Here is a 72,089-nt window from a genome sequence, read left to right as displayed (position 1 = left end):
CTCTGATTTGATGGAGGAGTTCGGTTTAGACGGTTCCATACCCATACATATTGATCTGGTCATTTTGCCAATTCTTTGTGTAATTAATTTGTGTTTTTTCTTTCTGTCCCCGCTATACAAATGATAAAACATTTAATAACTTTGTAAATTTCTTCCAGCTACAGCAAAACCTCTGAAGACCCGCAAGGGTCGAAACACGTTAGGGATTGCTATATGCTTGTACCTACACATGTCAAGCTGTATACCTACTTGTTGTGTTTTGCCATCATATGTATGGATTTTTAACTATTTTTGTAATACCGCAACTCATATCTTAACTACTTTTACATCTTCCCTTTTTTTTGTACGTATCACCCAATAAAAATCCTCTTTTTTTTTTTATACATTGTTTCCTAAATCATTAATTGAGCTGCCCAAAAACCCCATTGGGGAAAATACCCTTGATATCATTTTTAGGGGTGAGCAACACTATGGGGTAGATTCACGTAGCTGCGCTTTAGCTTACGGCGGCGCAGCGTATCGTATTTACGCTACGCCGCCGCAACTTACAGGAGCAAGTGCAGTATTCACAAAGCACTTGCTCCGTAAGTCGCGGCGGCGTAGCGTAAATGGGGCCGGCGTAAGCGCGAGTAATTCAAATGTGGAGGGGGGCGTGTTTTATGTAAATGTATGATGACCTGACGTGATTGACGTCATGCGCCGTCCGTGTACATATCCCAGTGTGCATTGCTTCCAAGTACGGCGCAACAACGTATTGGTTTCGACGTGAACGTAAATTACGTCCAGCCCTATTTGTGAACGACTTACGCAAACGACGTAAATAATTCAAATTTCGAAGCGGGAACGACGTCCATACTTATCATTGGCTGGGCCTCCTAATAGCAGGAGCAACCTTACGCAGAAAAAGGCTTTTACGCAAACGACGTAAAAAACTACCACCGGGCGCACGTAAGTTTGTGAATCGGCGTATCTAGGTAATTTGCATATTCTACCCCGAAAACAACCGCAGCGCCCCTAGCGGCCAACGTAATATTGCACACAATTCTACGCCGCCGCATTCAAGTTACGTCGGCGGAGGAAGCCTATTTTTTTAGCGTATCTGCCTTGGAGAATCGGCGTAACGATACGCGGGCGCGGATTTCAAATTACGGCGGCGTATCTGGAGATACGCCGCCGTAAAAGGTACGTGAATCTACCCCCATCTCTCTACAGATGTGTTTTTGTCCTTTTTTTTTTTTCTACGCCCCCCTTTTACCCTGTACAGCCCCCCTTTTACCCTGTACAGCCCCCCTTTTACCCCGTACAGCCCCCCTTTTACCCCGTACAGCCCCCCTTTTACCCTGTACAGCCCCTCTCTTTACCCTGTACACCTCTTTGCAGCCATGAGCATGAAGCCGTACCGTGATAAAGATTTTTCTCATGCTGTAATGGAAATGCCCCGTGTATTTATATCACCCTCGTGGGTTGTAATCTGCTTTGTTCCAGCGAGTGGCAGGGAAGATGGCACTGAGGGCGTGTGGATTAATCCTCTTCCGGAAAGTTCCACCGGCGAGCGACATCGAATTCCTCTTACTGCAGACTTCTTATGGGACACATCACTGGACTCCACCCAAAGGTACCCGCCGTGGGCTGCTACAGCTGCTGTTCTATCTCTATTACATATCGGTCCCTTTTATTTTTAGGCAGACTTTCCTGATAAAGCGGAGAATCGCTCGCAGTGACAGTGTTCAAGTGGGGGCTCCATGCCCACAGTAAAACCTATACGTGTATCTAAACCCAAGAACAAACATTTATTGTATTGCACCTTGCCGGTCCTTAGATGTGGTGGCTGCATTCGTTTTAATTTCTTTTTCTGAAAACCACAGAAAATACCTGTAGATCCTACCAGAAATTCAGTGTCCTTGTAACCTCCTGTGGACTGAACTGAAATCTGAAGGAATCTGGGGGCCCCAAGCAAAATGGACATGAAGGCCCCCCAATTCCCGCACGCACGCAAAGCCCCCCCCCCCCCCCCATGTTTTTTTTTTTTACTCTCACCTCCCTTTATTTTATTTTATTCCGTCCCCCCTCCCTATGTTCTTTTTACTCCCTCCCCACCCCCCACTGGGTCCGTACCGCGCAGCAGGAGATTCAGTTTCCTGTTCCTGGCCGGACTGACAAGAAGTGCACACTGAGTGCTCACTTCCTGTCAGTCCGGCCAGGAAGTGAGCACTCAATGTGCACTTCCTGTCAGAGTCCAGCCGGGAACAGGAAACTGAATCTCCTGTACTGCGCGGTACCCGGCCGGAGTCCAGACTGACAGGAGGAAGGTAGAGGAAGCTCGGCCACGCTACAGAGAGGGGGAAATGACGACTCGAGGCAGCAGTGCTGCAGGCTCTCTATAGAGCGCTCAGGCGGCTGCAGCATATAGGAAGCTTAACGCGGCAAGGGCCCTGTTTGGAGCCCCAGGCCAGCTCAGGGGACGCAAGCAAATTGCTTGGTTTGCTTGCCCTGTAGCGACGGGCTGCTCTGCAGTGTAGTTGAGCATCATGGGAAATGTAGTTCCAAAACATCTGGGGTGCCAAGGTTCCCCATCACTGGCCTAAGGTGAGAACACTAGATATAGCGAGAGAGCGGTGTCACTCTTTGAACAGGAAGTTCAATACTGGCAGGATCACCAGGTGGAAAGACTGAAAAAAATAAATAAATAATGCTATCACCAGGACTGGTAAGCCGCCATATATTACATTTTTTTTGGGGGGGGGGGGGGGTTAGTTTTGAATCCCAAATGAACTTTTAATTTAAGTCACCTAAATACATTCCAGGTTCACTTCAAAACCGGGCACTTTTACCCCCTTCCTGCCCATGCCAATTTTCAGCTGTCATCGCTGTCACACTTTGAATGACAATTGCGCGGTCATGCAACACTGTTTTTATAATTTATTTTTATTTTTTTACACAAATATAATTTTTCTTTTGGTGCTATTTAATCACCACTGGGTTCTATTTTTTTTTTGCTAAAAAATGAAAAAGACCAAATATTGGGGAGAGAAGTTTCTCTTTGTTTTTGTTATATAACATTTTGCAAATAAGTAATTTTTTTCTTCTTTACTGATGAGGCTGTACTGATGGGCACGGATGAGAGTGAACTGATGGGCACTGGTAATCTGCACTGATAAGCATGGATTAGGCTGTCACAGATGAGGTTGCACTGATGGGCACTAGTATTCTGCACTGATGAAGCTGCAGAGCAGACAACTCCTGCATCTTTGATTTGTTGCTCTATACATCAAATAATCTCAAGCTTTATATATTGGAGGCGACAACTCCCGACACCTGCTCTATGTATTGGTGACAACCCCCGGCGCCCACTCTACGCATTGGTGGCGACAACTCCAGATGCTCACCATACCTATATCAGAGATGAGACAACTCCTGATGCCCACCCTATCAGAGGTGACAACTCCTGATGCCCACCCTACATATCAATTCCTGGTGCCCAATTTACGCATTGGTGATGACAACTCCTGATGCCCACCCTACCTATATCAGCGGTGACAACTCCTGATGCCCACCCTACCTATATCAGCGGTGACAACTCCTGATGCCCACCCTACCTATATCAGCGGTGACAACTCCTGATGCCCACCCTTTTAGAGATGACAACTCCTGATGCCCACCCTACCTATATCGGCGGTGACAACTACTGATGCCCACCCTATCAGAGGTGACAACTCCTGATGCCCACCCTTCATATCAATTCCTGGTGCCCAATTTACGCATTGGTGATGACAACTCCTGATACCCACTCTATGTATCAGAGGAGACAACTCCTGCATCTTGTGGCCCTGCTGCAGAGTGCACTGGTAATCTACACTGAGTCGGTGGCAATGATGGGCACTGATAAGCTGCTCTGATTGGCACTGATGATCAGTGCCCTGATTATCAGTGTAAACAATTCACTGACAATCTTGCCAGTTAACAGCTCTCCTTTCTTCCCACATACACAGCGTGGGAGGAAAGGACAGCCGATAACCTGTAAGTCTGTTTACATGGGAGGAAACCGGAGTGCCCCGGAGGAAACCCACGCAGGCACAGGGAGAACATGCAAACTCCAGGCAGATGGTGTCGTGGTCGGGATTCGAACCAGCGACCCTTTCGCTGCTAGGTGAAAGTGCTACTCACTACACCACTGTTCTGAACCTCAAAGGATTTCTGCTGCTGTTCCAAAATAATTTATGTGGAGATGCGTGCACGCTGGAAGAAAACGCACTGGACATCTGCTCAGCACAGCCACTTCCTTATCTCTCCTTTATTACAGGCAGTGCCAAGCTCTTTTACACACGGCACGATAAAGCGTACGTCACTATTAGTAAATGTTATCCGTCTAAAAGGCACATCTGATTGGCTGGAGCTTGTTCGTCACTCGTTCAACCTCCTCTTTTCCTCATTCTTCTAATGCGTGGGTAGTAGGGGGTAGGCGCCATCTTTAGCTTCTCCAGTCATCTCGATGGCAGGGGGTGTTACTAGAGACCATCTTGAGTAAGGACTTTATGAAAGCAGTTTTACATATATACACAAAGTAGAATATAGACTGTATAGAAAAGATGCATAGAAACATGTATACACATAAGAAAATATGATTTTTTTTTTATTAGGGATGTACCGATGTATCGGCGGCCGATACGTATCGGCGGCCGATACATATCGGCCGAATACGGCTGTTTTGGGGAAATGCCGAAACAACTTAAAAATTGCCGATAATGACTAGTGGTGCAACGCGGGATTGCAGAGCGGTAAAACACACAATGGGGCGGATTCAGTAAGCAATTGCGTCTGCATAACCATAGTTACGCAGCGCAATTGCTTAGTTGCGCCGGCGTAACGACTTTTCTGTATTCAGAAAGCTCGTTATGCCGACTGCAGCCTAAGATATGACTGGCATAAGGCTCTTATGCCGTCGTATCGTAGGCTGCATTCTTACGATGGCCGCTAGGTGGCGTTCCCGTAGTGGTCAGCGTAGAGTATGCAAATTGCATACTAACGCCGATTCACAACCGTACGCGCGCCCTACGTACGTAGTTTACGTCGTTTACGTTCGTCGGGTTCCGCGTAAGGCTGCTCCTGCTATTGGCAGGGGCAGCCAATGCTAAGTATACCCGTCGTTCCCGCGTTGCGATGTTTGAAAATTACGTCGTTTGCGTAAGTGAATGGTGCTGGACGCCTTTTACGTTCACGTTGAAGCAAATGATGTCCTTGCGACGTCATTTGCCGCAATGCACGTCGGGAAAGTTTCCCGACGGAGTATGCGCACTACGTTCGGCGCGGGAACGCGCCTAATTTAAATGATCCACGGAATCATTTAAATTACGCGCCCTTACGCCGGGCAGTTTTAAGGAGCGCCCACGCAAATTACGTAGCTACTGCTTCATGAATGAAGCGTAGCGCAGGTAATTTACAGAGGTGCAGCGTTAAAACGGTACGCTGCGCCTCCGTAAGAGGGCACAAGTCGTACCTGAATCCACCCCAATGAAATTGTCTCCGCTCTGCTCGCACACAGCCCCGCCCGCTCCTAACCCCACGCTGTGATAGACAGTGTGATGCAATTGCCTATATATGCTCCAGTTTAATTCTCCCTGCTAATTTAATGCTGTGGGTTAGAGGTAACAGGTGTTCATGTGTGACTCCTCTCTCTCTGTAAAGACTGTTCATATGTTAAATAAGGCTAGCTTTTGAAAGGCCTTTAATTGTGTGACAACGCTGTCTACAACCTAGTGATGCTCAGAGGTGTTAATAGGTGTCAAACTGGATGCAGACGAAACGTCTGCCTAAGAAACTCAAGTGTGTGAAGGTGGTTTGTTATGCTGTTTAAGGAATGTGCAGTGATTAGACATGATGATTATCAGTCGGTGCCGACCTGTCTAGAATGTTTTAGTAATTAGCCTTAGTGTGTGATTAGGGGGGGTGGAGATGTCATTGTTGCTTCAATGTCTTGGACTGTATAAAAAGCTGAGAAGAAAACCATTAAAGTGTGTGTTGTTCCAGCAGTAAGCTTGTCTCATGTGTAGCTTTCTGGGCGACTCCAGGAATATCCCTCCTCGTGGAATATTAGGGTGATTTTCGTTATGGGAAGAAGGGAAGACTTTGACGGGGATATCATTGTAATACCGTCACAACTGGTTGTCAGCAGCGGGATTTTCCCTTCTATTCCCCTTTACACCCGGATTCCAAGCAGACACTGGAAGAACTACTGGAAGTTCGTGGAAGGATTGCTAGCAACAAAACCAAGCGGGTCATCATAGCAGAATTAATGGAGCTAGACCAGGAGGACGGGATTGCAGCAACGCCAGCAGTACAAGAGATGGAGACACCAGTGATTCAGGAGGAGGAATCGCCAGCCAACAAAGTAATGAGAGAGAAGCTAGCATGGTTCGGTCCGAACCCAACGGCGGATGTGGTGCTGAAAGTGATGGACCTGTTAGCGGAGGAGGCTAAACAAATAAGAGACGCAAAGCTACAGGAGGCTAAACAAATAAGAGACGCAGAGCTACAGTTAAAACTGGCAGCAGTCCAACAAGCAGCCGCACATTCTCCAAACAGTGAGTACAGCACAGCAGACACAAGGAAGATTCCGTTTAGCGCTTTTAAAGCTTTTGATGAAAAGGACTGTGAGATTGATAACTACCTGGCAGATTTTGAGAGACAATGTAACCCGCACCGAATAGCTAGAAGAGAGTGGGTTGCAATATTGTCAGGCAAACTGTCAGGCAAAGCTTCTGATGCTTTCCGGACCGTGCCAGATCAGGATATCCATAGCTACGCCCGGGTTAAAGAAGTGCTCCTGGCTCGTTATGCAGTAACCCCAGAGTCCCACCGACAGAAGTTCAGGGACTCACGCAAAACCACGAAAGACTCTTACGCGGAATGGGCATGCCAGTTGTCCCTGTCGGCCTCTAACTGGGCTAACAGCAGCCAGGCCACCACCGCAGAGGACATTTTGCAACTAATGCTCCTGGAGCAATTTTACAATCACATCCAGACGGACGTCAAAGACTGGGTGAGAGATCGCAGGCCCATGACTCTACCAGAGGCCGCGAAGTTGGCGGATGAATATGCGGATACTCGCAAGACGAACCAGGTCACACCACAGGAACAACCTCCACGACCAACGGTGCCCTCACACCCACCAACCGCTAGATACCAACCTCCTAACAGACCGGTGACATCTAGCCCTCGCTATCCATGCCAGGAGGACAACGAACAACGCTGCTTCCGGTGCAAACAGTTGGGTCACTTCAAGCAGAATTGCCCCCTGAATGACAACACCAGGTCAAATTGGTCTCAACCTGGGTACCGCCCACCAGCAGCAGCCCATTGTGTAGACTCGGCTTGAGATCCCCAGGAGCTGGGTCGGGAAGAACCATTGGGCACCCCTTACGGAGCCCTCATGGTACAATCTGTTATTACGGACAACAGGGAACACCATTGTCAGCTGGTCATGGGCGCCAGCCCTGAGCCGGAGGGGCCCTGGAGGGAGCTGGGCAGAAAGAGGCACCGCCGGCCACCCTCCAAGAAGAGGTCCTGGAAGCCGTATAACAAGCTGACCTGGGAGGAGAAGAAGCGACTGGAGGAGAGGGAGTCGCAGGGGGCGTCCCAGATGCGGGCCGAAATGTTCGCCAAGGGCCCACCGGTGGCCCCTTACACCACCACCCAGTTCCTGATGATGATGAAGGACCACGTGGAGAGCCTGCAGGACATGAGCAAGCAGGAGCTGATCCGTGAGTACATGGAGCTGGAGGAGTGCATAATCCGCATGGAGGAGGAGAACAACCACCTGAGGTCACAGCAGGCTGACCCCCCCAGGCTCCATGAACTGGAGATGGAGCTGGAGAAGCTCAAAGAGGAGAACCGGCGGCTGCGGAGGGAGCAGAGGGTGGCTGACCCTATGGGGCACTGATCCCCCCCCCCCCCGGACTCTGAGCACCAGTGCTACAGCATTTCAACACATATAACTTTTTCTTTTTATGAATCTCCTGTGATTGTCACTTCAGAGCCATAACCTGCCCCCTCCCATAGCGGGACACCTAGATGGCGGCGCACAGACCCATTCGCCGTCTTCACACTGACTTCTGGTGACTCTGCAGATCGCACAAAGACTTGGGGACTGACCGGCGTGTGATCTGACGACCCGGTGACATACCTAAGTCGGAAGCAGTTGCCAAGGGAGGTCAGTCACGCCAAACGGAGTTAACCTCGGACTGAAAGCTCTGAACCCGTCAACCCTACTGGACCAGGGAAGGTCCAACCGGGTTTGCCGGAGCAGGGAGAAAAAGGGGGGCCATTGTGATGCAATTGCCTATATATGCGCCAGTTTAATTCTCCCTGCTAATTTAATGCTGTGGGTTAGAGGTAACAGGTGTTCATGTGTGACTCATCTCTCTCTGTAAAGACTGTTCATATGTTAAATAAGGCTAGCTTTTGAAAGGCCTTTAATTGTGTGATAACGCTGTCTACAACCTAGTGATGCTCAGAGGTGTTAATAGGTGTCAAACTGGATGCAGACGAAACGTCTGCCTAAGAAACTCAAGGGTGTGAAGGTGGTTTGTTGTTATGCTGTTTAAGGAATGTGCAGTGATTAGACATGATGATTATCAGTCGGTGCCGACCTGTCTAGAATGTTTTAGTAATTAGCCTTAGTGTGTGATTCGGGGGGTGGAGATTTCATTGTTGCTTCAATGTCTTGGACTGTATAAAAAGCTGAGAAGAAAACCATTAAAGTCTGTGTTGTTCCAGCAGTAATCTTGTCTCATGTGTGGCTTTCTGGGCGATTCCAGGGATATCCCTCCTCGTGGAATATTGGGGTGATTTTCGTTATGGGAAGAAGGGAACGTTGACGGGGATATCATCGTAATACCGTCACAGACAGAATACGGGTCTAATGCTGAGATGTGTTCTGTCTATCACAGCGTGGGGTTAGGAGGAGGCGGGGCTGTGTGCGAGCAGCGTGGAGACAGTTTCAGCATACGGGCGGTGAGTTGCTTTCTTTTCTAGTAGAACATGTGTGCACTGTGCAGCCATCCGTCCTTCCCCCCCCAAATCTCCCTCGGCTGGCTCTATCTTCGGCACTCTGTTCCCCCCCCCCCCCGGCTGCCTAGTCTGGCTCCTTTTCCTGCCGCCAATGTACTCCTGTTTTTGGAGGTGACAGGGTTAATAAAGAGAACCTGTCACCTCCAATTGCTATCACACAGGGAATTATTTTCTCCTGTGTGATAGCAATAAAGTTAAGTGTAAAAAAAAAAAAAATTAAATTAATAAAATAAGTAGTTAAAAAGTATAGAATAAGAAAAATAATATTAAAAATAAGAAAATTATACAAAAATAAAAAAAGTAAAATGACAAGCTACAAAAAAAAAAAAAGTGATAAAGTAATAAAAAAAAGAAACAAGAGGCGGCAATTGGGGGACAGTGATAGGATGCTCCACACATTTTTGATTAAAAAAAAAAAAAAAGAAGTCCTTTTCGGTTTCGGCCTGACATTTTTTTTTTTTATTTCGGTTTCGTTTCGGTTCTGAAATTTCCATTTCGGTGCACCTCTAATTTTTATGATTATGACATTCCTTCACATCGGTTCATATTAATAGCACCAGAATAGATAAAAAAAAAAAAAAAAGACACAACAATTTTTATTGCTCTACTGTAGGGCTGGGCGATTTTGAGCAAAAAAAAAATCTGCGATTTAAAAAAAAAAAAAAAAACTTGATTGACAAATCGTATCAAGGTTTCTATTAAAAAAAAATCCTGATGGACACAGTGCTGGCAGGAGTTTTTAGGCGAGGCCGCGGCTTCGGCCTAGTACGCCACGATCCTGGGAAAAGGCCGCGGCCTCGCCTAAAAATTCCTGCCCGCTCTCGCCACGATCCTGGGAAAAAGATGCGGCTTCGGCCTGGTCTGCGGCGTCCGGCCTCGTGGCCTTTTCCCAGGATTGCGGTGAGCTGGGGGCAGGATTTTTTAGGCCAGGCTTCGGCCTTGTCCGCTGGGCGCCGGTCCTATGAAATAAAATCGATTTTGTCAAAATCGGATTCGATTTTTCCCTTGCAACTCGATTCAGATTTGAAATCAAATTTTTTTTTTTTTTCCCTAGCCCTACTCTACTGTGAGTCATGGTCTGCTGTAATGGAGGTGGCGATGGGTTGTCATTGAAAATAATTGGCATTGCAATGCGCTATTGTACATAATGGGGTAGATTCAGGTACCTTTTGCAGCGGCGGCGTATCTCCAGATACGCTGCCGTAATTTGAATTCCGCGCCCGCGTAGCGTTACGCCGATTCACAAAGGCAGTTACGCTGTAAAAATAGGCTTCCTCCACCGACGTAACTTGATTGCGGCAGCGTAGAATTGTGTGCAATATAACTTTTGCCGCTAGGGGGCACTTCCGTTGTTGTTGGCGTAGAATATGCTAATTTCCTAGATACGCCGATTCACAAACGTACGTGCGCCCGGCGTTCGTTTTTTACATCGTTTGCGTTGAGGCTTTTTCGGCGTAAGGCTGCTCCTGCTATTAGGAGGCGCAGCCAATGTTAAGTATGGACGTCGCTGATTTGAAAAAATTAAGTAAGTCGTCCGTGAATGGCGCTGGACGCCATTTACGTTCACGTCGAAACCAATGACGTCCTTGCGACGTCATTTACCGCAATGCACGTCGGGAAATTTTAGGGACGGTGCATGCGCAGTACGTTCGGCGCGGGTACGCGCCTAATTTAAATGATCCACGCCCCCTACGGGATCATTTGAATTACGCGCGCTTACGCCGGCCCCTTTTACGATACGTCACAGCAAATTACAGAGCAATTGCTTTGTGAATACAGCGTTTGCTCCTGTAATTTACGGCGGCGTAGCGTAAAGACGATACGCTGCGCCGCCGTATCAGTGCGCGCCCCTACCTGAATCCACCCCGATGTATATTATGCAAGTCATTTTTGTGGCCAGCTCTGTATTTTGAATCCAACGTGTCTCTACAGGTGTTGATCGCGCTGTCGTTTATATTTCAGGCCACGTGGACCCTGGTGAGGATGACATGACTACGGCTCTGCGGGAAACTGAAGAAGAGGCGGGCCTACACGCCGGCCAGTTCACCGTGGTGGACGGATTTCGTAAGGAATTAAATTACAACGTCAAAAACAAAGCAAAGACTGTCATCTACTGGCTGGCGGAGCTGAGAGACCCCGGCGCACAAGTGAAACTCTCCCATGAGCATCAAGACTTCCGCTGGCTGCCGCTACGAGAGGCCTGTGAATTCTCGGGGTATCAGGATATGCAGGACACACTGAACGATGCCTATCGATTCCTGCAGGGGGACCCCAAACAATGAGCCAGCCTCCAGCAACTCTTCCTTTGCAGTGGCTGGGTCAATAAAGCTGAAGCTTATTATTCCCCCCAATCAACATGCTAATGAAAATGATGATTAAAAACCTTTCCATTTTAATTTTAGATGTTCTTTTTGACCCAAGGTGTCACCACTAGGTCTGTTTGCTCCTCTAGGCAACGCAGGCAGATTAGGGCTGGTGGGAGGGGTTGGCGGGGTGCTGTACATAGCTTCTTGGAAACATCACAGTACTCCCCTCGAGAGTCCTTGGCTCTGATGCAAGCAGTGGGCGGGCTTTTGGGAGAAGTTGTTTAACCGCTTAAGACCCGGGCCAAAATGCAGGTAAAGGACCAGGCCCCTTTTTGCGATTCGGCACTGCGTCGCTTTAACAGACAATTGCGCGGTCGTGCGACGTGACTCCCAAACAAAATTGTCGTCCTTTTTTCCCCACAAATAGAGCTTTTTTTTGGTGGTATTTGATCACCTCTGCGGTTTTTATTTTTTGCGCTATAAACAAAAATAGAGCGACAATTTTGAAAAAAATGCAATATTTTTTACTTTTTGCTATAATAAATATCCCCCAAAAACATATATAACGTTTTGTTTTTTTCCTCAGTTTAGACCGATACGTATTCTTCTACCTATTTTTGGTTAAAAAAAAAATCGCAATAATCGTTTATCGGTTGGTTTGCGCAAAATTTATAGCGTTTACAAAATAGGGGATAGTTTTATTGCATTTTTATTTTTTTTACTACTAATGGCGGCGATCAGCGTTTTTTTTTTTTTTTTTTTTTTTCGTGACTGCGACATTATGGCGGACACATCGGACAATTTTGACAAATTTTTGGAACAATTGTCATTTTCACAGCAAAAAATGCATTAAAAATGCATTGTTTACTGTGAAAATGACAATTGCAGTTTGGGAGTTAACCACAAGGGGGCGCTGAAGGGGTTAAGTGTGACCTCATCTGTGTTTCTAACTGTAGGGGGGTGTGGCTGTAGGTGTGACGTCATCGATTGTGATTCCCTATATTAGGGAACACACGATCGATGACGGCGCCACAGTGAAGAACGGGGAAGCTGTGTTTACACACACCTCTCTCCGTTCTTCAGCTTCGGGGACCGATCGCGGGACTCCAGCGGCGATCGTGTCTGCGAGTCCCACGGTCACGGAGCTTGGGACCGGGTTCACGGGCGCGCGACCCACGGCTGGGCATTTAACAATCATGTACAGGTATGTGATTGTGCCCAGCCGTGTTATTCTGCCGACGTATATCGGCGTTAGGCGGTCCTTAAGTGGTTAAATATTAAAATGCCTTGATGTGTGTCAGTTCAAGGGGGTGGACATTCCCAGGCAAGATGGATTTGCATGCAGACCAGTTAAAGGGGTGCTCTGATAGGGACATCTGATGTAAAGGAGGACTCTGATGGGGGTCACCTGATGTAAAGGAGGTCTCTGATGGGGGGTCACCTGATGTAAAGGAGGTCTCTGATGGGGGGTCACCTGATGTAAAGGAGGTCTCTGATGGGGGTCACCTGATGTAAAGGAGGTCTCTGATGGGGGTCACCTGATGTAAAGGAGTTCTCTGATGGGGGTCACCTGATGTAAAGGAGTTCTCTGATGGGGGTCACCTGATGTAAAGGAGGTCTCTGATGGGGGTCACCTGATGTAAAGGAGGTCTCTGATGGGGGGTCACCTGATGTAAAGGAGGTCTCTGATGGGGGGTCACCTGATGTAAAGGAGGTCTCTGATGGGGGTCACCTGATGTAAAGGAGGTCTCTGATGGGGGTCACCTGATGTAAAGGAGGTCTCTGATGGGGGGTCACCTGATGTAAAGGAGGTCTCTGATGGGGGTCACCTGATGTAAAGGAGGTCTCTGATGGGGGGTCACCTGATGTAAAGGAGGTCTCTGATGGGGGGTCACCTGATGTAAAGGAGGTCTCTGATGGGGGTCACCTGATGTAAAGGAGGACTCTGATGGGGGTCACCTGATGTAAAGGAGGTCTCTGATGGGGGTCACTTGATGTAAAGGAGTTCTCTGATGGGGGTCACCTGATGTAAAGGAGGTCTCTGATGGGGGTCACCTGATGTAAAGGAGGACTCTGATGGGGGTCACCTGATGTAAAGGAGGTCTCTGATGGGGGTCACTTGATGTAAAGGAGTTCTCTGATGGGGGTCACCTGATGTAAAGGAGGACTCTGATGGGGGTCACCTGATGTAAAGGAGGTCTCTGATGGGGACATTGAGGCCCGGATTCAGAAACAACTTACGACGGCGTATCTCCAGATACGCCGTCGTAAGTCTGAATCCGGGCCGTCGTATCTCGGCGCCTGATTCAAAGAATCAGATACGCCAGAATTTGTCTAAGATACGACTGACGTAAGTCTCCTTACGCCGTCGTATCTTAGTTGCATATTTACGCTGGCTGCTAGGGGCGCTTCCGTAGATTTACGCGTAGAATATGCAAATGAGCTAGATACGCAGATTCACGAACGTACTTGCGCCCGGCGCATTGATATACGTCGTTTACGTAAGGCGTATGACCGCCGTAAAGTTACCCCTGCTATATGAGGCGCAGGCAATGTTAAGTATGGACGTCGGAACAGCGGCGAAGTTTACGTCGTTTGCGTAAGTCGTACGCGAATAGGGCTGTGCGTAAGTTACGTTCACGTCAAAAGCATTGAGTATTTGCGACGTGATTCTGAGCGTGCGCACTGGGATACGTCCATGGACAGCGCATGCGCCGTTCGTTCGGCCCCTCATTTGCATGGGGTAACGGTTCATTATAATAAAGCACGCCCACTGCCAACCTACTTTGAATTACGCGGGCTTACGCCGGCCCATATACGCTACGCCGCCGTAACTTTGGGCGCAAGTTGTTTCTGAATACGGAACTCGCCACTCTAAATTACGGGCGGCGTAGCGTATATGAGATGCGCTACGCCCGCATAAAGTTGCGTGATTCTTTCTTAATTCGGGGGCCCTAATGTAAAGGGGGACTCTGATGGGGACATCAAATGTAAAGGGGGACTCTGATGGGGACATCTAATGTAAAGGAGGACTCTGATGGGGATATCTAATGTAAAGGAGGACTCTGATGGGGATATCTAATGTAAAGGAGGACTCTGATGGGGACATCTAATGTAATGGAGGACTCTGATGGGGGTCACCTCATGTAAAGGGAGACTCTGATGGGGACATCTAATGTCAAGAAATACTCTGATGGGGGTCACCTCATGTAAAGGGAGACTCTGATGGGGACATCTAATGTAAAGGAGGACTCTGATGGGGGTCACCTGATGTAAAGGAGGACTCTGATGGTGACATCAAATGTAAAGGGGGACTCTGATGAGGACATGTAATGGAGGACTCTGATGGGGGTCACCTGATGTAAAGGAGGACTCTGATGGGGGTCTCCTCATGTAAAGGGGGACTCTGATGGGGACATCTAATGTAAAGAGACTCTGATGGGGGTCACCTCATGTAAAGGAGGACTCTGATGGGGGTCACCTCATGTAAAGGGGGACTCTGATGGGGACATCTAATGTAAAGGAGGACTCTGATGGGGGTCACCTCATGTAAAGGGAGACTCTGATGGGGACATCTAATGTAAAGAGACTCTGATGGGGGTCACCTCATGTAAAGGGGGACTCTGATGGGGACATCTAATGTAAAGGAGGACTCTGATGGGGGTTACCTGATGTAAAGGAGGACTCTGATGGTGACATCAAATGTAAAGGGGGACTCTGATGGGGACATCAAATGTAAAGAGGGACTCTAATGGGGACATCTAATGTAAAGGGGGACTCTGATGTAAAGGCGGACCCTGATGGGAGGACTCTGAGGACACCTGATTCATAGGGGGATGCTGATGGGGATACCTGATGTAAAGGGGATGCTTCTGCTGTAAAGGGGGACTCTGATTGGGTCACCTGATGTAAAGGGGGTCTCTAATGAGGACACCTTATGTTAAGTGTTTGTTTTTTATTTTACTTGAAATGTGGATGTGTTTGGCCTACTGTGATGGGCACAGCGAGGCTGCAATTGATAGGGCACAGCGAGGCTGCAATTGATAGGGCACAGCGAGGCTGCAATTGATAGGGCACAGCGAGGCTGCAATTGATGGGCACAGCGAGGCTGCAATTGATGGGCGCAGCGAGGCTGCAATTGATGGGCGCAGCGAGGCTGCAATTGATGGGGCACAGCGAGGCTGCAATTGATGGGGCACAGCGAGGCTGCAATTGATGGGCGCAGCGAGGCTGCAATTGATGGGCACAGTTTTAGCTAGCAGTAATCTTACATAATCGCCTGATAAACGCCTATGTACATTCCTACATAACTAACGGTTTAATTTTTCAGTTTTTTTGCACCCCCCCCAGTCGCCACCGATGCAGATTGATATGATATCACACAATTAATGTGGTGGACGTTACAATTTTGGGGAACGTTTATATTGTGCTTGGATGCTGCATTCTATTCACTTTTATGTTTTTGTATTATATTCGCCATTCTTAAAGGGATAGTGCTACACATTTATTTATTTTTGTGTACGTGTGTGGGGGGTATCTGTGGATACTAGTGGAAGCAGCCATCTTTGACATTGGCCCAGATTCAGAGAGCAATTGCGCCTGCGTAACCATAGTTACGCAGCGCAATTGCTGACTTGCTCCGGCGTAGCGAATGCTCCTGATTCAGGAACATCGTAACGCCGACTGCAGCCTAAAATCTGCGTGGCATAAGGCTCTTATGCCACGCATTTCTTAGGCTGCATTCTTGCGATGACCGCTAGGGGGCGCTCCCATTGTGCTCAGTGTATAGTATGCAAATTGCATACTGACAACGATTCACAATGTTGCGCGGGCCCTGCGTATGCAAGTTACGGAGTTTCCGTACGGCGTCTTTAGCGTAAGGCTGCCCCTTCTAATAGCAGGGGCAACCAATGCTAAAGTATACCCGTCGTTCCCGCGTCGTGAAATTTGAATTTCACGTCGTTTGCGTAAGTGATTCGTGAATGGCATGGACACCATTCACGTTCACTTGGAAGCAAATGACGTCCTTGCGACGTCATTTGCCGCAATGCACGTCGGGAAAGTTTCCCGACAGAACATGCGGTCTACGCGGGAGCGCGCCTAATTTAAATGATTCCTGCCCCCTACGGGATCATTTACATTAGGCGCCCTTACGCAGGGCAATTTTAAAGAGCGCACACGCAATTTACGGAGCTCCTGCTCCGTGAATCGTGCGCAGCGCAGTAAATTTGCGGGGGCGCAGGGCAAAAACGCTGCCCTGTGCCTCCGTAAAAAAGGGGCAAATTCTACCTGAATCTGGGCCATTGATAATAAACTTTTTAGGCTGGTGTATATATTTTTGTACATTATTGTGATGTTTTGTTATTTGCATCGGCGCAGAGTTCACTAATGGCCCGTACACACGATCAGAAAATCAGATGGAAAAATACTGCTTTTGACGCGATCGTACGATAATCGGATTGTTAGTACAGAACTTTCCAGAGCCGATCACGACAGTTCATCCGATATTATTCGATCGGACAAGCATGAAAAATTTCCTCATACGATACCAGATTGTGCGGTTTTCGATTAGGGCCCTTTCACACTGGTGCTTTTTTTTCGCGGTAAAAATAGCGCTATTAAAACGTTCCCCATGCCCCTCTCCATTGAAATGAATTAAAAACGTGGTAAAATCGCGGTGTTTTACCGCGATTTTAACGCTGCGTTTTTACAGCGGTTTTTAATTAATTTCAATGGAGGGGGCATGGGGAGCGTTTTATGAGCATTTTAATAGCGCTATTTTTACCGCGAAAACGCGGCAAAAACGCACCAGTGTGAAAGGGCCCTTAGTCAGTACAGTTGTCGTCCGAAAATACAATACAAATACATTACAACAAATGACCTCACTTACGGTTTTTATTTTTTTTTGTCGTGCGAGAATTTTCGGGACTTTTTAGTAACCTCAATTTCTACTTGCGACTAGTAAGCAAAAAAAGTCGGACGATCTGTCGTCTGATTTTCGGATCGTGTGTACAGACGGGTCATTAGGCTGGCCATACATGGTCGAATTTCGAAAGAATTTTCTTTTTAACCGCTTGAGCTTCGGAGGATTTGGCTGCCAAATGACCGGGCCACTTTTTTTTGCGATTCGGGGCACTGCGTCGCTTTAACTGACAATTGCGCGGTCGTGCGACGTGGCTCCCAACAAAATTGGCATCCTTTTTTTTTTTTTCCACAAATAGAGCTTTCTTTTGGTGGTATTTGATTATAGCGCAAAAAATGAAAAATGCAGAGGTAAACAAAAATAGAGCGCCAATTTTTGGGAAAAAAAAGCAATATTTTACTTTTTGCTATAATAAATATCCCCAAAAAATATTTAAAAAAAAAAACATTTTTTTTTCCCTCAGTTTAGGCCGATACGTATTATTCTTCTACATATTTTTGGTAAAAAAAAAATCGCAATAAGCGTTTATTGATTGGTTTGCGCAAAAGTTATAATGTCTACAAAATAAGGGATATATTTATGGCATTTTTATTAATACATAAATATATATAAAATATATATATATATATATAATTTTTTTTTTACTAGTAATGTGTACAGTGATGTGTTTTTTTTATTTTTTTTTGTTTTTTTTTTTATTTAATTTTTTTTATTATTATGGCGGACACATCAGACACTTTTCACACCGTTTTGGGACCATTGCCATTTATACAGCGATCGGTGCTATAAAAATCCACTGATTACTGTGTAAATGACACTGGCAGGGAAGGGGTTAACCACTAAGGGGCGATCAAGGGGTTAAGTATGTCCTAGGGAGTGATTCTAACTGTGTGGGGGATGGGGCTACATGTGGCACGACAGTGGCCACTGCTCCCGATGACAGGGAGGAGATTAGTGTCCTGTCACAAGGCAGAACAGGGAGATGCCTTGTTTACACAGGCATCCCCCGTCCTGTAGCCCCATGACACAATCGCGGGACACCGGCGGACATCGAAGTCCATGGGTCTCACGGAGCGCGTGGCAGGGGCACGTGCGCGCCGGTGGCGGCAAATTTAAAGAGGCGTACATGTACGCCCATTTGCCTGTCCGTGCCATTCTGCCGACGTAAACGTTTGTGCGACGGTCGGCAAGTGGTTAAAAATCAGATTTTTCTTTTTCGTGTTTTGTGATCTGATGACGCCACCATTGAGTTCGAAAATCGACCAACCAAGCCTTCGATTTCACCTTGTGTTGCTACAGAATTTTTTTTTCGTGGCTGGGAATCTTCTTTTCTGGAATTTTTGTTTCTTGCACATGCGCATTTCTTTTTTTCGATTACGTTTCTCGCACGATTCTCCTATCCTTGCTTAGAAAATCGTTTTGTTTTTCCAAAAATTTGCAACTTGCTCAAATTCGATGGCCGCACGAAAATCGGCTGTTGCTGCAGCCCACTAATGGTGCAAATTTTGAACGAAAATGCTTAGATAAGATTATCGAAAAGAAAATTCTTTTGGAATTCCACCCTAATGCCCCCGTACACACGGTCCGAAAATCGCACGACAGATTGTCCGACTTTTTCCGCTTAATAGTCGCAATTAGAAATTGATTGGTTACTAAAATTCTCGTACGAGCTCCGTGTGCTGCCTTCCCCCCCCCCCCCCGTGCTCCGTGTGCTGCCTTCTCCCTCCCCCCCGTGCTCCGTGTGCTGCCTTCTCCCCCCCCCCCTGTTCTCCGTGTGCTGCCTTCCCCCCCTCCCCCGTGCTCCGTGTGCTGCCTTCTCCCTCCCCCCGTGCTCCGTGTGCTGCCTTCCCCCCCCCCCCCGTTCTCCGTGTGCTGCCTTCCCCCCCCTCCCCCGTGCTCCGTGTGCTGCCTTCTCCCCCCCCCCCGTGCTCCGTGTGCTGCCTCCCCCCCGTGCTCCGTGTGCTGCCTCCCCCCCCCCCGTGCTCCGTGTGCTGCCTCCCCCCCCGTGCTCCGTGTGCTGCCTTCTCCCCCGCCCCCTATGTGCTGCCTTCTCCCCCCTCCGTGCTCCATGTGCTGCCTCCCCCCCCCCGTGCTCCGTGTGCTGCCTTCTCCCCCCCCCCCCGTGCTCCGTGTGCTGCCTTCTCCCCCCCCCCCCCGTGCTCCGTGTGCTGCCTTCTCCCCCCCCCCCCGTGCTCCGTGTGCTGCCTTCTCCTCCCCCCCCCCCCGTGGTCCGTGTGCTGCCTTCTCTCCCCCCCCCCGTGCTCCGTGTGCTGCCTTCTCTCCCCCCCCCCGTGCTCCGTGTGCTGCCTTCTCTCCCCCCCCCGTGCTCCGTGTGCTGCCTTCTCTCCCCCCCCCCCGTGCTCCGTGTGCTGCCTTCTCTCCCCCCCCCCCCCGTGCTCCGTGTGCTGCCTTCTCCCCCCCCTGTGCTGCCTTCTCCCCCCCCCCGTGCTCTGTGTGCTGCCTTCTCTCCCCCCCCCGTGCTCCGTGTGCTGCCTCCCCCCCCCCCCGTGCTCCGTGTGCTGCCCCCCCCCCCGTGCTCCGTGTGCTGCCTTCTCCCCCGCCCCCTATGTGCTGCCTTCCCCCCCCCCTCCGTGCTCCGTGTGCTGCCTTCTCCCCCCCCCCCGTGGTCCGTGTGCTGCCTTCTCCCCCCCCCCGGTCCGTGTGCTGCCTTCCCCCCCCCCCCGCTCCGTGTGCTGCCTTCCCCCCCTCCCCCGTGCTCCGTGTGCTGCCCTCCCCCCCCCCCGTGGTCCGTGTGCTGCCTTCCCCCCCTCCCCCGTGCTCCGTGTGCTGCCCCCCCCCCCCCCCGTGGTCCGTGTGCTGCCTTCCCCCCCTCCCCCGTGCTCCGTGTGCTGCCTTCTCCCTCCCCCCGTGCGCTGCCTTCCCCCCCCTCCCCCCGTGCTCCGTGTGCTGCCTTCCCCCCCCTCCCCCGTGCTCCGTGTGCTGCCTTCTCCCCCCCCCCCCGTGCTCCGTGTGCTGCCTTCTCCCCCCCCCCCGTGCTCCGTGTGCTGCCTCCCCCCCCCCTGCTCCGTGTTCTGCCTTCTCCCCCCCCCCCGTGCTCCATGTGCTGCCTCTTCTCCTCCCCCCCCCCTGCTCCGTGTGCTGCCTTCCCCCCCCGTGCTCCGTGTGCTGCCTTCTCCCCCCCGTGCTCCGTGTGCTGCCTTCTCCCCCCCGCGTGCTCCATGTGCTGCCTTCTCCCCCCCCCCCCCCGTGCTCCGTGTGCTGCCTTCTCTCTCCCCCCCCGTGCTCCGTGTGCTGCCTTCTCTCCCCCCCCGTGCTCCGTGTGCTGCCCTCTCCCCCCCCGTGCTCCGTGTGCTGCCTTCTCCCCCGCCCCCTATGTGCTGCCTTCTCCCCCCTCCGTGCTCCGTGTGCTGCCTTCTCCCCCCCCCCATGCTCCGTGTGCTGCCTTCTCCCCCCCCCGTGCTCCGTGTGCTGCCTTCTCCCCCCCCCGTGCTCCATGTGCTGCCTCTTCTCCCCCCCCCCCCCCCGTGCTCCGTGTGCTGCCTTCTCTCTCCCCCCCCCCGTGCTCCGTGTACTGCCTTCTCTCCCCCCCCCCCGTGCTCCGTGTGCTGCCTTCTCTCCCCCCCCCCGTGCTCCGTGTGCTGCCTTCTCTCCCCCCCCCCCGTGCTCCGTGTGCTGCCTTCTCTCCCCCCCCCCCGTGCTCCGTGTGCTGCCTTCTCCCCCCCCTGTGCTGCCTTCTCCCCCCCCGTGCTCTGTGTGCTGCCTCCCCCCCCCCCCGTGCTCCGTGTGCTGCCCCCCCGTGCTCCGTGTGCTGCCTTCTCCCCCGCCCCCTATGTGCTGCCTTCTCCCCCCCTCCGTGCTCCGTGTGCTGCCTTCTCTCCCCCCCCCCCGTGCTCCGTGTGCTGCCTTCTCCCCCCCCTGTGGTCCGTGTGCTGCCTCCCCCCCCCCCCCCGCTCCGTGTGCTGCCTTCCCCCCCTCCCCCGTGTGCTGCCTTCTCCCTCCCCCCGTGCGCTGCCTTCCCCCCCCTCCCCCCGTGCTCCGTGTGCTGCCTCCCCCCCCCCCCGTGCTCCGTGTGCTGCCTTCCCCCCCCCCCCCCGTGCTCCGTGTGCTGCCTTCTCCCCCCCCCCCCGTGCTCCGTGTGCTGCCTCCCCCCCCCCCCTGCTCCGTGTTCTGCCTCCCCCCCCCCCCCCGTGCTCCATGTGCTGCCTCTTCTCCCCCCCCCCCCTGCTCCGTGTGCTGCCTTCTCCCCCCCGTGCTCCGTGTGCTGCCTTCTCCCCCCCGCGTGCTCCATGTGCTGCCTTCTCTCCCCCCCCCCGTGCTCCGTGTGCTGCCTTCTCTCCCCCCCCCGTGCTCCGTGTGCTGCCTTCTCTCCCCCCCCGTGCTCCGTGTGCTGCCCTCTCCCCCCCCGTGCTCCGTGTGCTGCCTTCTCTCTATTCATTTTAGCTGAGGCTGCTGAGAAAGGGACTTGGGAATCTGTGTCCTTTAGTCCCTTTCTCTGTCTCAAAGGGGAGATGTCAGAGGTCTGTTAAAACCCCTAATATCTCTCCAAAGACCCCCCCCCCAACAGGTCTGAATGAAATAAAAAAAATTGCAATAAATAATTTAATAAAATGTAAATAATAATAAAAAAAACACACACTCTGATAATTCCCCCCCCCCCCCCCTAAAAAAATTTTAAAAAAATTGTAAAAAAAAATACTGCCATTGTCACATGACATTAAAAAAAAGAATCGGTATTCCGTATCGGCGAGTACTTGAATATCGTACGATCTGGTATCGTATGAGGAACATTTTTGTGAAAATGCTTTGTACTAATGATCCGATTACCGTACGATTCTTTCTCGCGCAACAGTTTTCGTCTGATTTTCGGATCGTGTGTACGGGCCATAAGGCCCCTTTCACACTGCGCAATTTTTGCCGTGATTTCAGGGAACGCCTGTGTAAACTGGAGGTCTATGGACCTCAACTCCCATCACATTCGGACCAAAGTAGTGTAGGGACTACTTTTGCAGTCGCACAGATATGAACGGTACTCATTGGAAATCATGGGGTACGGCTTGTCATGCGACTTTGCAGTCCCAAGTCATGGGACAAGTGTCAAAAGGGACCTAAGGTCAGGGCCGGTGCAAGGATTTTTGCCAATTCAGGCGAAGGTGCATTTTGTCCCCCCCCCCCCCCCCCCCCCGCCAGCACGCACGCATAGCGCCGAAAAAACGTCAGTACCGCTAAAATAGCGGTGCTTTACTGCCGACGCCGCAATGCCCCAGTGTGCTGCTGCGCTGCCTGGCTTTGGGGTTCCCCTAATTGCAAGTCTCCTCTCTGTCTTGTCCTCCACAGAAACCTCACCTCATTTTACATTACACAGCACCGCACCTCTGGACGCCTTTTGCATTACACAGCACCGCACCTCTGGACCCCTTTTACTATACACAGCACCGCACCTCTGGACCCCTTTTACCATACACAGCACCGCACCTCTGGACCCCTTTTACATTACACAGCACCGCACCTCTGGACCCCTTTTACTATACACAGCACCGCACCTCTGGACCCCTTTTACTATACACAGCACCGCACCTCTGGACCCCTTTTACCATACACAGCACCGCACCTCTGGACCCCTTTTACATTACACAGCACCGCACCTCTGGACCCCTTTTACATTACACAGCACCGCACCTCTGGACCCCTTTTACATTACACAGCACCGCACCTCTGGACCCCTTTTACATTACACAGCACCCTGCACCTCTGGACCCCTTTACATTACACAGCACCCTGCACCTCTGGAACCCTTTTACATTATACAGCACCCTGCACCTCTGGACCCCTTTTACATTTTACAGCACCGCACCTCTGGAACCCTTTTGCATTACAAAGCACTGCACCTCTGGAACCCTTTTACATTATACAGCACTCTGGACCCCTTTTACATTACACAGCACCCTGCACCTCTGGACCCCTTTTACATTACACAGCACCGCACCTCTGGACCCCTTTTACATTACACAGCACTCTGCACCTCTGGACCCCTTTTGCATTACACAGCACCGCACCTCTGGAACCCTTTTACATTACACAGCACCGCACCTCTGTACCCCTTTTACATTACACAGCACCCTGCACCTCTGGACCCCTTTTACATTACACAGCACCGCACCTCTGTACCCCTTTTACATTACACAGCACCGCACCTCTGGACCCCTTTTACATTACACAGCACCGCACCTCTGGACCCCTTTTACATTACACAGCACCGCACCTCTGGACCCCTTTTACATTACACAGCACCGCACCTCTGGACCCCTTTTGCATTACACCGCACCTCTGGACCCCTTTTACATTACACAGCACCGCACCTCTGGACCCCTTTTACATTACACAGCACCGCACCTCTGGACCCCTTTTGCATTACACAGCACCACACCTCTGGACCCCTTTTACATTATACAGCACCCTGCACCTCTGGACCCCTTTTGCATTACACAGCACCACACCTCTGGACCCCTTTTACATTACACAGCACCCTGCACCTCTGGAACCCTTTTACATTACGCAGCACCCTGCACCTCTGGACCCCTTTTACATTACACAGCACCCTGCACCTCTGGACCCCTTTTACATTACACAGCACCCTGCACCTCTGGACCCCTTTTACATTACACAGCACCGCACCTCTGGACCCCTTTTACATTACACAGCACCGCACCTCTGGACCCCTTTTGCATTACACAGCACCACACCTCTGGACCCCTTTTACATTATACAGCACCCTGCACCTCTGGACCCCTTTTGCATTACACAGCACCACACCTCTGGACCCCTTTTACATTACACAGCACCCTGCACCTCTGGAACCCTTTTACATTACGCAGCACCCTGCACCTCTGGACCCCTTTTACATTACACAGCACCCTGCACCTCTGGACCCCTTTTACATTACACAGCACCGCACCTCTGGACCCCTTTTACATTACACAGCACCGCACCTCTGGACCCCTTTTACATTACACAGCACCGCACCTCTGGACCCCTTTTGCATTATACAGCACCGCACCTCTGGACCCCTTTTGCATTACACAGCACCGCACCTCTGGACCCCTTTTGCATTATACAGCACCGCACCGCTGGACCCCTTTTACATTACACAGCACCCTGCACCTCTGGACCCCTTTACATTACACAGCACCGCACCTCTGGACCCCTTTTACATTACACAGCAACACTCTGCACCCCTAGACCCCTTTAGATTTACACAGACACCCCCCCCCCCAGCTCTGTCCCTTCCTACATTAATCATGCAGATGGAGAGACAGTGAGCAGGGCAGGGAGCTTTTTTTTGGCGCCCCCCCCCAGGGCCAGCGCTGGCGCCGTAAGGCAAGTGCCCATGTTGCCTTGCGCTAGCACCGGCCCTGCCTAAGGTTTGGTATTTTTTTCACGTTTGCCAGCCCTCTTGTAGGTCTGATGGGTGTCCGGTTTCTGTGTGGCTATAGAGCTATGCGTTGTGGTAGAGCACCATCTGTTATCGGGGGAATTAGTCCCATCATGCCGGCATATGGAGCCGCGCATCCCACCAGCAGGCTGACATCTCATCCTCCACTGATCCTCTTGTGTCTGCTGACATCTGATCTCCGGCCGGGGACAACTGTCTCTTTATCTGGAATTATCATCGACATGGAAACTTCAACTGTCATGTCTTTCCTTTTTTTTATTCCCTTAAAACTAAAATAAATGTTCAGTATAAGCAGTGCTGGCCCAAGACATTGTGCTGCCCGGGACCAAGAATGAAATGCTGCCCCCCCCCCCAGAAAAAAAAATCACGCCAACCAAAAGGCCCCCACATTCATTATTTTATATCATGATAACTAAAGAGGACCTGTCATGGCTCTATACATGTATAAAGGAGTATAAAGAGGCCCTGTCATGGCTCTATACATGTATAAAGGAGTATAAAGAGGACCTGTCATGGCTCTATACATGTATAGGAGTATAAAGAGGACCTGTCATGGCTCTATACATGTATAAAGGAGTATAAAGAGGCCCTGTCATGGCTCTATACATGTATAAAGGAGTATAAAGAGGACCTGTCATGGCTCTATACATGTATAGGAGTATAAAGAGGACCTGTCATGGCTCTATACATGTATAAAGGAGTATAAAGAGGACCTGTCATGGCTCTATACATGTATATAAAGGAGTATAAAGAGGACCTGTCATGGCTCTATACATGTATAAAGGAGTATAAAGAGGACCTGTCATGGCTCTATACATGTATAACGAGGGCCTGTCATGGCTCTATACATGTATAGGAGTATAAAGAGGACCTGTCATGGCTCTATTCATGTATAAAGGAGTATAAAGGGGACCTGTCATGGCTCTATACATGTATAAAGGAGTATAAAGAGGACCTGTCATGGCTCTATACATGTATAAAGGAGTATAAAGAGGACCTGTCATGGCTCTATACATGTATAACGAGGGCCTGTCATGGCTCTATACATGTATAGGAGTATAAAGAGGACCTGTCATGGCTCTATTCATGTATAGGAGTATAAAGAGGGCCTGTCATGGCTCTATACATGCATATAGGCGTATAAAGAGAACCTGTCATGGCTCTATACATGTATAGGAGTATAAAGAGGACCTGTCATGGCTCTATACATGTATAGGAGTATAAAGAGGGCCTGTCATGGCTCTATACATGTATAAAGAGGGCCTGTCATGGCTCTATACATGCATATAGGCGTATAAAAGGACCTGTCATAGCTCTATACATGTATCCAGGAGTATAAAGGGACCTGTGAATTGCCGGCGGCCACAATGTCTTTTGCGCAAACCAATCAATGTACGCTAATTGTGTTTTTTTTTGGTACCAAAAATATGTAGAAGAATACATATTGACCTAAACTGAAGAAAATTGTTTATTTTTCTAAATTTTGGGGATATTTATTATAGCAAAAAGTTAAAAAATATATATATTTATAGCACAAAAAATAAAAACCGCAGAGGTGATCAAATATCACCAAAAGAAAGCTCTATGTGTCAGTATGCTGCCCCCCTAAAAGTGCTGCCTGGTACCCATGGTACCACCCGGTCCCATCATAGGGCCGGCCCTGAGTATAAGTGACTGTAATATCTGATGAATCTCTATACCCGATATCAGATCAGAGGGCGTTTATCAGGTGAAATTTTTGCTTGGATCAGTTGAAAATTCTTCCATGTCTGACAGTATATGTCAATGTCTGCTGACAATTCCCAACTGTTCATTTAAAACATGTATGCTGAGGGACGCGATTATATCACCCTCTCATTAATATTTAAACCTGACCTCCGGGCTTCTCTTCAGTCTTCCACAGTTGTACAGAATCCTCTCATGGACTGAATTTTTTATTTTTTTACTCGGATTTCCCTGCACACTGTGCACTTTTCACAATGTGCACTAGAAGCTGCAGATAGTCAGATAGACCCGGGGCTGGTGCTACCACTAGGCAAACTAGGCAGCCGCCTAGGGCGCACTCCTGCCTAGGGCACCCAGCCACTGGTGTTCCTACTCTCTTTTCTCTGCAGCAAGCAACTAAGTCTCAGCATCAGCAGGCAGCTGCCGCTCTGTTTGCACTTATAGGTAGATTCAGTAAGAGTTAGGCTGGCTTATCAGTAGATAAGCCGACCTAACTCAGAATCTACGCCGACTTATGTTTAAGTGTATGCTCAAACAGAGATATGCTTAAACATATCTAAGATACGACGGCTTGCGCCGTCCTATCTTAGATTGCAATATTTCGGATGGCCGCTAGGTGGCGCTTCCATTGCGGTCGGCGTAGAATATGTAAATGAGGAGATACGCCGATTCACGAACGTACGCCTGGCCGACGCAGTACTTTTACGCCGTTTACGTAAGAGATAGGCCGCGTAAAGTTAGAGCTAGGCCCTAGTGGAATAGTAATGTCAAGTATGGGCGCCGTTCTTGCGTCGAAATTCTCATTTTTTACGTCGTTTGCGCAAGTCGTCCGCGAATCGGGATTTACGTCGTTTACGTCCACGTCGAAATCAATAGGCCTGTACGGCGTACTTAGCCACAATGCACACTGGGAAATGTAGGCGCCCGGCGCATGCGCAGTTTAAAACAAAACGTAAAAAACGTAAGGTCAAGCACTATTAGCATACAACACGCCCCCCTAACACACATTTGAATTTGGCGCCCTTACGCCCGCCCGCTTTAGCCTACGCCGCCGTAACATAGCAGGCAAGTACATTGAGAATCATGTACTTGCCTAGCTAACTTACGGCGGCGTAGCCTAAACACGCTAACCTACGCCGCCGCAAGTTTAGGCAATTGTCTGTGAATCTACCTAATAGTGTCCAGGGCCGCCATCAGGGGGGTACAGGCAGTACACCTGTAAGGGGCCCGGATGGCAACTCCCTTTTTTTTTTTTTTTTTTTTTTTTAATAAAAAAAATAATCATTTTTTTTATTAAAGGGCCCAGAGGTCCCCAGGGCCCAGGATGGCAACCCCCCCCCTTTTAATATATATATATATATATATATATATATATATATATATATATATATATATATATATATTTTTTTTTTTTTTATTATTATTATTAAAGGGCCCAGAGGTCCCCAGGTGCCCCGGATGGCTACCCCCCCTTTTTTTATATATATATATTTTTTTAAGGGGCCCAGAGGTCCCCAGGGCAACCCCCCCAATTCGTGGCACCCCCCCCCGATTCTCAATTCACGGCCCCCCGCTTCTCAAGTCTCTCAATTCGCAAAAGCACCCCCGCTTCTCAATTTGAGGAGGCAGCACCCCCTCCGGTTCTCTGCTCCAGGGGGCCCATGTGCCTGAAACTGTGTAAGGGGCCCCATAATTCCTGATGGCGGCCATGATAGTGTCAGAGGCACAGTTACGGCGGCGGGGGAGGACTGTGTCCCAACTCCCGAAATGAATGGAAGCAAGCAAACATTCATTGATGGGCACTGGTAGGCTGCATTGATGGGCACTGGTAGGCTGCATTAAATGGGCACTTCATTAAAAAGGTGGGTTATACATGGGCAGGGCAAAGGGGGTGGAGCGGCAAAATTAGGTTTTGTCTAGGGCAGTGATGGCGAACCTCGGCACCCCAGATGTTTTGAAACTACAATTCCCATGATGCTCATGCCCTCTTCAGTGTAGTTGAGCATCATGGATATTATAGTTCCAAAACATCTGGGGTGCCAAGATTCGCCATCACTGGCCTAGGCTGTCAAAAATCCTTGCACCAGCCCTGGATAGAGCCCACCTCATTTCCTGGATGGAGGGCATCTAGCATCATCTAACCCTTTCCTCTCCAGACTGGCTTTCCCTAACAACCATTGGATTGGATTTCAGTTCCTGCCATCATGGAGGCTCAGCATCAAATGTGGGCATTGCCATGTAAATACAGCCTGCTGTGGTGTTTGTGCTCCTGCAACACTTAGACAGCCAGTCACTGGGAAAAACGATGGCAGCTTGAGCGGAAACCTGGGGCGTAGTAGTTCATATTTTTTTTTGCATATATTATATGCCCAATGTCTGCGACTGGTTAAAGGGTCAGTCCATTCTATAAGTAGAATCTGATGGGCTGAGTCACCCACTGGCTTCTTATATACACACTATTGTCAAAAGTATTGGGACGCCTGCCTTTACACGCACATGAACTTTAATGGCATCCCAGTCTTAGTCCGTAGGGATGAATTAGAGCGGAGACTGCGAGCCAGGCCTTCTCTCCAATATCGGTGCCTGACCTCACAACCGACCCCTTTTCAGGCACCTGAATTACAGCGGCGGGGGAATTTTCTGGAAGCACCTGATTAGAGCCATAGGCTTTAATAGGTGTCCAAAAAGGTAAACAGCCAGCTGTTTGAAAAGCGCTTACTTATAATTCCCTTAGCCCAGATTCAAGAAGCAATTGCGCCCGTGTAACCATAAGTTACACGGCGCAATTGCTTACTTGCTCCGGTGTAACGAGTGCTCCTGATTCAGGAACCTCGTTACACCGACTGCAGCCTAAAATCTGCGCGGCATAAGGCACTTATGCCTCGCAGATTTTAGGCTGCATTCTTGGCCATTTTGGGCGCTAGCTGTTCACTCAGCGTTGTGTTAGGAAAGGGATTCATTCGCTTTCCCAACACTAAACCGCCTCTCAGCCAATCAGGTGCTCGGGTCTCTTACCTGTCACCTGATTGGCTGAAACGATAGGCGCTGTGATTGGACGCCGCCTATCAGGCGTCCAATCATAGCAGAGGACGGTAAGAGAGGATGGGGGAAGACATCGAGGAGCGTGGAGGAGACCGCTGCCTTGACCTGCTGCCCCACCAAAGCAAGGTAAGTGCCGGTGCCGGTGGGCGATGCACAGTAGCAGCAGTTGATGCGCACAGTAGCGGCAGTTGATGGGCTCAGTAGCGGCAATTGATGTTCACAGTGTCAAAAAGAAAAGAAAGGAGGGCGCACCGACCTTGTGCATTACCACTTGAAGTTTTAATTAAAAACAGAATAAAAAGCAATGGTCCTACTCACAGTGGCCCAGATTCAGCATAGCTTGCGCTATATTTGCGGGGGAGCAGGGCAACGATTTTGCCCTGCGCCCCCGCAAATATTTTGCGCTGCCCTCGATTTACGGAGCAGTAGCTCCGTGAACTGCGAGGGCGCGCCGGCAAATTTGCCCGGCGTAAGCGCGCGCAAGTTAAATGATCCCGCCGGGGGCGGGAATCATTTAAATTAGGCGCGCTCCCGCGCCGAGCGTACAGCGCATGCTCCGTCGGGAAACTTTCCCGACGTGCATTGCGGCAAATGACGTCGCAAGGACGTCATTTGCTTCAAAGTGAACGTGAATGGCGTCCAGCGCCATTCACGAATCACTTACGCAAACGCCGTGAAATTCAAATTTCACGGCGCGGGAAGGCCGGCTATACTTTAGCATTGGCTGCCCCTACTATTAGAAGGGGCAACCTTGCGGTAAAGTTGCCGTACGGAAACTCCGTACCTGGCTTGCGCGGGGCCTGCGCAAGCTTGTGAATCAGTGGTAGTATGCAATTTGCATACTACACGCTGATACACAATGGGAGCGCCCCCTAGCGGCAAGCACAAGAATGCAGCCTAAAATCTGCAAGGCATAAGTGCCTTATGCCGCACAGATTTTAGGCTGCAGTCGGTGTAACGAGGTTCCTGAATCAGGAGCACTCGTTACACCGGAGCAAGTAAGCAATTGCGCCGTGTAACTTATGGTTACACGGGCGCAATTGCTTCTTGAATCTGGGCCAAGGGAATTATAAGTAAGCGCGGGAACGTGCCTAATTTAAATGGCACACACCCATTTAAATTGGCCGCCTTGCGCCGGAGGCCGCCGACGTAGTTTTGAATCTGGGCCAAGGGAATTATAAGTAAGCGCGGGAACGTGCCTAATTTAAATGGCACACACCCATTTAAATTGGCCGCCTTGCGCCGGAGGCCGCCGGCGTAGTTTTGAATCTGGGCCAAGGGAATTATAAGTAAGCGCGGGAACGTGCCTAATTTAAATGGCACACACCCATTTAAATTGGCCGCCGGCGTAGTTTTCATCGCAAGTGCTTTGTGAATCAGGCACTTGCGATGAAAACTTGCGTCGGTGTAACGTATCTACGATACGTTACGCCGCCGCAGTTCTATGTGAATCTGGCCCATAGAACTTAGGGCCAGATTCACAGAAGAAATACGCCGGAGTATCTGCTGATACTCCGGCATATTTTCAAATTTGCTGCGTCGTATCTTAATTTGTGATTCACAAACAAGATACGACGGCTTTTGGCTAAGATCCGACAGGCTTACGGCTTCGTACGCCTTCGGATCTTAGGCTGCAATACTTCGGCCGCCGCTGGATGGAGTTTGCGTCGTTTTCCAGCGTCGGGTATGCAAATTTAGCATTTACGGCGATCCACGAACCTACTCGCGTGCGTAACGTCGTTTTTTCCCGTCGCAAAGTTAAGCAATCTTTTTCATTGCTTAACTTTACACCAGCCATGTTAAAGTATGGCCGTCGTTCCCGCTTCGAATAATTATTTATTTATTTTTTACGACGTAAGTACGTTACGCACATCGCCATTCACAAACACATCGGGGCGCCTTAATTTGGCGCAAAGCACGTCGGGAAAATTGTGAACGGAGCATGCGCAGAACGTTCGGCGCGGGAGCGCTCCTAATTTAAATGGTACACGCCCCATTTGAATTAGGCGGGCTTGCGCCGGACGTCTTTACGATACACCGCCGCAAGTTTACAGGTAAGTGCTTTGTGAATCAGGCACTTACGCTGAAAACTTGCGGCGGTGTAACGTTAACGGGATACGTTACGCCGCGGCGCAGGTACCTGAATCTGGCCCTAATTTTCCCGGCTCATCGTAGCCTTTTACGTCACTGCGTTCTCGGCAGTCAAAAGTTCACCGGACTTTTGTGTGACCGTGTGTATGCAAGGCAGGCTTTAGAGGAATTCCGTTGGAAAAACCATCAGGTTTTTTTTCTGACGGGAAAACCGCTCGTGTGTACGGGGCATTACAACCACTTTCACCTACAGGTTAGCTTAGATTAAGGCTTACCTGTAGGTGCTGGAAATATCACCTACACGGTTAAGGAGATATTTACAATGTCCCTGAACGCTGTCGTCTTCGGCGCATGCGCACTTTAGAAAGGGCACGCTGTGTCGTTTCTAGAAGGGGTTATGCTGTGGCTGGCGGCTCCCGGGCGTATTCGCGGGAGTGACGTCAGCCAGTCACAGAGCCCACGCCCCCGGAAGGAAGAGGGCTGAAGATGGACGCTTCCAGCCAGCGGGGACATCGCAGGCTTCGGTTTCAGCGATGTTCCCGATGCATACTAGCCCATTATGCTTTACCTTTGCAGGGAAATAAAACACATCAGGCTTTACTTCCTCTTTAGGATGGTTTCTGGTGAAAAGTATTTTAATAAGTTGATGACATCATGTGAAAGTGAGGTTTGATAGCACATTATCTATTATATAAACAAAAAAGTCAGTGCTACTACCCATACATCACATGGAAAGCAGAGCTCCCGGGTGCTCGATCCACAGTCGCTGGCTGCGTAGAATAATGAGGAAAAGATGATCCGCACTGCGGTCGATGCTCTTAAACAATTGACGTATTTATTGACAAGCCACAGTAGATAAACGCAAATAAAAAAGGTTGACGCGTTTCAGCCTATAAGGCCTTAGTCGTGGTTATGACTAAGGCCATATAGGCTGAAACGCGACAACTTTTCCTATTTGCATTTGTCTACTGTGACTTGTCAATTGTTTAACCACTTCATTACTGGGCACTTAAACCCCCTTCGTGCCCAGACCAATTTTCAGCTTTCAGCGCTGACGCATTGTGAATGACAATTGCGCGGTCATACAACACTGTACCCAAATTATATTTTTTTCATTTGTTTCCCACAAAGAGCACTTTATTTTGGTGGTATTTGATCATCTCTGCGATTTTTATTTTTTGCGCTATAAACATAAAAAAACAGAAGATTTTGAAAAAAAAACACAATATTTTTTACTTTTTGTTATAATAATATCCCAATTTTTTTGAAAAAAAATAAACATTTCCCTCGGTTTAGGCCGATACGTATTCTTCTACATATTTTTGTTTAAAAAAATCGGAATAAGCGTTTATTGATTGGTTTGCGCAAAAGTTATAGCGCCTACACAATAGGGGATAGATTTATGATTATTTTTTACATTTTTTTTTTACTGGTAATGGCGGCGATCTGCAATTTTTTTGTCAGGCCTGCGATATTGCGGCGGACGTATCGGACACTTTTGACACAATTTTGGGACCATTCACATTTATACAGCGATCAGTGCTATAAAAATGCACTAATTACTGCATAAATGTGACTGGTAGTGAAGGGGTTAACACTAGGGGGTGAGGAAGGGGTTAAATGTGTATCCTGGGTGTGTTCTAACTGTGTGGGGGGAGGGGGTGACTGGGGGAGGTGACCGATGCTGTGTCCCTATGTACAAGGGACACAGATCGGTCTCCTCTCCTCTGACAGCACGTGGAGCTCTGTGTTTACACCCCATCATTACACACAGAGCTCCACGTCCCTGCTGTGTTCCCGACGATCGCGGGTACCTGGCGGACATCGCGGCCACCAGGCACACGCATCGGCTCCCAAGCGATGCGCCGGACACGTTGGGCCAAATCTTCAAATGAGATACGCAGGCGGAACTGCTGTTCAGCCTGCGTATCCCTGTGGCTATCTTTGGAAACGATCCTCAGAAGGATTTTTCCAAAGATAGTCAGAAGATCCGACATCTGTAAGAGACTTACACTGTCGGATCTTAGGATGCAGTACCGCATCCGCCGCTGGGGGCATTTCGAGTTGAAATGCCGCTTTGCGTATGCAAATGAGTACTTAAGCAGATCCACAAAGCTTTTTAGCTTTGTGTTTTCTGCGTAAGTTACGTTTTGCATACGTAAAATTAGGGATGTTTTTACAAGGCCTAAACTGTTTAGACCTTGTAAAAACAAACCTTTTTTTCGATCGCCGCGTTTTTTTTGAAATTTCAAATTTTTTTTTCCAGCGCGTATTTTTTTTTTTACCCGACGCAACTTTATTGTCCCGTCGCAATCCACAAAGCCCGGCGTAAAGTACGTTCGCGCGATGCACGTCGGGAAAAATGACGTCACACGCATGCGCCGAACGTCCGGCGCGGGAGCGCGCCTCATCTGAATAGGAATCGCCCCCTCGAGCAGACGACCGCCTTGCGACGGAGGCACTTAGGTTACACGGCGTGTAATTTCTAGGTAAGTGCTTTGTGGATCGGGCACTTAGGTAAAAATTTAACGCCTGTGTAACTTAAAGCGGGAGTTCACCCATTTAAAAAAAAAAAAAAAAATCTCCCCTTAGCTTCCTGCTCGTTCGGTCTAGGGGAATCGGCTATTTATATTAAAATATGAGCAGTACTTACCCGTTTTCGAGCTGCATCTTCTTCCGTCGCTTCCGGGTATGGGTCTTCGGGAGCGGGCGTTCCTTCTTGATTGACATTCTTCCGAGAGGCTTCCGACGGTCGCATCCATCGCGTCACTCGTAGCCGAAAGAAGCCGAACGTCGGTGCGCCTCTATACTGCGCCTGCGCACCGACGTTCGGCTTCTTTCGGAAAATCGTGACGCGATGGATGCGACCGTCGGAAGCCTCTCGGAAACCTGTCAATCAAGAAGGAACGCCCATTCCCGAAGCCCATACCCGGAAGCGACGGAGAGGATGCGTCTCGTAAACGGGTAAGTACTGCACATATTTTAAAATAAATAGCCGATTCCCCTAGTAATAACGAGCAGGAATCTAAGGGGGAAAAGTGCCCTCTAAGGGTGAACCCCTGCTTTAACTGCTGAAAGTTAAGTTAGGCAGCTTTTTTGAGAATTTGGCCCGTTGTTTCCCTGCTGCGTGCCCCCAGTGGCGCGCACGGGGAATGACAACAACAGGACGTCCACTCGGCACTTGAGAGCCGCGCTGTGGACAACTTTCGTCCATAGCGCGGATCCCAAGTGGTTAAGAGCAACGACCGGCGTGCGGATCATCTTTTCCTCATTATCTATTACGTGGCGTTTAGTTGTAACAAAAACATTGTAGACTCTAGACAGGGATGGGTTAGCCTATGCTCTTTTTACTAAACCTCCCGGAGGGTTTACCACCCAATAAAACGTCTTCTGCAATGATAATGGGCATTCTAATAATGGAAGGGTAAAGGGCTAATGGACACGTCCTATGAAAGTCCTACTTTTTTGAGGGCTTGGTGATATCTCAGCTAAAAAGTTGGTGATATAAACCTGGAAAGGACTAATTATTGAGATTGTTCCTCTTAGGATGATCGGAAGCAATACGGGCGAAATGTGAAGTTTTGAGTCTACGAGGATCAATCCATGGTCAGAAATATGTGGGTTTGGCACCAAGCTGTGGCTTCTTTTCACTGCTGGTCATACAGAGGAGAGATGGTGCCGTCCTTCCATTCTATCAGGATTTCTCCGTGCCTCAAGGTGGAAGAGTTGGAGTCCAGCCCCGGGTAGTCGGCGACATCTCCTTTGCTTGTTAATGGTGACTGCTCATACGGTGTGCCAAGCTTATGACCAGGTTTACCATGGCTCGGCAAGGCGTAGAGCTTTCTTTTCCTAGGAACATAAATTAAAACACCGAAACATGTTTTTATATCGTTTTTCATGTTAAGAAAACACCATACAGTATATCCTGAGAAAAATGCTTAAAGCGGTTTTTCAATCCAAATGTGGAACTTCCACTTTAACCACTTAAGCCCCGGACCATTTTGTTGCTAAATGCCCAGGCCAGGTTTTGCGATTCGGCACTGCGTCGCTTTAACAGACAATTGCGCGGTCGTGCGACGTGGCTCCCAAATAAAATTGGCGTCCTTTTTTCCCCCACAAATAGAGCTTTCTTTTGGTGGTATTTGATCACCTCTGCGGTTTTTATTTTTTGCGCTATAAACAAAAATAGAGAGACAATTTTGAAAAAAATGCAATATTTTTTACTTTTTGCTGTAATAAATATCCCCCAAAAATATATATAAAAATTATTTTTTTCCTCAGTTTAGGCCGATACGTATTCTTCTACCAATTTTTGGTAAAAAAAAAAATCGCAATAAGCGTTTATCGATTGGTTTGCGCAGAATTTATAGCGTTTACAAAATAGGGGATAGTTTTATTGCATTTTTATTATATATATTTTTTTTTTACTACTAATGGCGGCGATCAGCAATTTTTTTCATGACTGCGACATTATGGCGGACACTTCGGACAATTTTGACACATTTTTGGGACCATTGTCATTTTCACAGCAAAAAATGCATTGAAATTGCATTGTTTATTGTGAAAATGACAATTGCAGTTTGGGAGTTAACCACAGGGGGCGCTGTAGGAGTTAGGGTTCACCTAGTGTGTGTTTACAACTGTAGGGGGGTGTGGCTGTAGGACTGACGTCATCGATCGAGTCTCCCTATAAAAGGGATCACACGATCGATGCGCCGCCACAGTGAAGCACGGGGAAGCCGTGTTTACATACGGCTCTCCCCGTTCTTCAGCTCCGGGGAGCGATCGCAACAGAGCGGCTATAAACGAATAGGCGCGCCGTTGTCCCTGATCGCTCCCCGCGGGAATCTGACCACCGCATGTAGCGGGGGGGGGGGCGTCCCGATCGGACCCCCGACCCGCGGAAAGGTTGGGACGTACATGTACGCCCATCTGCCTGTACGTGCCATTCTGTGGACGTACATATACATGCGGCGGTCGGCTTCCTTTACCTTAGTGCAGTCCTCCTTCACTTACCTCATCCTTCCATTTTGCTTTTAAAATATCCTTATTTCTTCTGAGAAATCCTCACTTCCTGTTCTCCTGTCTGTAACTCCACACAGTAATGCAAGGCTTTCTCCCCGGTGTGGAGTGTCGTGCTCGCCCCCTCCCTTGGGCTACAGGAGAGTCAGGACGTTCTCTACTTTGCAGATAGAGAAAGGAGCTGTGTGTTAGTGGGCATCCTGACTCTCCTGTGAGCGACCCGGTCCGAAGCTCCGCGCCCGCGGACCCGATCACCTCCGGTGTCCCGCGATCGGTCACAGGAGCTGAAGAACGGGGAGAGGTGAGTGTAAACACACCTTCCCCGTTCTTCACAGTGGCAATGTCAGTGATCTTGTGTGCCCTGATATACGGAAAGACGATCACTGACGTCACACGTCCAGCCCCGCCCCCCTACAGTTAGAAACACATATGAGGTCGCACTTAACCCCTACAGCGCCCCCCCTAGTGGTTAACTCCTATACTGCAATTGTCGTTTTCACAGTAAACAATGCATTTTTATAGCTCTTTTTGCTTTGAAAATGACAATGGTCCCAAAAATGTGTCAAAATTGTCCGAAGTGTCCGCCATAATGTCGCAGTCACGGAAAAAATCGCTGATCGCCGCCATTAGTAGTAAAAAAAAAATATTAATAAAAATGCCATAAAACTATCCCCTATTTTGTAAACACTATAAATTTTGCACAAACCAATCAATAAACACTTATTGCGATTTTTTTTACGAAAAATATGTAGAAGAATACGTATCGGCCTAAACTGAGGAAAATTTTTTTTTTTTTATATTTTTAGGGGATATTTATTATAGCAAAAAGAAAAAAATATTGATTTTTTTTCAAAATTGGCGCTCTATTTTTGTTTATAGCGCAAAAAAAAAAAACGCAGAGGTGATCAAATACCACCAAAAGAAAGCTCTATTTGTGGGGAAAAAAGGACGCAAATTTTGTTTGGGAGCCACGTCGCACGACCGCGCAATTGTCAGTTAAAGCGACGCAGTGCCGAATCGCAAAAAGTGTCCCGGTCATTGACCAGCAAAATGGTTAAATAATCTATGGGGCCCACAAACGATCGGTTTGGACCGATGACAACGGTCCTTCAGACCGTTGTCCTCTGGTTAACCTATCGTGTGTACGAGGCCTTGGTGTGAATGGAGCCTGAATAAATTATGAAAAATAAATAAAAAGTAGACTTTTTTTTTTAAATTGAGAGTTATTGATTTGGTGAAATGTAATCAATAGGGAAATTAGGGCCCAGATTCACAGCGGAGATACGACGGAGTATCTCAGATACGCCGTCGTATCTCTCAGAGTATCTATGCGACTGATTCATAGAATCAGTTACGCATAGATATCCCTTAGATCCGACAGGTGTAATTGTTTTACACTGTCGGATCTTAGGATGCAGTACTGCGGCCGCCGCTGGGTGGAGTTCGCGTCGTATTCCAGCGTCGGGTATGCAAATTAGCAGTTACGGCGATCCACGACGGATTTTCGCGTTTGGTACGTCGTCGCTAGTATAGTTTCCCGTCGCAATTTTAGGCGTCGTTTGACCTGCCCTAACTTTAGACAGCACACGTATGTGCTGTTTAAAGTATGGCCGTCGTTCCCGCGTCGAAATTTAAAAATTGTTTTGTCTTTTGCGTAAAACGTCCGGGAATACGAAAGTACGCTACGCACGTCGCCATTCGACAAAATGACGTCACTTTGCGCAAAGCACGGCGGGAATTTTAAAACGGAGCATGCGCAGCAGGTCCGGCGCGGGAGCGCGCCCAATTTAAATGACACACGCCTCTTTGAATTACGCGGGCTTACGCCGGAGGCTGCCAGCGTAAGTTTTCACGCAAGTGCCTGGTGAATCAGGCACTTGCGATGAAAACTTGCGGCGGTGTAACATATCTACGATACGTTACGCCGCCGCAATTCTACGTGAATCTGGCCCTTAGTAATTACAGTATGTGGTAAAATCCGTATCAGTAAAATCCCTCCGCTTAAGTCCCATACACACGATCTGACTTTTTGACAAAAAATGTCCGACGGACCTGTTTTAGCGGACAATCCGACCGCGTGTACGGACAAACTTTTTTGCCTTTTCATCAGACAAATGTTCACTGCGAGAACAGACAAACTATCCGGCAACAGATGTCCTACGTCGGCTAATCCGATCGTGTGTACAAAGTCCAAAGTACAAACACGCATGCTCAGAACCAATGCTAACGATTAGCCAACAATAGCAGAAGTTGCCCACAGGGTGGCGGTAAAGAGCTGAAAAACTACCGTGATTTGGTGAAAGTTGGCTGATCAAGTCCCGCCGTGTGTATGCAGAGCAAATTCATGGCCAACGCCCATTTGGAGCACGGAAAAGTCAGTTGGAAGTCCGATCGCGTGTATGAGGTTTTACTCTTATTATGTATCTTTTTTGACAGTTGAAATTAGGGTTGTCCCGATACCACTTTTTTAGGACTGAGTACAAGTACCGATACTTTTTTTCAAGTACTCGCCGATACCGAATACCGATACTTTTTTTAAATGTGTCCACAAATGCAGCCATGTCCCCCCACAAATGCAGCCATGTCCCCCCACAAATGCAGCCATGTCCCCCCACAAATGCAGCCATGTCCCCCCAGATGTAGCCATGTCCCCCCACATATGCAGCCATGTCCCCCCACATATGCAGCCATGTCCCCCCACATATGCAGCCATGTCCCCCCACATATGCAGCTATGTCCCCCACATATGCAGCCATGTCCCCCCACAAATGTAGCCATTTCCCCCCCATATATCCAGGCATGTCCCCCCCATATATCCAGGCATGTCCCCCCCATATATCCAGCCATGTCCCCCCCATATATCCAGCCATTTCCCACCCATATCCAGCCATGTCCCCCCCCCATATGCAGCCATGTCCCCCCCCCCATATGCAGCCATGTCCCCCCCCCCCATATGCAGCCATGTCCCCCCCCCCATATGCAGCCATGTCTCCCCCATATGCAGCCATGTCCCCCCCATATGCAGCCATGTCCCCCCCATATGCAGCCATGTCCTCCCCATATGCAGCCATGTCCCCCCCATATGCAGCCATGTCCCCCCCATATGCAGCCATGTCCTCCCCATATCCAGCCATGTCCCCCCATATGCAGCCATGTCCCCCCCCATATCCAGCCATGTCCCCCCCATATGCAGCCATGCCCTCCCCATATCCAGCCATGTCCCCCCATATGCAGCCATGTCCCCCCCATATCCAGCCATGTCCCCCCATATCCAGCCATGTCCTCCCCATATGCAGCCATGTCCCCCCCATATATGCAGCCATGTCCCCCCATATATGCAGCCATGTCCCCCTTACCGTACATGCTGCCGCATCCCCGCTGCCGCGCCGCATCCCCGCTTGGTTAATACGGTATCGAACATTACAGCTTTCATTTGAATAGCTGTAGTCTTTCGCGCCGCGCTGCGTATAGACACTCCCTTTTGCTCGGGATTGGACAGTTCACCCGAGCAAGGGGGAGTGTCTATACGCAGCGCGGCGGGAAAGACTACAGCTATTCAAATGAATGCTGTAATGTTCCCCGCCCGTATTAACCAAGCGGGGGTGCGGCGGGATGAGGCGGCGGCGGGGGGAGTATTCCATTTCGGTATCGGGGGTATTTGCGGGAGTACGAGTACTCCTGCAAATACTCGGAATCGGTATCGGGACAACCCTAGTTGAAATTACAACAGAAAATACAGTTCACAGATATATAAAAATGTCACATTGTTTTTATTGGACTTACTTGTTATTGCGGACATTCAACACCAGGATAGCAACACCTAGTAGGAAAGTGAACGGACTCAGAATCAGCATAGCCGTTTTCCAGCCAATACCTGTGAAAAGATCAGCTGCTATTAGACTCAATCCTACTTATGTACTGTCATAGCTAGATTCACACAGAGTGCCGCAACTTTAAGGCGGCGTATCGTATCGTATTTACGCTACGCCGCCTTAAGTCAGAGAGGCAAGTACTGTATTCTCAAAGTACTTGCCTCCTAACTTACGGCGGCGTAGCATAAATCCGGCGGGCGCAAGCGCGTCTAATTCAAATTCGGCTGAGGGGGTGTGTTTTATGATAACTAGGCTTGACCCGACGTGATTGACTTTTTTTTGGAACGGCGCATGCGCCGTCCGCCTACATTTCCCAGTGTGCATTGCGGCTAAGTCCGCCGCACGGGCCTATTGATTTAGACGTGGACGTAAATGACGTAAATCCCTATTCACGGACGACTTACGCAAACGACGTAAAATTTTCGAAATTCGAAGCGGGAACGGCGGCCATACTTTAACATTACTATTCCAACTATTTGATGGAATAACTTTAGGCCTGATAATGCGTTACGGAAACGGCGTATCTTTACTGCGTCGGCCGGGCGTACGTTCGTGAATAGGCGTATCTAGTGATTTACTTATTCTACGCCGACCGCAATGGAAGCGCCACCTAGCGGCCAGCCTACTTATTGCACCCTAAGATAGGACGGCGCAAGCCGTCGTATCTTAGATAGGTTTAAGTGTATCTCTGTTTGAGAATACACTTAAACATAGGTCGGCGCAGATTCCGAGTTAGGTCGGCGTATCTACTGACCTAACTCTACCTGAATCTAGCTAACAGTCATCAAATCATCTTATAGTAGAACTAAAGGCAATTTTTTTCCATTTTCGATAGAGTACCTGTTTTTTCGGGGGGGGGGGGGGTTGCCATCTGTGTCCCATTATGTAGATTTACCTTCACTTCTTGTCCTTCCAAAAAAGGAAGTGAGAGGAAATCCGTGCAAATGAAGGGAATCCATTGCCCCCCCTTTCCCCGTGTCACCAGAACTAGTGTCCCCATTGGGATATTTCCCACTTGTTAAGGCGCGTACACACGACCGTTTTTTCGGGTTGTAAAAAATGACGTTTTTTTTTAATGTCATTAACCACTTAAGACCCGGACCTTTAGGCAGGTAAAGGACCTGGCCAGTTTTTGCGATTCGGCACTGCGTCGCTTTAACTGACAATTGCGCGGTCGTGCGACGTGGCTTCCAAACAAAATTGGCGTTCTTTTTTCCCCACAAATAGAGCTTTCTTTTGGTGGTATTTGATCACCTCTGCGGTTTTTAGTTTTTGCGCTATAAACAAAAATAGAGCGACAATTTTGAAAAAAATGCAAAGGACTAGATTCACATACATTTAGGCGGGCGTAGCGTATCTCCTATACGCTACGCCGCCGTAACTTTGAAAGGTGGGTATGGTATTCTCAAAAGATTTTGCGCCCAAAGTTACGGCGGCGTAGCGTATTAGGGCCGGCGTAAGCCCGCCTAATTCAAATGTTGAAGCTGTGGGCGTGTTTTATGTATATTAAGTGTGACCCCCACGTAAATGACGTTTCGATCGAACGGCCCCATTCACGGACGAGTTACGCAAACAACGTAAAATTTGAAGCAATATTTAAGCGTATCTCAGTTTGAGAATACGCTTAAATATATACGACGGCGGGGATTCAGACTTACAACGGCGTATCTTCTGATACGCCCGTCGTAAGTCTACCTGAATCTGGCCCAATATTTTTTACTTTTTGCTATAATAAATATCCCCCCAAAAAAATATAAAAAAATAAAAATTTCCTCAGTTTAGGCCGATACGTATTCTTCTACCTATTTTTGGTAAAAAAAAAATCGCAATAAGCGTTTATCGATTGGTTTGCGCAAGATTTATAGCATTTACAAAATAGGGGATAGTTTTATTGCATTTTTATTAATATTTTTTTTTTACTACTAATGGTGGCGATCGGCGATTTTTTCGTGACTGCGACATTATGGCGGACACTTCGGACAATTTTGACACATTTTTGGGACCATTGTCATTTTCACAGCAAAAAATGCATTGTTTACTGTGAAAATGACAATTGCAGTTTGGGAGTTAACCACAAGGGGGCGCTGAAGGGGTTAAGTGTGACCTCATTTGTGTTTCTAACTGTAGGGGGGTGTGGCTGTAGGTGTGACATCATCGATTGTGTTTCCCTATAAAAGGGATCACTCGATCGATGCAGCCGCCACAGTGAAGAACGGGGACGGTATGTTTACACACAGCTCTGCCTGTTCTTCAGCTCCGGGGACCGATCGTGGGACTCCAGCGGCGATCGGATCACGGAGCTTCGGATCGGGTCGCGGGCGCGCGCCCGCGACCCACGGCTGGGCACTTAAAGTGGACGTACCTGTACGTGCTTGTGCCCAGCCATGCCATTCTGCTGACGTATATGTGCAGGAGGCGGTCCTTAAGCAGTTAAAAACGATCGTGTGTGGGCTCCAGAGCATTTTTCACGATGTGAAAAATAGCCATTAAAAATTTCGAACATGCTCTATTTTTTAACGCCGTTTTTAACGTCGTAAAAAATGGTCGTGTGTGGGCTTTAACATCGTGAAAAAAAACTCGCATTCTCAGAAGCAAGTTATGAGACGGGAGCGTTCGTTCTGGTAAAACTAGCGTTCGTAATGGAGTAAGCACATTCATCACGCTGTAACAGACAGAAAAGCGCGAATCGTCTTTTACTAACACAAAATCAGCAAAAGCAGCGCAAAGGGTGGCGCCATCCGAATGGAATTTCCCCTTTATAGTGCCGTCGTACGTGTTGTACGTCACCGCGCTTTGCTAGAGCATTTTTTTTTTCACGATCGCGTGTAGGCAAGGCCGTTTTAACGATCGGGTTGAAAAAAACGTCGTTTTTTTCTAGACCATTAAAAATTTCATTTTTTTTACAACCCGAAAAACGGTCGTGTGTGCGCGGGATGTCTGTTCTGGAGACCACCCAACATTTGGGACTTTTTTTGCTTTCACTTTTGATAACAGTAAACAGGACAAATGGAGAGGATGGATCTGCCTAACGGGGGGAGAGGGGGCAATACAAAAAGAAGCAGGTGTTCTAATCTATCTTTGCACTGTCGAAAAGAAAAACAAAAAAATACTTTCTGGACTGGGGGGTCCTAGGAGATGATAGGCTCAGCAATGGCATGCAATGCCAAGCTGCTGCTAACAAAGCCAACAGAATATTGGCATTAACCACTTAAGCCCCGGACCTTTAGGCAGCTAAATGCCCAGGCCAGGTTTTGCGATTCGGCACTGCGTTGCTTTAACAGACAATTGCGCGGTCGTGCGACGTGGCTCCCAAACAAAACTGGCGTCCTTTTTTCCCCACAAATAGAGCTTTCTTTTGGTGGTATTTGATCACCTCTGCGGTTTTTAGTTTTTGCACTATAAACAAAAATAGAGCGACGATTTTGAAAAAAAATGAATATTTTTTACTTTTTGCTGTAATAAATATCCCCCAAAAATACCGTATTTATCGGCGTATACGGCGCACTTTTTTGCCCTGAAAATCAGGGCAAAATCGTGGGTGCGCGATATACGCCGATACCCGCTTTCCCGCGCCGAGTTTGAATACTGCGCCAGGGCATATACCGAGCGCAGTACACTCGTGTATAGTCGGGCAGTCTCGGCTCCTCTCGCGCTCACGTCCTGGACGTCCAGGACATGAGCGCGAGAGTAGCCGAGCCTGCCCGACTATACACAAGTGTACTGCACCCGGTATAGGTATATGCCGGCGCAGTATTCAAACTCGGCGTAGGAAGGACGCCGGACCCGACAAAGAGGACACCCGAAGCCGCAGACGGATGCCGGACCCGACAAGGCCGCCGCGCAAGACACCAAAACTTTAAGTACAAAAATCTTTTTTCCACAGGAATTTCGGGGCAACTTTAGGGGTGCGCGCTATACGCGGGAGCGCGCTATACCCCAATAAAAATACGGTATATTTAAAAAACATTTTTTTTCCTCAGTTTAGACCGATACGTATTCTACATATTTTTCGTAAAAAAATCGCAATAAACGTTTATTGATTGGTTTGCGCAAAAGTTATAGCGTTTACAAAATAGGGGGTAATTTTATGGAATTTTTATTAATATTTTTTTTTTACTAGTAATGGCGGCGAACAGCGTTTTTTTTTTCGGTACTGCGACATTATGGTGGACACTTCGGACACTTTTGACACATTTTTGGGACCATTGTCATTTTTATAGCGATCAGTGCTATAAAAATGCATTGGATTACTATAAAAATGCCACTGGCAGGGAAGGGGTTAACACTAGGGGGCGGGGAAGGGGTTAAGTATGTTCCCTGGGTGTGTTCTAACTGTAGGGGGGGTGGACTCACTAGGGGAAATGACAGATCGCTGTTCATACATTGTATGAACAGAAGATCAGCATTTCTCCCCTGACAGGACCGGGAGCTGTGTGTTTACACACGCAGCTCCCGGTCCTCGCTCTGTAACGAGTGATCGCGGGTGCCCGGCGGCGATCGCGCCCGCCGGGCACGTGCACGGGAGTCAGGGACAAGCGGGGGGCGCTTAGAGAGCCGACGTATAGCTACGGGCTCTCGCGCAGGGGAGCTGACCTGCCGCCGGCGGCTGGTCGGCAAGTAGGTAAAGAGACCCCAAATGGAGAAGGTGACAGGGTCTCTTTACCATACAATTAATGCTCAGAGGAATTTGCCTTTTACGTATCATAGGATCCTTTGTTACTTACTGTCTTCCTCAAACACGTAGATCTGCTCCCAAGAGCTGGCCGATGGCTCATCCTCTGGAAAGATGAAATAGATATTGAAGAGAATTACATTTTTATTTTTTACATGCTGTATTTTATTTATACAGTTGAAAAGAAAACTGCAAAATGAAGCCCAGGTTCACACTGACAGCGGGATTTAGAGCCCTTTCACACTGCCAGCGCCCGAAAAACGCTGGTAAAGCGTTTTACTGGAGTTTTTCAAGCGCTAACAGGGCGCTTTTATCCCCTGCTAGTGGCCGAATAAAGGGTTAAAAGTGCCCGCAAAGCGCCGCTTCCCATTGATTTCAATGGGTGTATTCACCGCTCCAGAAGCGATGCAAAGAAGCTGCTTGCAGTACTTTTCTGGATGCCCTGCCAACAGGCCCGGATTTCCCACAAGGCCACCAGGGCCAGGCCTCGGGGCGGCAGGGTGCCAAGGGGCGGCAGCAGCATGGAGTCCCCCGACGCCCGGAACATACAGTTAATGGCGGTAAGTTGCTTTCTAGCAGGACTAAGCCCTGGTTCACACTGGGTACGATTTGGAACGATTTGAGATGCGATTTGACATGTCAAATCGCATCTCAAATCGGCGGCATTTGCCGGCAATTGTCGGCAATGGCACTGTCCTAATCAGTGCGACACCGCATCTGCGATTTCAAAAAGTAGTTCCTGTACTACTTTTTGCGATTTCGGGCCGATTTACATTAAATTGCGTCCGAAATCGCGGCAAAATCGCGGCCGCGAAATCGCGCATTTTACCACGATTTTGAATTCGCAGCAGTGTGAACCTAGGCTAAATGTAGTTTGGGGGAAATACTAAGAAATAATAATTAAATTAATAAAATAAAAAAGTAATTAAGTAAAGAATAAGAAAAATAATATTAACAATAATAAGAAAATTATACAATAATAAGAAAGAGTAAACGACAAGCTACAAATAAAATAAAAATTAAAAAGTGATTAAAAAGTTAAAAAAAAGAAACAAAAAATATTTGAACTAACCGTGCCGCCCCTGCCATCCGGTTGCCATTCTCTGTTGATTTGGGGGGTGGGGGTAGTTTGGTTGGCGGGAAGGGGGTGCATTGCGGAACCTGGCCTTGGGGTGGCAGGGAGAGCAAATCCGGCCCTGCCTGCCAGCGCAGCGCCTCAGTGTGTGAAAGCACTCGGGCTTTCACATTGAAATTGAAGATGAGGCTTCTTTCAGGCGCCTGAAAAACGCCCCAGTGGGAAAGGGTTCTCCTTTCCCACTAGGGCGTTTTTCAGGCGCTTTAGCGTTAAAAAAAAAGCGCCTGAAAGAAGCCTCATCTGCGATCCCAATGTGAAAGCCCGAGTGCTTTAGAGCCCTTTCACACTGCCAGCGCCTGAAAAAAACGCTGGTAAAACTAGCAGCGCTTTACCACTGTTTTTCGAGCGCTAGCGGGGCGCTTTTAACCCTCACTAGAGGATGAATAAAGGGTTAAAAGCCCCCACAAAGCACCGCTTCCAAGGCGTTTTGCATTGATTTCAATCGGAAGGGACGCTTTAGGAGTAAGGATAAGCTGCGGCGTGTTCGCACAGTCCACGTGCAGAGCCCGCCAGGAAGTCGGCACCGTGCTGCGCTAATCACAGGCAGGGAGACATTACCCGATCTCTGCAGCCACGCATCGGGACAATGTCTCCCTGCCTGTGATTAGCGCAGCCGATTACCTGGTGGGCTCTGCACGTGGACTGTGCGAACACGCCGGAGCTCATCCTTATTTAGGAGCGGTGTATTAATCGCTCCAAAAGCGCTGCAAAGAAGCTGCTTGTAATAGCTAGATTCAGGAAGGGGCGCGCAACTTTAAGGCGGCGTAGCGTATCGTATTTACGCTACGACGCCTTAAGTCAGAGAGGCAAGTACTGTATTCTCAAAGTACTTGCCTCCTAACTTACGGCGGCGTAGCGTAAATGCGGCGGGCGCAAGCGCGCCTAATTCAAAATAGGCTGAGGGGGCGTGTTTTATGATAATTTGGTTTGACCTGACGTGATTGACGTTTTTTTTGGAACGGCGCATGCGCCGTCCGCCTACATTTCCCAGTGTGCATTGCGGCAACGTACGCCGCACGGGCCTATTGGTTTCGACGTGGACGTAAATGACGTAAATCCCTATTCACGGACAACGTAAAATTTTCGAATTTCGAAGCGGGAACGGCGCCATACTATAACATTACTATTCCAACTATTTGATGGAATAACTTTAGGCCTGATAAAGCGTTACGTAAACGGGCGTATCTGTACTGCGTCGGCCGGGCGTACGTTCGTGAATAGGCGTATCTAGTGATTTACATATTCTACGCCGACCGCAATGGAAGCGCCACCTAGCGGCCAGCCTAAATATTGCACCCTAAGATAGGACGGCGCAAGCCGTCGTATCTTAGATAGGTTTAAGCGTATCTCTGTTTGAGAATACACTTAAACTTAGGTCGGCGCAGATTCCGAGTTAGGTCGGCGTATCTACTGATACGCCGGCCTAACTCTTACTGAATCTAGCTATAAGATTTTTTTGGACACCCTGCCAGCCCAGCGGCTTCAGTGTGAAAATCACTCGGGTTTTCACATTGGGATCGCAGATAAGGCTTCATTCAGGCGCTTTTTTTGACGCTAAAGCGCCTGAAAAACGCCACCAGAAGTTGGTCAATCGGCCAGCTTCTGTCGGACCGCCTGCCTTACACACGGGCTGATTGTCGGCTGGTTTCTGTTGAACCGGCCGATATCGTCCGATATTTGTCCCATGTAAAGGGGCCTTACATTAAGAATCAATGAATTTCCCCCCATCTGTGGATAATCCCATCACTAGATCTAGCAGAGTTGCCATGCTGGTCCTCTGTGTGTATGGAGAAGACTCACCAGTCTCAGTTGATCTCTGCTCGGGTTGCTGAGTTGTTGTGGTCGTCATTCCCGTCACAAGTGGGGAAGTTCCCAGAGTCATGCTGGTGTTTCTCAATTCGTCTTGTGTGATATAAAAAATAAGTTTAGATAGACACATGGACAGAGATACATATGGAATCATATAGGGCAGGGCTCGACAAATCCCGGTCGCCAGGTCACCATGGCGACTAGAAATAGTGTCCTGGCGACTTGGTTTGGAGCTGGCGCCATCTGGTGGTGGCCGTTGGTATTACAAGTTATTACCACCAGATGTGTAAGCTGGCGCCATCTGGTGGTGGCCGTTGGTATTACAAGTTAAGCATTACAAGTCAAACAGCAATTCTAATGTAATTTTTCACTATTTTTCACTATTTTCACTGCCATCTTCTTCCCTCTAATTAGAACCCCCAAACATTATATATATTTTTTATCCTAACACCCTAAAGAATAAAATGGCGATTGTTGCAATACTTTCTGTCACGCCGTATTTGCTCAGCGGTCTTGGGAAAAAATTACACTTTTTTTAATTAAAAAATAAGACAACAGTAAAGTTATCCCAATTTTTTTTAATATTAAGAAAGATAATGTTACGCCGAGTAAATTGATACCCAACATGTCACGCTTCAAAATTGCGTCCGCTCGTGGAATGGCGACAAACTTTTACCCTTTAAAATCTTCATAGGCGACGTTTAAAAAAATCTACAGGTTGCATGTTTTGAGTTACAGAGGAGGTCTAGGGCTAGAATTATTGCTCTCGCTCTACCAATCGCGGCGATACCTCACATGTGTGGTTTGAACACCGTTTACATATGCGGGCGCTGCTCACGTATGTGTTCACTTCTGCGCACAAGCTCGTCGGGACGGGGTGCGTTTTCTGGCTCCTAACTTTTTTAGCTGGCTCCTAGATTCCAAGCAAATTTGTCAAACCCTGATATAGGGCCATACATGGAATCATATAGGGGCCATACATGGAATCATATAGGGGCATACATGGAATCATATAGGGGCATACATGGAATCATATATGGCCATACATGGAATCATATAGGGGCCATACATGGAATCATATAGGGGCCATACATGGAATCATATAGGGGCATACATGGAATCATATAGGGGCCATACATGGAATCATATAGGGGCATACATGGAATCATATAGGGGCATACATGGAATCATATAGGGGGCATACATGGAATCATATAGGGGCCATACATGGAATCATATAGGGGCATACATGGAATCATATAGGGGGCATACATGGAATCATATAGGGGCATACATGGAATCATATAGGGGGCATACATGGAATCATATAGGGGGCATACATGGAATCATATAGGGGCATACATGGAATCATATAGGGGGCATACATGGAATCATATAGGGGGCATACATGGAATCATATAGGGGCATACATGGAATCATATAGGGGGCATACATGGAATCATATAGGGGCCATACATGGAATCATATAGGGGCCATACATGCAATCATGTCATTACTGGGCTTATACACTAATTTGAGTATACAGTCTTCAGCCATTAATTTTATTAGCCAAAAGCTGAACTCTAGGAACATGACAAAAAAAAAAATCCCTTTTTTTCTCCAGCTCTCCAAGGATTGGTTGCTCCACACCTCGGTATGATTGGGCATGCTGATGTCATGTGGTGACTTTTCTGGGTTTTGACTGGATGTTAGTGATCATAGCAGAATTCAGTGTAAGAAATACACAGGAGAAAATGCAGGTTGACAAGGGGAGTGTAGAGGAGGGCGGGGCAGTCTACTGACATCACGACTCCACCCACCGAGCTCCGGACAACAGACCCACCCACAGAATCTGCATTTTGTTTGGGTCTCATAATAGACAGAGGGGAGACATTTGACAGGTAAGGATACATGCAGGAGACATGTATATCCTTATAGATCAGCACTATGGCAGGAGTTTAGAAAAGATGAGAGTGGATTTACATCCACTTTAAAAGTGGAACTGAAGGCAAAATATGAAAACCGGCAGGCTCTTTATTGTAGAAGAGACATGCAATGTCTCTCCAGTAATAAAAATACGCTTACCTGCCAAAATAATACACCTACCTGCCTATTTGCAATCCCCTGCATCCCTTCTGCACTGCTCATGCTCAGAAGTGATGTCACTCCATCAAAATGGCCAAACACTGGCACGCGGTATAACCCGGTAGAAGATGCCTGTGTTATAAGAAAATCCTGGACTTATGAAAAGTCTTGCGTCACTTCCGGTGCGGCTACGTCACAAAACAGCCGTTCGCAGGGCTTTACTGCGAATGCGCGACTTCACCAATTTTATCATGCACAAATGCAATTTTCGGGTCCAGAAAAATTATAGACCCGAGCGGGTGGGCGGAGCGACGATATGTTTAAACTTGTCATCAGCAGCACTGCGTCCAGTCCCGCCCCCGTCCCTAGGCTGTTCTTTCTTCTAACTTGTACCAAAGGAAAGTGGGAGAAGGAGATAGAGCCTAGAGCCGTGCTTGGAGAGGGGGGTGGGCCCCTTGCATAGCACTGTGTCTGGCCAGTCCCCCTCTCCAAGCACGGCTCTATCTCCCCCTCCCACTTTCCCTCGGTACGGGTTAGTAAAAAGAACAGCTCGGGTCTATAATTTTTCAGGACCCAAAAATTGCATCCCAGCTTGCTGGCTGTAGTTAGTTGCAATTAGTTGTAGTTGGCTGTGAAGTTACTAGGCCAGAGGTCTGCAGTACCTCTCCCCGGAGGCCTAGTAATTTAGTAGCATTTAACTTGGTGGACTATTGATCCCAGCTAGTCCGGCCTGCAAATCCTGTGCCCGCAGGCCGCATTGATTTGACACTTTGACACAAATCCTACAGTCGCATACCCCCCAAACAAAGTTGTTGAGTGGGGGGGGGGGTCCGCGGATCAAAGTTGTTGAGCGGGGGGGGATTCCGTGGATCAGAGTTGTTGAGCGGGGGAAGGTTTCACGGATCAAAGTTGTTGAGCGGGGGGGAGTCCGCAGATCAGAGTTGTTGAGCGGGGGTTACACGAATCAGGGGAATGAGCGGGGGAAGGTTTCACGGATCAAAGTTGTTGAAGGGGGGGTGCAGATCTACCGGGATTTAGCGCGAATGGCGGGACCACTGGATTTACCACGAACCGCTGTAATCGCGGGGAGGTAGGGGGGCGCAAAATCGTGGGAAAATAGCACTGCTCGCGGGACCACGGGATTTATCACGAATCGCGTGAAATTACCGCAAAACCTGGGACGGTTGGGAGGTATGCAGTCTGTCCTCTGGCAGGCTGCATTTGTGAAATTGCGGGACAATAGCACTGCTCGCGGGACCACGGAATTTTATCACGAATCGCGTGACATTCCCGCGAAATCCGGGACGGTTGGGAGGTATGCAGTCTGTCCTCTCGCAGGCTGCATTCGTAATAAATGCGTGGTAAAGCCCTTTGAACAGCTATTTTGTGACGTAGCCTCACTGGAAGTGACGCAGTCGAGGAATTTCATGGGTCGAGTTTCTTTTTATTACACCGACACTGACGAGGGGCCTTTGGGATTGGTCCATTGGCGCTTAGGTGAGTTTTTTGTCCTATTAGTTACGCTTTAAGCTGGAGTGTTGGAGGGCCCAGGGGCCTGAACAGTAGTCCAATAAATTGCTGGTCTGTCGACTGCCTGAGCTCACACCGAAAACAGCAGTTCTGTGGATAGAAAACCCCTTGTTGAGAGTGAGGTCAGAAGAGAATGACGGGGTTGGAGCTGACAGAAAGGCCATGGCATCCGAAATTTAAACTCTTTACAACTGTAGAGCGCAGAAAGGATCTCAGGGAATGCACATGCTGAACCTTGAAGTGGATGGGCTACAACACGAGAAGACTACATTGGGTTCCACAACTGTTATTCAGTCTGGGTTTCTGCTGAGAGACACAAATGGTGGGCCAGTCATCGGATCTGAATCTAAATGTAGCACCCTCTACTGTAGGTAGGTGCTAGGTAGGATTTTTTGTGAAGTAGAACTGTCAGTGCAGGTAAATTTAGGCAGGCCTATGCTTCAGGCTAGGCCTGCTTGTTTTGATCTGAGGGGCAGGGAGTGGTTAGTGAAGCAGTGGGTGTGACCACCTGTACTTCAGTGCTTCCAGGGAGATTGTTCTGGAAGAGGTACAGGGCCGGGATGCTGGAATGACAGGCAGCTCATGTGAGGAGCCCTGACCAATCCCCATTTGGAATTGGCAGGGGGCAGGCCTTTCATATAAGCTGAAGTAACAGCTCACTGGGGTGGTGTTGTTGGCCGGGTGACATGGAGAATGGAGTCCTAGATAGCAGCAGGGGCCCCATCCCCATCTGGGGGGGGGGGGCAAGGCCCAGCTGAGGAGCCGGGGAGAGCTGGGAGGGAGCCTCATCCTTACACAGTCATGGAAGAGGTGTCCTGGAACAGAGGGGCTGGAGAAGCTATTGGAAAGGATGTCTGGTTAAGGTTCTCCATTATGGACTCGGGGCAGGTGAAGGTGGGTGAGTGTGATAAAGTGGATGTTCTGGAAGAGGCATGCCAGGGGAGCTGGGTGCGAGGCCAGAGGAGAGAGTGTAGGATTTGTGTGAAATCGATGCGGCCTGCGGGCGCAGGATTTGCAGGCTGGACTAGCTGGGATCAGTAGTCCACCAAATTAAATGCCACTAAATTACTAGGCCTCCGGGGAGAGGTACTGCAGACCTCTGGCCTAGTAACTTCACGGCCAACTACAACTAATTGCAACTAACTGCTCCGTGTCCCCCTCCGTGCTCCGTGTCCCCCTCTGTTCTGCTCCATGTCCCCCTTTGTTCTGCTCCGTGCACCCCTTCGTGTCCTCCTCCGCCCCCTCTGTCCGCAATCTGTCAGGATGGAGAGAGGAGGTAGGAGCCGGTAAACCCGGCTGCTTCCTTTTGTGAATGAACAGAGTCAGTGATCACTGACTCTGTCCATTCACATAACTAAAATATCGTAACCTGTGATTACGATGTCTCAGTTTATGAATGGAGAGGAGCCGCTGTCTTCTCTCTATTCATTTACAGTGCTGCTAAGAAAAGGACAGTGGAATCTCTATCCTCAGTCCCTTTCTCTGTCTCAAAGGGGAGATGTCAGCGGTCTGTTAAGACCCCTGATATCTCACCAAAGCCCCCGAACAGGGCTGATAAAAATAAAAATTTAAAAATTTTCAATAAATAATAAAAAATATATATTTAAAAAAATATAAAAAAATGTAATAAAAAACACACTGACACGTCCACCCCCCCCCCCAAAAAAAGAAAGCATTGTAAAAAATTAATTGTAAAAATTAATTTAAAAAAAATTGTAAAAATTCATTAAAAAAATAAATTGTAAAAAAAAACTTGTCACATGACCTTAGAAAAAGTATCGGTAATCGGTATCGGCGAGTACTTGAAAAAAAGTAACTAGTAGCAACCATCCGCTACATAAAGGAAAATCACTGTGATGTTGTAGCATGAATGTACAGTTAACAATTTTGGGGGATTTTGTGTTATGCAATCATGTCGACATGTTGTAAAATCTCACAGGAATGTTTGTGGATGGTGGAATCCGTCCCACAAAGAATTGAGAGAGACCCTAGCTAGACACGTGCACTGCCGAAAAATTTGTTATTTGTTTTTTGTTATATTCGGGAATTCGGAAATACGAAAATTCGGAATTTGTAAATACGGAATTTCGAAATTTCGAAAATTTGGAAATTCAAAAATGCTAATTTTCCGGTCTTTGAGTTTCCAAATTTTCGAAAAACTGAATTTTTGAATTTCCGATTTTCACATTTCCAAATTCGAACATTTTCGAACTTGGAATTTTTGAATTTCGGAATTTGGAATTTTCGAATTTCTGATTTTCTAACCCCCGATTTTCTAATCTCTGATTTTCTAATCTCCGATTTTCGAATTTTGGAATTTGGAATTTTGGAATTTGGAATTTTTTTGAATTTTCATATTTCTGAAATGTTCATATTACGAAATTCCAATTTCTGAATTTCTGACATTCCGAAATTCCAAAATCCTGAATTTCCGAAATTTTTGAATGTCCAAAGTTCAGAATTTCCGAAAATGTTGGGATTAGCGAATTTGACAAAATTCGGAACCATGGGCCAGATTCATAGAAGAAATACGCCGGAGTATCTACTGATACTCCGGCGTACTTTCAAATTTGCCGCGTCGTATCTGAATTTGTGATTCACAAACAAGATACGACGGCATTTGGCTAAGATCCGACAGGCGTACGGCTTCGTACTCCTTCGGATCTTAGGCTGCAATACTTCGGCCGCCGCTGGGTGGAGTTCGCGTTGTTTTCCAGCGTCGGGTACGCAAATTAGCTTTTACGGCGATCCACGAAGCTACTCGCGTGCGTTATGTCGTCGCTCGGCATTTCTTCCCGTCGCAAAGTTAAGCCTGCTTTTTCATTGCTTAACTTTAGACGAGCCATGTTAAAGTATGGCCGTCGTTCCCACGTCGAATTTAAATTTTTTATTTTTTTTGCGTAAGTACGTTACGCACGTCGCCATTCACAAACACGTCAGGGAGCCATAATTTTGCGCAAAGCACGGCGGGAAATTTCCAAACGGAGAATGCGCAGAACGTTCGGCGCGGGAACGCGCCTAATTTAAATGGTACACGCCCCATTTGAATTAGGCGGGCTTGCGCCGGACGCCTTTACGCTACGCAGCCGAAAGTTTACACGCAAGTGCTTGGTGAATCAGGCACTTGCGCTGAAAACTTGCGGCGGTGTAACGTAAAGACGATACGTTACGCCGCCGCATTTGTACCTGAATCTGGCCCTACAGGTCTAGCCCTAACCATCAGTATAGTGTTCCTCATAAATTGCTCATTGGGTGTGCAAAAAACAATATAAAGCTTCTATAATAAAGTCAACTCTTACTTTCATTAAATATATCCACGCCGCCCTCTACATCATGGGGTGAACTTTGCCATGTGCCGGTGGTGGCCACAACAACCTCTTCACAGATTGGCAAATCTTTCAGTGTCTTCCATTTACTGAACTTGTCCATTCCTTTAGACAGGATTACTTTTTTGGTCCCGTGCTTGGCACTCAGGTGCAGCTGGTGTCCATAGAGGGATAGGTAACCCCTACTGTCGCAGAACCAGGCCTGGTTCTTCCGGCCTTCGCACGGGTCCGTTTTCAGAGTGGGCAGATCTTGAGGCTTGATCACCGTTAGGCACTGTTTACTCTTTACATTGATAATGGATTTGGTGCCCGGTTCCCAGGTCCAGTATTGGTGGTTGGCGTTCACCTTACACTTGGCTAGAGAGACTCGCCCAGTGTCATCTGCTGCGTGAATACACTTCTCCAGTTGGACGTTTTTGATCATGAACATTTGGCCCTGTGTGACTACAGATAAAAAAAATCATAATTATTTAAGGTATGGTTTGTATTCATACGAAAAATTATATAATTTTAACAGGTGTGGGGGGCATAACAGGGGCAATCACAGTGGCTTCAGAGAAGACACAGGAACCATAGAACTATGAGGGAAAAAATATTTAACCACTTGCTTACTGGGCAACCCCCCTCCTGCCCAGACCAATTTTCAGCTTTCAGCGCTGTTTCACTTTGAATGATAAAAGCGCGGTCATACAACACTGTACCCAAATTAAATTTTTATCATTTTTTTCCCACAAATAGAGATTTATTTTGGTGGTATTTGATCACCTCTGCGGTTTTTATTTTTTGTTAAAAAAATTTTTAAAAGACAGATTAAAAAAATAAATTATATTTATATTATATAACAGGTATTTTTTCTCCTTCATTGATGTACGCTGATGAGGCTGCACTAATGGGCACTGATGGGCTGCATTGATGGGCACCAATAAGGCGGCACTGGTGGGAACTGATAGGCGGCACTGGTGGGCACTGAGAGGTGACACTGAGAGATGGCACTGAAGGGCATTGATAGGTGGCACTGGTGGACACTGAGAAGTGGCACTAAAAGGTGGCATTGATAGGTGGCAGTGATGGGCACTGATAGGTGGCAGTGATGAGCATTGATGGGTGGCAGTGATGGACACTTATCAGCACTGGTGGGCACTGAGAGGTGGCACTGAAGGTCATTGATAGGTGGCACTGGTGGGCACTGAGAAGTGGCACTAAAAGGTGGCATTGATAGGTGGCAGTGATGGGCACTGATGGGTGGCAGTGATGGGCACTGATCTGCACTGGTAGGTTACACTGATAGGCAGCATTGCTAGGTGGCACTGATGAGGCACTGATTGGCACCACTGGTGGGCATTGATAGGTAGCACTTGTGGGCATTGATAGTTGGCACTGATGGGCAATGTGGACACTGGTAGGTGGCAATGGCAGGTGGCACTGGCAAGGGGTATGTATTGCACAGATGAGGCAGAATTGCCTCTTCCTATTCGGGACCGATGTCCCTTGCACACAAGCCGGTGACCAGCTTTTTTTCCTCCCAATTACCGAGCTTTTGTTAACATCACGTGATCAGCTGCCATTGGCTGACAGCTGATCACGTGGTAAGGGGCCGGCCCCTTACTCGGATCTGTGATCACCCGAGTCTCAGTGACTCGGTGATCACAGCGCACCCTGCAGGGGAGGACGTCTATTGACGGCCTCCCGGCAATTGGGGTCCGTGCTGTGGCCGTCTTTCGGCTATAACGCGGACGCCAAGTGGTTAAAGCGGAGTTTCGGCCACAATTTCACTTTTTAAATATAAATACCCCTGTAATACACAAGCTTAATGTATTCTAGTAAAGTTAGTCTGTAAACTAAGGTCCGTTTTGTTAGGTTGTTACAGCATTTAGACACTTTATAAAATAGAAATTGACTGGGGCCATCTTAAGTGTGGGCATCATGAAGCCAGACTGTATGACTTCCTGGATTTCAGCCTTGCAGATCTCGCACATGCTCAGTGCTGCACAAGCAGTGTCAGATCAGGTTTCAGCACCTGTGCTGTCCAAGTCACATGATTCTTTGAGACTGGGGAGTGCACAGACTCCTGGAAAGTTACACCCACTACATTCCCAGGAGTCTGTGCGGTGCATTAAGCACCTAGGTGCAGGAAGTGGGAAGATTAACTATTCTGCCTAGCAACAACACTTTGAAGGCATCTAAAAAATATATTTTTTCCGTAAATGACTAATGACATTTTTTTAAAACTACTGATGTAATGTTATATTTATGGGTGGAACTCTAACGCTTTAAGCATATCCAAACCCAAAACGCTTGCTGACACTGTTTTTATACTGCGGCAGGTTGGCTCAGCTGCGCAAATCGTGGGCCGCATTAAGAGCAATACCAGTTGCGCATGGCCGGCACCCGTGATGTCCGCCGACCACCTGCGATCGCTTCACAGAGAGCCAGAACGGGAATCTGTCAATGTAAACAAACCGTTCTGATAGTGGTGTAGAGAGAGAGATCGTCTGTACCTAGTGATCATTAACAGCGATCTTTCTCCTCCTCCAGTCAGTCCCATCCCTTCACAGTTAGAAACACCTCCCTAGGGAACACTTAACCCCTTGATCGCCCACTAGTGTTAATCCCTTCCCTGCCAGTGACATTTATACAGTAAGCAGTGGCTATTTTCAGCACTGATCGCTGTATAAATGTCACTGGTCCCAAAAAAAGTGTCCGATCTGTCCGCCGCAATGTCGCAGTCCTGATAAAAATCGCAGATCGCCGCCATTACTAGTAAAAAACAAATGAATAATAAAAATGACATAAATCTATCCGCTATTTTGTAAACGATATAACTTTTGCGCAAACAATCAATATACGCTTATTGCATTTTTTTTTTTTTACCAAAAATATGTAGAAGAATACTTCATGAAGATGAAGAAATTACGGGCCAGATTCACAGTTGAAATACGCATATTTTCAAATTTGCCACGTCGTAGCGTTGTTTTGAAACAAGTTACGACGGCTTTAGGCTTCGATCCGACAGGCGTACGGCTTCGTACGCCTTCGGATCGTAGGTGTAATTCTCCGGCGCCCGCTGGGTGGAGTTTGCGTCAATTTCCTGCGTCGGGTATGCAAATTAGATGTTTACGGCGATCCACGAAGGTACGCGCGTTCGTCGCATTCGCTTACATCGTCGCTAGCCGGCTTTTCCCGTCGCAAAGTTACGAGTCCTCTTTAGGTGGTGTAAAATTACACCATCCATGTTAAAGTATGGCCGTCGTTCCCGCGTCAAATTACATTTTTTATTTTTTTTGCGTAAGACGTCCGGGAATACGAAACGACGTAACGCACGTCGCCGTTCAAAAAATACATCGGGGCGCCGTAATTTCACGCAAAGCACGGCAGGAAATTTCCTAACGGAGCATGCGCAGAATGTTCGGCGCTGGAACGCGCCTAATTTAAATGGTACACGCCCCATTTGAATTAGGCGGGCTTGCGCCGGACGGCTTTACGCTACGCCGCCACAAGTTTACACGCAAGTGCTTTGTGAATCAAGCACTTGCGGCGGAGTAACGTAAAGGGGATACGTTACGCCGCTGTAATTGTTCGCGAATCTGGCCCTACCTTTTTTTCAAAAAAATTGGGGATATTTATTACAGCAAAGAATATATAATATTGTGTTTTTTTCAAAATTGTCGCTCTTTTTTTTGTTTATAGCGCAATAAATATAAACTGCAGAGGTGATCAAATACCACCAAAAGAAAGCTCTATTTGTGGGGGAAAAAACGCGTCAATTTTGTTTGGTTACAACGTCGCCAGTTATTATAGAAAAACGTTCAAAATAATTTTTTTTTTTTTTTAATTCTTTTGTGTTTATAGCGCAAAAAATATAAACCGCAGAGGTGATCAAATACTGTACCACCAAAAGAAAGCTCTATTTGTGGGGAAAAAAGGACATCATTTTTTTTTTACAAAAATATGTAGAAGAATACATATTGGCCTAAACTATTGAAGAAATGTGTTTTTTTTTTTGGGGGGGGGGATATTTATTATAGCAAAAAAGTAAAAAAATATCGTTTTCAAAATGCTAAAATCTAGATCACCTCTCTGCCTCATGTTTTTTTTTTTTTTACCAAAAATATGTAGAATACATATTGCCCGAAACTGTTGAAGAATTTTTATCTTTTTTGGGGGGGGGGATATTTATTATAGCAAAAAGTTAAAAATGATGGGCCAGATTCACAGAACAAATACGCCGGAGTATCTGCTGATACTCCGGCGTATTTTCAAATTTGCCGCGTCGTATCTTAGTTTGAGATTCACAAACAAGATCCGACAGGCTTATGGCTTCGTACGCCTTCGGATCTTAGGCTGCAATACTTCGGCCGCCGCTGGGTGGAGTTTGCGTCGTTTTCCAGCGTCGGGTATGCAAATGAGCATTTACGGCGATCCACGAACCTACTTGCGTGCGTAACGGCGTTTTTTCCCGTCGCAAAGTTAAGCAATCTTTTTCATTGCTTAACTTTACACCAGCCATGTTAAAGTATGACCGTCGTTCCCGCTTCGAATTTTAAATATTTTTTTTTTTTCGGGGTAAGTACGTTACGCACGTCGCCATTCACAAACACGTCGGGGCGCCGTAATTTCGCGCAAAGCACGTCGGGAAAATTGCGAACGGAGCATGCGCAGAACGTTCGGCGCGGGAGCGCGCCTAATTTAAATGGTGCATTTGAATTAGACGGGCTTGCGCCGGACGTCTTTACGATACACCGCCGCAAGTTTACAGGTAAGTGTTTTGTGAATCAGGCACTTACGTTGAAAACTTGCGGCGGTGTAACGTAAACACGATACGTTACGCCGCCGGAGTTCTACGAGAATCTGGCCCATAGTTTTTTTATTCAAAATTGTCTTTTTTTTTTGTTTATAGTGCAACAAAATAAAAACCGCAGAGGTGATCAAATACCACCAAAAGAAAGCTCTATTTGTGGGAAAAAATTACATTTTGTTTCTGTACAACGTCGCATGACCGCGCAATTGTCAGTTAAAACGAACGCAGTGCCGTATCGCATAAAAATGGTCTGGTCATTAAGGGGGGGTAAATCCTTCCGGGGCTGAAGTGGTTAATTAAAATATATTTTTATTTTTTTTAATTGAAAATTTAAATACAGTATGACATAAAAAATTGTCACGATCGCCATTTTATTCCTAATGCCCCGTACACACCATCACTTTATGTGATGAAAAAAAATGACGTTTTTAAAAACGTCACTTTAATTGACCGTGTGTGGGGGAAAACGTTGTTTTATGTCTTCTGAAAAACTACCAAAAAAAATTGAAGCATGCTTCAATTTTATGTGTCGTTTTTCAAAACGTAGTTTTTTACTTCACAGAAATTGACCGTGTGTAGCAAAAAACGACGTTTCAAACGACGTTTTTACACCCGCGCATGCCCAGAAGCTAGTTATGAAGCGAGCTTCAATGGAAAAACGCGGTGAACGTAACCTCGCTTTGCTAGAGCATTGTGAAAAAAACGATGGTGTGTAGGCAACATCGTTTTTGAAAATTGAAGTTTCAAAAACGTAGTTTTTTACTTCACAGAAAACGTAGTTTTTTACTTCACAGAAAACGTAGTTTTTTACTTCACAGAAAACGTCGTTTTTTAACATCGCAGAAAACGACCGTCTGTACGCGGCATTAGGGTCTCTGCTAAAAAAAAAAGTGTATAATGTTTGGGGGTTCAAAGTAATTTTCTAGCAAAAATATCTGATTTACATTTGTAAAGAAAAAGTGCCAGAAAAAAAAACTCCTGGTCGGCATACAACAATATTCTCTACAATTTAGGGCTCTTTCACACGTCCGTTCCGTTTGTCCGTTTTTTGGACGTCCGTTAACGGACCGCAATGCTTCCCTATGGGCTAGCGTCCGTTAGCGGATGAGCATCCGCTAACGTCCGTTAGCATCCGTCTGCGTTCAGTTCCGTTTTTTTGGACGGAAGAAAACCCTATTTTTCTTCCGTCTAAAAAACGGAACGGACGAAAAACGGACGTTAACGGATGATCCGTTCCGTTAACATCCGTTTTTCTATGTAAAAAGCCCCCAAAAAAAAAAAAAAAAAAAGGATGAAAAAAACGGATGGAAAAACTGATGCAAAAACTGATGCAAAAACTGATGAAAAACTGACGAAAAACTGACGAAAAACTGATGGAAAAACGGATCAACTGATGAAAAAAAAACTGATCTGAAAAACTGAACGGACGTGTGAAAGAGCCCTTACAATGAAAAGTGTATTTTTACTGGGAGTCCCCGGGGGGAAAGCCTTGTCTGAAGTTCTATAACAGGGACAGGAATTGTGGGGCGAGTACGGCAGGAAATGCCGGGGGAATATCACAAGAGAGTGAAGCGTATTGTGACAGAGGCTGGCCGAGTCCAGATCTTTACGATAACGATCGATCTCTGGAGGTAAACGCCGCAAAGTGCGCTAATCTCCCGTCTTCATCCTGCCCAAATCCCAGGACTACAATGAGACTGAACCCAGATCTCTATGCTGGATATCCTCCCTATGAGCATTCTATTGTTATAATTCCACCTACCAGAATTCCCATGTGGCTGTTTAAATGGCCAGTCCCCCCCGTCCCCCCCAAAAAAAATGACGTTTAACCTTTTGCCTAAAAGAGCAATTTTTTAATTTCTCACATAAATATTAAAATCTGCATTTTTTTATAAATTTTTTGCTAATATTATATTAAACATTATGGGGTAGATCCACATACATCCGCTGCGCCCGGCGCAGATGTAAGATACGCTACGCCGATCTAACTTACTTGGCTTTGGTTTGAATCCTCAACGAATTCGCGCCGTAAGGTACGGCGGCGTAGTGTATCTCTCGCGGCAGATTTCAAATTGGGCGGGTAGGGGGCGTGTTTCATTTAAATGAAGCGCGTCCCCGTGCCGAACGAACTGCGCATGCGCCGTCCGTAAAAACTCCCAGGGTGCATTGCTCCAAATGACGTCGCAAAGGACGTCATTGTTTTCAACGTTAACGTAAATGGCGTCCAGCCCCATTCACGGACGACTTATGCAAACGACGTAAAATTTTCAAAATTAGACGCGGGAACGACGGCCATACTTAACATTGAGTACGCCACCATATAGCAGCTTTAACTATACGCCGGAAAAAGCCGAACGGAAACAACGTAAAAAAAATGCGCCGGCCGGTCGTACGTTCGTGGATCGTCGGAAATAGCTCATTTGCATACTCAACGCGGATTACGACGTGAACGCCACCTAGCGAAAAATTGCATCTAAGATCCGACGGCCTGTCGGATCTAACACAGATGCCGTCGTATCTTGTTTTGTGGATACCAAAACAAAGATACGACGCGCAAAATTTGAAATTACGTGGCGTATCAAGAGATACGCCGCGTAATTTCTTTGAGGATCTGCCCCTATATATTTTCTGAGAGCAGCGGTCCTGGATAATAAAATGGTGGGGCCTCGTACAGACGAGCGGACATGTCCGATGAAAACGGTCCGCGGACCGTTTTCATCGGACATGTCTGCTAGCAGATTTTGGTCTGATGGTTGTACACACCATCAAACCAAAATCCCTGCGGACAGACAGCGCGGTGACGACGCGGTGACGTGGCAGCGACGATGACGTGGCGACATGCGCGAACCCGGAAGTTCAATGCTTCCACGCATGCGTCAAATCACTTTGACGCCATGCGCGGGTTCTCGGGCCTGCGGACATGTCCGATGAGTCGTACTGACCGTCGGACATGTCCGACGGACAGGCTTCCAGCGGACATGTTTCTTAGCATGCTAAGAAACATTTGTCCGCTGGAAACCTGTCCGATCCGCCGGAAAATTGTCCAGTCTGCCCTACACACGACCGAACATGTCGGCGGAAACTGGTCCGCGGACCACTTTCAGCAGACATGTTCGGTCGTCTGTACGAGGCCTGGCTGTTGCAATTGTTTATGTCACACAATGGCCTGGATTCAAGAAGCAATTGCGCCTGTGTAACTATAGTTACACATCGCAATTGCTTACTTGCCCCGGCGTAACGAATGCTCCTGATTCAGGAACCTCGTTACGCCGACTGCAGCCTAAGATATGCGCGGCATAAGGCTCTTATGCCCGCATATCTTAGGCTGCATTCTTGCGATGGCCGCTAGGTGGCGTTCCCGTTGTGCTCAGCGTATAGTATGCAAATTGCATACTAACGCCGATTCACAACGTTACGCGAGCCCTGCGTACGCAGTTTACATTGTTTCCGCATGGCGTTTTTCGCGTAAGGCTGCCCCTGCTATTAGCAGGGGCAGCCAATGTTACGTATACCCGTCGTTCCCGCGTTTTGCGAAATTTCAAGTTTACGTAGTTTGCGTAAGTGATTCGTGAATGGCGCTGGACGCCATTCACGTTCACTTTGAAGCAAATGACGTCCTTGCGACGTCATTTGCCGCAATGCACGTCGGGAAAGTTTCCCGACGGAGCATGCGCTCTGCGATCGTCGCGGGAACGCGCCTAATTTAAATGATTCCCGCCCCCTACGGGATCATTTAAATTGCGCGCGCTTACGCCGGGCATTTTGCCGGCGCGCCCACGCAATTTACGAAGCTACTGCTCCGTGAATCAAGGGCAGCGCAGTAAATTTGCGGGGGCGCAGGGCAAAAAGCGCAATTGTACTTGAATCTAGCCCAATATTTGTAAAACTCTCAATCAAACACAGGAAAAAGCGGCTATGGCCGCCGAGTGTATCACATGGGAGCGGGCCCGCAAGGTAACCCCTTGCTCTTGCTGGGAGGAGCCGAGACAGCCGCCGTGGGACCCCAGAAGAGGAGGATCGGGGCCACTCTGTGCAAAACTAACTGCACAGTGGAGGCAAGTATAACATGTTTGTTTTTTTTGTTTTTTTGATTGATGGGAACACTGGCAGCATTTGATGGGGCACAGTAGCGACAATTGATGGGCACACTGGCAGCATTTGATGGGCCACAGTAGCGACAATTGATGGAAACACTGGCAGCATTTGATGGGGCACAGTAGCGACAATTGATGGGCACACTGGCAGCATTTGATGGGACACAGTAGCGACAATTGATCGGCACACTGGCAGCATTTGATGTGGCACAGTAGTGACAATTGATGGGAACACTGGCAGCATTTGATGGGGCACAGTAGTGACGATTGATGGGAACACTGGCAGCATTTGATGGGGCACAGTAGTGACGATTGATGGGCACAATGGCAGCATTTGATGGGGCACACTAGCGACAATTGATGGGCACAATGGCAACATTTGATGGGGCACAGTAGTGACAATTGATGGGCACACTGGCAGCATTTGATTGGGCACAGTAGCGACAATTGATGGGCACACTGGCAGCATTTGATGGAACACAGTAGCGGCAATTGATCGGCACACTGGCAGCATCTGATGGGCACACTGGTGGCAACTGATGGGCACAGTGTCAGCAATTGATGGGTACAGTGGCTGCGTTTGATGGGCACAGTGGCTGCAATGGATGTTTTTTTTTTTTTCATTTTGTTTGCGCCCCCCCTCCCAAAAAAAATAAAATTGAGAGCCGGCCACCACTGAATAGAAGGTTTATGGGGAGGATATCCAGCATAGAGATCTGGGCTCAGCCTCGTTGTAGTTGTGGTAAGAGATGTGTTACTGGTCAGATCACCAGGACAAAGAAAACTAATGCAGCCACCACCAATCTAATGATTGGTAAGCTGCAAAATATATTACATGTTGGGTTTAATACCGCTTTATAGTATATGTAAACATTGACCCAGATCCACAAAGAAATTACGCCGGCGTATCTATTGATACGCCGCGTAATTTCTACGATCCCCCGTCATATCTTTGTTTTGTATCCACAAAACAAGATACGACTGAATGTGGGCTAGATCCGACTGACGTACGTCTTAGTATGCCGTCGGATCTTAGGTGCATATTTACATCTGGCCGCTAGGTGGCGCTTCCGTTGATTTCCGTGTATAATATGCAAATGAGCTAGATACGGCGATCCACAAACGTACGTCCGGCGCATTTTTTTACGTCGTTTCCGTAAGGCTTTTTTTGGCGTATAGTTACCACTGCTCTATGAGGCGTACGCAATGTTAACTATGGACGTTGGGCCAGCGTCGAATTTTCCGTCGTTTACGTTGTTTGCGTAAAACGTTTGCGAATAGGAATTTGCATAGAATTACGTTCACGTCGAAAGCATTGGCTTGCTGCGGGTTAATTTGGAGCATGCGCACTGGGATACCCCCACGGACGGCGCATGCGCCGTTAAAAAAAAAAACTTAATTTACGTGGGGTCAAGTAGAATTAACATAAAACACGCCCACATCTTTGTAATTTGAATTCCCCGCCCTTACGCCGACACATTTACACTACGCCGCCGTAACTTACGGCGCAAATTCTTTCAGGATACGGAAAATACGCTGTAAGTTACGGCGGCGTAGTGTATCTGAGATACGCTACGCTGGCCGTAAAAATGCGCAGAGGTACGTGGATCTGGCCCATTATCGTTAAAAGCTTGTAGAAGCTTTAACATGTTAATGTCATTTAAAAAAAAATCATCTTCTGAATTTTTTATTTTTTTTTTGCTAATAATTTTTGATTGAATTTAGAATCTGCATTACTCAGGCATTGTCTACTGTTATCATCAGGAAACCCGCTCTCTGAGAAATGCCATGCTGCTATCACAGGAGGGCATGTGGACAGGATATTGGCTGCAAAAAAAAATCCCAAGAGATCAACAATAAATACTGCTTGGGAAATGTCACCATAATGTATTCTAATAGAATATATTGTCAGCTCCATCTAGTGGCCAAATTGCAATACTGTATAGGACTCTGGAATACCTCAATGGGAAATACACTGCGGGCTAGATTCAGAGAGAATTTACGCCGGCGCATCCATAGATACGCCGCGTAAATTCAAATCTGCGCCGGCGTATCTTCTTTCTGTATTCAGAAAACAAGATGCGCCGACATTAGCCTAAGATACGACTGGCATAAGTCTCTTACGCCGTCGTATCTTAGGGTGCATTCTGACGCTGGCCGCTAGGTGGCGCTCCCGTCGTTTTCGGCGTAGAGTATGCAAATTACCTAGTCACGCCGATTCACAAACGTACGTGCGCCCGGCGGTATTTTTTTACGTCGTTTGCGTAAGGCTTTTTCGGCGTAACGTTGTTCCTGCTATTAGGAGGCGCAGCCAATGTTAAGTATGGATGTCGTTCCCGCTTCGAAATTTGAATTTTTTGCGTCGTTTGCGTAAGTCGTTCGCGAATAGGGCTGGACGTAATTTACGTTCACGTCGAAACCAATGACGTCCTTGCGACGTCATTTGAAGCAATGCACACTGGGATATGTACACGGAGGGCGCATGCGCCGTTCGTAAATCACGTCAGGTCATCGCATATTAGCATTAAACACGCCCCCCTTCCACATTTGAATTACGCAGGCTTACGCCAGCCCCATTTACGCTACACCGCCGCAACTTACGGAGCAAGTGCTTTGTGAATACAGCACTTGCTCCTGTAAGTTGTGGCGGCGTAGCGTAAATACAATACGCTGCGCCGCCGTAAGAAGGGGCGCAGCTACGTGAATCTAGCCCTGCATATCAGCCACTGGATAGATAGAGATGACCATATGGGAATGAATCCATTAGGGGAAAAAAAATGCAGGAAAATTTTGGCCAGCTTGCATGAATGCTTCTGACATTCAGGGCCGGTTCACACCTCAAAAACGCACTCCAGATCCGTTCTGGATGCGACTCTGCATGCGTGTTTTAAACTTTGGTGCATTTTTGATGCGTTTCCGGATGCATTCATTGGCCCAGATTCTCAAAGGGCTTACGACGGCGCAACGCCATGTACGCCGTCGTAAGTCCTAATCTGGGCCGTCGTATCTATGCGACTGATTCTTAGAATCAGTTACGCATAGATAACCATTAGATCCAACAGGCGTAAGGCTCTTACGCTGTCGGATCTTAAATGCAATTTTTTTTTTTGCCGCTAGGTGTCGCCTCCGTAGTTTTCCCCGTCGAGTATGCAAATTAGCTAGATACGCGAATTCCCGAACGAACGCGCGGTCGACGCAGTGAAGTTACGACGTTTACGGTAGGTTTGCGCGGTGTAAAGTTGCCCCTGCTATATGAGGGGCAACCAATGTTAAGTATGGCCGTCGTTCCCGCGTCAAAATTTATAAAATTACGTTGTTTGCGTAAGTCGTCCGTGAATGGGGCTGGACACCATTTACGTTTACGCCGAAACCAATGACGTCCTTGCGACGTCATTTGGAGCAATGCACCCTGGGATATTTTCCGGACGGCGCATGCGCAGTACGTTCGGCGCGGGAACGCGCTTAATTTAAATGCTCCACGCCTCCTACCCGGCTAATTTGAATTAGGCGGGCTTGCGCCGGGTGATTTACGCTACGCCGCCGCAACTTTACAGGCAAGTTCTTTGTGAATAAAGCACTTGCCTGTAAAACTTGCGGCGGCGTAACGTAAATGAGATACGTTACGCCCGCGGAGTTTTAAGCCAATCTACGAGAATCTGGGCCTCTGTGCTTTGTTTTTTTTTTTTCTTTCACTATACTAGGGTCCAGTGCGTTTTTGATGCATTTCTGTGCGTTTTTGATGCATTTTACTGCATTCCAGTACAGTCCCGTGCAGGAAAAAATGCAGCTAATAATTTTTTTTTTCTGGAACTGAAAAGCCCCGGAGCTGACTGCACTGAACTATGCCATTGGAAACCATATAACCTACTTTTCCAATGCGTTTTTGATGCAGAACAGAAAACGCACTGGACTGCATGTGGTGTGAACTGGCCCTATACCAGAAAATGATTTATAAGTAGACCCCTTGACCACTTAAGGATCGCCTCCTGCACATTTACGCCAGCAGAATGGCACAGTACGTCCTGTGCTAGTGCCCAGCTGTGGGTCGTGGGCGCGCGCCCGCGACCCGGTCCGAAGCTCCGTGACCATGACCGCGGGACCCGATCGCCGCTGGAGTCCCGCGATCGGTCCCCGGTGCTGAAGAACGGGGAGAGCTGTGTGTAAACACGGCTTCCCTGTTCTTCACTGTGGCGCCGTCATTATGGGGAAACACAATCAATGACGTCACACCTACAACCACACCCCCCTACAGTTAGAAACACAAATGAGGTCACACTTAACCTCTTCAGCGCCCCCTTGTGGTTAACTGCCAAACTGCAATTGTCATTTTCACAGTAATCAGTGCATTTTAAATGCATTTTTTGCTGTGAAAAATCAATGGTCCCAAAAATGTGTCAAAATTGTCCGAAGTGTCCGTCATAATGTCGCAGTCATGAAAAAAATCGCTGATCGCCGCCATTAGTAGTAAAAAAAAAATGAATAAAAATATCCCCCATTTTGTAAACGCTATAAATTTTGCACAAACCAATAGGTAGAAGAATACGTATCGGCCTAAACTGAGGACATTTTTTTATATATATATATATTTTTGGGGGATATTTATTATAGCAAAAAGTAGAAAATATTGCATTTTTTCAAAATTGTTGCTCTATTTTTGTTTATAGCGCAAAAAATAAAAACCGCAGAGGTGATCAAATACCACCAAAAGAAAGTTCTAATTGTGGGGAAAAAAGGACGCCAATTTTGTTTTGGAGCCACGTCGCACGACCGCGCAATTGTCAGTTAAAGCGACGCAGTGCCGAATCGCAAAAAGTGCTCTGGTCTTTGACCAGCAATATGGTCTGGGGGTTAAGTGGTTAAAAAGAAGGAAAATGTAAAGCAAAGCATTAAAGTCTCAGGTCTGAGGTTTTCATCCTTCTCCATGCATGGCATCCATAAGGGATGGGCCATTCTGCTGACCGCCATGCCGCAATAAGAGGATAATGCTAATAAGAGGAAGAGAGAGAAGAATGGAAATAAGCAAAAAGACATGAAAGCGTGAGGGACACATAACACGGGTGCAGTGTGTGTGTGAGGGGGGAGGGGGGGCACCCCCATTATAGAGAGAGACCATGGATGGTGGCAGTAGGAAAATCACCACCCAGATAGTTATGTATAGCAAGGACAGGGCCGCTGATATGGGGGGACCACCAGTCCTCCTGTAGGGGGCCCGGGCTCACAAGAGGGCCCAAACAGCAGAGGGAATCAGTGCGGTTGGATGGAGGGGCAATAAGAGGATGTCCTATGTGACTCTCTGCAGCAGCTGAAACCTGTTTCTCTCCCTCCCACCGACTTTCAGCTGCTGCAGGGAGACACTCAGATACAGCTGTCGGCTTCCCTGTTTCATTAGAAAAAAAAAAATTGTAACCCTGTATTGTTTTAATCCCCTGTAAAATGTTTTTAAAGTCTTGGGGGGGGGGGGAATGTAAAAAAAAATATTTTGTAAAAATTGTAAAAAAAAATTCAAAACATTTACATTTTTTTTTTCAATAATAAAATGTTTTTGTTCAAAAATGTAAAAAAAAAAAACGATTTAAAAAGGGTTAATTCACACAGCTTCTCTGTTATCTTTGTGTCCGCTAAGAATGGTTTTAGTATATTTTAAGTGACAATCTTGTTTGGTTATATTTGGGGAGGGCCCTGCCAGGTAGGCTGCACGTGGCCCCCTGTGATTTCTAACAGCAGCCCTGAGCAAGGGTATCATCCCACTACTGTAGGTTACCAAATTTTCAGTTGAGTTACTTTATTATTGTTCATGTATCTTTATTATCATTATTGTACATGTACTGTATCTATATTATTATTATTATACTGTATGTATCTTATTAATATTATTCATGCATCTGTATTATTATTATTGTATTTTTATTATTATCATTGCTGTTATTATTGTGTTGTTATTATTATTGTACCTGAATCTTTATTATTATAATATCATATGTAACTTTATTATTATACATGTGCAGTATTTCATTTTTAATATTGTACATGTATTTTTAATTATTATTGTTGCACATGTATCCTTTTTTAAATCATATTTGTACATGTACTATTTATTATTATTGTACATGAATCTTTTTCTTTTATTATTGTACATATCTTTTATTTATTATTATTATTATTATTATTATTATTATACAGGATTTATATAGCGCCAACAGTTTACGCAGCGATTTACAATATAAAAGGGATACAATACAGTTACAATACAATAAAATACAAGAGGATTAAGAGGGCCCTGCTCAGAAGAGCTTACAATCTAATAGGGTGGGGCAGGTGGTACATCATTATTTTTTTGTTGTTATTATTGTACATGTATATTTTATTACTATTAATGTACTTGTATCTTTATTATCATACTTGTACATGTACCATTATTATTGTTGTCCATTTATCTTTTTTTTGTTATAATTATTATTGTATATGTGTCTTTTATTATTATTATCATTAATGTACTTTATTGTCGTACTTATACCATTATTATTATTATAACAATATTATTATTATGATGACGATTATTTCTCCTATTTATATAATTTTCTTATTATTTCTTATCCTTATTTCTTCAACACATCAAAAGTTTAAAAAAATCACTTGAGTAAAATCTGTGAAAGATTAATTCTGATTGGTCGGTTGCTTGTTCTTTACTATGATTTGCTGCTCAGCTCATTCAGTAAGCTAATTACTCAGCTAATTCAAAAAAGAGTGAACAGCAAACTTTAAAATACAGTCCTACAAAACAACCGATCAACCAATCGGACTGATTATTTTTTCTTTGCATTGTTTTCTGCTTTTTATTTTTTGCTGTCTAGTGTTGTAACATACAACTCACACACACGTCACACTGCAATATCTGGATACATTTTACCAGCAAATCGACATTAACAAACGACAATGTTGACTACAGAAAAAGGCCACTTACCTTGCAGGAGGACACAGAGGGTCAGAGCGGCTGGGCCTAAACTGTACATCTTTTAAAATTAGAATTTTTTTTTTTTTTTTTACTTTTACTTTTTTAGTGTTCCCTTTTTTGAAAATTAGTAGCAGGTTCTGTATCAGGCTCAGAGTGATTAGTGTGGAGATGGGGGGTCCTTTCCTTTTCGGAGGTGGGTGGGGGAGGCGTGGATGAATGGCAAGTAAAAAAAAAAATCGCCAACAAAGTGCGGAAAAGCCAAAGAGAGGAAAGTTAGGAGTTTCTCCTTTGTGAGCCGGCTGCAGTCTGCCTGTGAGGGGAGAATGTTAATCAGGCCGTGGTCCTGTGTCCCCTCTTCTCCTCCCCACCCCCCCCTTCCCGTCCTTCACAGGCAGCACAATGGATCGGAGATCAAGCCCATTGCACTTTGCTTCTCCTGAAAACAACATCCTTCAATGTGATTTTTTTTTTCAAATATATTCCATCCCTCTTTTCTTTTCTTCTTTTTTTTTTTTTAATAAAAGCATCAGATAAAAAAAAAAATGACCATAGTAAAATCATTCAAGGCATGCACATTATGGGTGTCCAGGAAATAGTAGGAGAGATCAGCATGCCATTTTTTTTTTCGATTCGACACTACGTCCACAATTGCGCGGTCGTGCGACGTGGCTCCCAAACAAAATTGACGTCCTTATTTCCCCACCTCCGGCACCTCCTGAACTGACTGTATGTAATGGCAAGGGGTGCTGGGGTGTGCTGTAGGGTATTGATGCTCACTACTGGGGGATCTCTTCTAACTGGAGGGGACCAATTTTTGCAGGGGGGTCTACTTTTGCTGAGGAGGTCTATTGTTGCTGGTGGGGGGCCTATTGTTGTTGGGGGTGAGTCTTATATTGCTGCAGGGGGTCTTATGTTGCTGCAAGAGATCTACTGTTTAAGGAGGGATCTACTGTTGATGGTTGCCAGAGAGTCTATTAATGCTGGCTGTGCGGAGATCTGTTGACGCTGCCGGGAGTCTATTGTTGCTGGGGGGGGTAATTTTGTTGTCGGTGGTCCATTGTTAGAGGGATCTATTGTTGCTGGCTGCAGGGGATCTATTTTACTGATTTTCTTGATATCATTACCAAATTCCATACAAATTTCTTAGCACCACAAAATGATACTTGGGTCTGTATTGTCTACAAGGGGCGGTACTGGGAGGTGGGTATAGGATGGAACCAAGAGAAGGTG

The 72,089-nt window shown here is 47.4% G+C and overlaps 2 protein-coding genes across 2 annotated transcripts in view; one reads left to right on the top strand and one right to left on the bottom strand.

The window, feature by feature from the left end:
* Nucleotides 1–11,411, top strand: part of NUDT2 (nudix hydrolase 2) — a 13,111-nt gene extending 1,700 nt beyond the window's left edge. The window contains exons 2-3 of the mRNA XM_040336034.1: nt 1,486–1,615; nt 11,029–11,411. Of these exons, the coding sequence (XP_040191968.1) occupies nt 1,501–1,615; nt 11,029–11,348 (435 nt within the window). The 5' untranslated portion in view covers nt 1,486–1,500 and the 3' untranslated portion in view covers nt 11,349–11,411. The remainder of the gene's footprint in view (nt 1–1,485; nt 1,616–11,028) is intronic.
* A 23,480-nt stretch (nt 11,412–34,891) lies between these two features.
* Nucleotides 34,892–71,196, bottom strand: LOC120924791. The gene is made up of 6 exons (XM_040335806.1): nt 70,869–71,196; nt 54,989–55,459; nt 48,066–48,167; nt 45,183–45,236; nt 40,370–40,460; nt 34,892–35,413 (listed from the first exon to the last, which is right to left on the bottom strand). Exons 1-6 carry the CDS (start codon nt 70,915–70,917, stop codon nt 35,212–35,214), a joined length of 969 nt encoding a protein of 322 aa, XP_040191740.1. The 5' UTR covers nt 70,918–71,196; the 3' UTR covers nt 34,892–35,211.
* Nucleotides 71,197–72,089: the final 893 nt, after the last annotated feature.

Source organism: Rana temporaria, chromosome 1 (genome assembly GCF_905171775.1).
Source record: "Rana temporaria chromosome 1, aRanTem1.1, whole genome shotgun sequence".
In the NCBI taxonomy this organism is placed as follows: domain Eukaryota; kingdom Metazoa; phylum Chordata; class Amphibia; order Anura; family Ranidae; genus Rana; species Rana temporaria.
Note: the sequence above shows the minus strand (reverse complement) of the source record. Positions and strands in the feature narration are given on the sequence as shown.

Coding starts and splice junctions, on each gene's coding strand:
- LOC120924791 (XM_040335806.1), bottom strand. CDS start 70,917: ATGTACAGTTTAGGCCCAGCCGCTCTGACCCTCTGTGTCCTCCTGCAA. Junction 48,168..54,988: donor CGTGGATATATTTAATGAAA/GTAAGAGTTGAC, acceptor ATATCACACAAG/ACGAATTGAGAAACACCAGC. Junction 45,237..48,065: donor GCAGAGATCAACTGAGACTG/GTGAGTCTTCTC, acceptor TCATCTTTCCAG/AGGATGAGCCATCGGCCAGC.